The 69,595-nt window shown below is 47.1% G+C and overlaps 3 protein-coding genes and 3 long non-coding RNA genes across 14 annotated transcripts in view; 3 read left to right on the top strand and 3 right to left on the bottom strand.

The window, feature by feature from the left end:
* The window catches only part of LOC103886131, a 6,544-nt gene extending 2,223 nt beyond the window's left edge, over positions 1-4,321 (top strand). Inside the window, exon 2 of the long non-coding RNA XR_002523247.2 lies at positions 3,931-4,321. This is a non-coding gene — a long non-coding RNA (uncharacterized LOC103886131). The remainder of the gene's footprint in view (positions 1-3,930) is intronic.
* HAUS4 (HAUS augmin like complex subunit 4) overlaps positions 1-6,725 on the bottom strand; it is a 10,451-nt gene extending 3,726 nt beyond the window's left edge. For 2 of the 4 annotated variants that reach the window (XM_009211144.4, XM_009211146.4), the window contains exons 1-6: positions 6,503-6,725; positions 4,696-4,772; positions 2,148-2,290; positions 1,931-2,062; positions 1,178-1,312; positions 1-37 (exon numbers count right to left, since the gene is read on the bottom strand). The exon at positions 1-37 is cut by the window's left edge and continues 60 nt beyond it. In XM_009211144.4, the coding sequence (XP_009209408.1) occupies positions 1-37; positions 1,178-1,312; positions 1,931-2,062; positions 2,148-2,290; positions 4,696-4,750 (502 nt within the window). In that variant the 5' untranslated portion in view covers positions 4,751-4,772; positions 6,503-6,725. The remainder of the gene's footprint in view (positions 38-1,177; positions 1,313-1,930; positions 2,063-2,147; positions 2,291-4,695; positions 4,773-6,502) is intronic. The other 2 variants (XM_009211145.4, XM_003901571.5) reach the window with 2 other exon arrangements.
* A 19,829-nt stretch (positions 6,726-26,554) lies between these two features.
* On the bottom strand, positions 26,555-37,667 carry AJUBA (ajuba LIM protein). 2 transcript variants are annotated; one of them, XM_003901572.5, is made up of 8 exons: positions 36,291-37,667; positions 33,387-33,488; positions 31,690-31,757; positions 31,501-31,563; positions 30,318-30,448; positions 30,183-30,234; positions 29,418-29,486; positions 26,555-28,945 (listed from the first exon to the last, which is right to left on the bottom strand). In XM_003901572.5, the coding sequence occupies exons 1-8, from the start codon at positions 37,294-37,296 to the stop codon at positions 28,820-28,822; spliced, it is 1,617 nt and encodes a 538-aa protein (XP_003901621.2). In that variant the 5' UTR covers positions 37,297-37,667; the 3' UTR covers positions 26,555-28,819. The 2 variants fall into 2 exon arrangements, with proteins under 2 accessions (XP_003901621.2, XP_009209414.1); XM_009211150.4 differs by lacking the exons at positions 33,387-33,488; positions 36,291-37,667 and adding an exon at positions 32,517-32,919.
* On the top strand, positions 33,022-34,262 carry LOC110743740. The gene is made up of 2 exons (XR_002523249.1): positions 33,022-33,148; positions 34,005-34,262. It is a non-coding gene; the product is annotated as an uncharacterized LOC110743740 (long non-coding RNA).
* Positions 37,668-41,592: 3,925 nt separating the features above from the next.
* Positions 41,593-66,864, bottom strand: C7H14orf93 (chromosome 7 C14orf93 homolog). Of its 5 annotated transcripts, XM_017961036.2 has the most exons (8): positions 66,786-66,864; positions 54,827-55,175; positions 54,200-54,514; positions 51,730-52,050; positions 45,071-45,132; positions 44,747-44,850; positions 42,607-42,719; positions 41,593-42,338 (listed from the first exon to the last, which is right to left on the bottom strand). In XM_017961036.2, exons 3-8 carry the CDS (start codon positions 54,506-54,508, stop codon positions 41,919-41,921), a joined length of 1,329 nt encoding a protein of 442 aa, XP_017816525.1. In that variant the 5' UTR covers positions 54,509-54,514; positions 54,827-55,175; positions 66,786-66,864; the 3' UTR covers positions 41,593-41,918. The 5 variants fall into 5 exon arrangements, with proteins under 5 accessions (XP_017816525.1, XP_017816519.1, XP_031524109.1 ...); XM_017961030.2 differs by having other exon boundaries at positions 54,200-55,175; XM_031668249.1 differs by lacking the exon at positions 66,786-66,864 and adding an exon at positions 55,745-56,265 and having other exon boundaries at positions 54,200-55,038.
* LOC108586828 lies at positions 42,289-50,107 on the top strand. Its single transcript, XR_002523248.2, has 3 exons — positions 42,289-42,371; positions 44,754-44,961; positions 49,599-50,107. It is a non-coding gene; the product is annotated as an uncharacterized LOC108586828 (long non-coding RNA).
* Positions 66,865-69,595: the final 2,731 nt, after the last annotated feature.

The raw sequence follows: 69,595 nt of genomic DNA, 5'->3' as shown, positions 1-69,595 counted from the left end.
CTTCTTGCTGTAGCCGAGCCCTCATCCACACAAAATCCTAGTCACAGAAGTAAAAGCAGACATGCAAATAGACTGTAAGAACTAGGACATCTCAGCAATGAATACATGATGATAACCCGAACAATAGCCAAAGAAAATGCATCAAGAGACATCAGAGAGACTCATTTTCACCTATCCATTAGCGAAGAATAAAATGACTGTTAAGACCCCATGTTGGTGAGCACATGGGGGATCCAGGAGTCCTGAAAATACCTTTCTGGATAGCAGTTTGGCATTAGGTACCAATATTGTATGAGTATGCACTGACTCAGGAATCCCACTTTTAGCACCAACACTACAGAAACAATCATACAAAGGTAAAGACACATATGAACCAGCATGTTCATCTCCCTGTGGTTTCTAACAGCAAAAATGTGGAAACAACCTTAATATCCATCAATAAGGTTAAGCAAATTATTCTACATCCATACAGTAGAATCCTAGCAGAGATTTAAACTGATGACATAACACTAAGCACTATGTGCCTAGATACTTTGCTAAGAGTGTTATAAAAGGTATCATCTAATATACATTTATGTATTGACTTGAAAAGAAATCCGAAATATATTACATGAAAATAGACTGTACTTTTCCTTTTTTGAGACAGGGTCTCACTCTGCCCAGGCTGCAGTACAGTGGCATGATCACAGCTCACTACAGCCTTGACCTCCCACCCTCAAGTCAACCTCCCTTCTCAGTCTCCCGAGTAGCTGGGACTACAGGTGTGCACCACCACACCTGGCTAACTTTTTTTTTTTTTTTTTTTTTTTGGTAGAAATGAGGTCTCACTACATTGCCCAGGCTGGTCTTGAACTCCTGGACTCAAGTGATCCTCCCACCTCAGCCTCCCAAAGTGCTAAGATTATAGGCAGAAGTCACTACACTCAGACTTATACTCTCTGTATAAGCATGAAGGGTATAATACCATTTATGTCAAGCTATTTATAATAATATTGTGCTTCTAGATGCAGTATTTCAGCTTTTACTTGCTCCTGTGTAACGTTTTTCTTATTTGAGTCTGACCACCCTGAATGTGTATCATTTTTACAAAAACAATAAAGCTTGACAAAAAACATTTTAAAGATATGGGAGAAATTAAACTATTTCATTTATTTGGTTCCAATATCTCCCCGCCAACCTCTGAGAGTGGCATGAGTTCCAGAAGGTCCGCTTTCTCCATCCCCAGCAGTGGAGGTATCTCCCTCTCCTGGCTAGGACCTAAGAGCCGCATCAGTTCAGTTACAAGTAGCCGCTGTTCAAGGGTCTCATGAAACTGACAGAATAAAAAACAGAAAGAGGTGACTATAAAACTTCTCCCACTCCACCTCTTCCATCCTCATGAACCATTTTTTCACATATTTTCAAAGTCCTCAAATATGTCATCTCCCCTCAGATAACTCAGCTGCAAGTGACTTCTCCTGTCAATGTTTGTATTTCAAACTCTGATAACATATCCACTCCTTCCCATAACTACAGTCCATTTCTCTTCTGACAACCCATTTCTCAAAGCTCCTACTTCCCCTAGATCACATCATAAGACAAAGCCACAGTTGGCCTGGTGGTTCTTGTACCTGGTTTCTTTCACCTCACTTTTTTTTTGAGACTGAGTCTTGCTCTGTCACCCAGGCTGGAGTGCTGTGGCACAATCTTGGCTCACTGCAACCTCCGCCTCCCGGGTTCAAGCGATACTCCTGCCTCAGCCTCCCAAGTAGCTGGGATTATAGGCATGTGCCAGTGTGTCTGGTTAATTTTTGTATTTTTAGTAGAGATGGGGTTTTACCATGTTAGCCAGGCTGGTCTCAAACTCCTGACCTCAAGTGATCAGCTTGCATCGGGCTCCCAAAGTGCTGGGATTACAGATGTGAGCCATCACGCCCAGCCTTTGCCTCACCTTTTTGTCCTCAGAAGTTACATTTGTGTCTTGCATCTTCACATAGTAGTCCACAAGCAACTCTTGAATGACTCTATGTAAAATCTCAGACCTCAGCCATGTTGTCTTATGCAGTCGAACTTCCTTCCATGCCTAGAAATCCAAAAAATCTCGGGTAGGAACCTCTGTCTCTCTCAGGATTTTCCCTTCTTCTTATCTCTTCTTCCAAAGCCCTTACCTGAGCCTGCTCCTTTGCCAGGGTGAGGCTTAAGCCACTCTCATCTACATGCTGTGAGAGATTCAGGAGAAGCTTGCTGAAGTATGGGTTCTGTAACAAGTCCTCTTTACTCAGGTTACAAGGAGGAAGTTGTTTGCTGCACACTTAACATCATGTCCCCACAGGTACAAAAAAACAAAAAAGATGCAGACTCTTACTTTACATAATTGAGCATAACTTAATACTTCCAAAAAACCCCTAGGATTTTTATAGGAAAGATTGCTAAATCTAATGAGTTTTTTTAAAATCCACAAATAAACTAGGGGTGATATTCAAGGTAATAAGCATTTATATTATATATAAAGATATTAAGGGGGAATAAGTAATAAACTAAGATCTTAAGAAATGGAAATGCGGTTGGTACATATTAGACAAATAGAATAAAAATTAAGGGACCATTAGTAGGAATCACAATGCACGAAATGCCTCATTCATCCAAAATTAATAGAGTTCTTGAAGTAGGGGGGAAAAAAACAACACGTGAAGTTCCAACTTTGGATGTGATGTGTAGTCACATAAACAAGACTAACAGAATACACTTAGAGTAAGTTAAACGTTCAACTAACCAAATTTTTCTTTCTTCTTGAGACAGGGTCTCACTCTGTCACCTAGGCTGGAGTGCAGTGGCACAATCACAGCTCACTGCAGCCTTAACCTCCCCAGATCAAGCAATCCTTCCACCTCCTGAGTAGTTGATACTACAAGGCAAACCACCATGACTGGCTAATTTTTTTTTTTCTTTTTACGGACAGGGTCTCACTACATTGCCCAGGCTGGTCTCGAACTCTTGGGCTCAAGTGATCCTCCCACCTTGGCCTCTCAAAGTGCTGGGATTACAGGTGTGAGTCACCACAGCTGGCCCAAATTCTTTTTTTTTTCTTTTGAGATGGAGTTTTGCTCTTGTTGCCCAGGCTAGAGTGCAATGGCACAATCTTTGCTCACTGCAACCTCCACCTCCCGGGTTCAAACGATTCTCCTGCCTCAGCCTCCTGAGTAGCTGGGATTACAGGCATGCACCACCACGCTCGGCTAATTTTTGTTGTTTTTTTTTTTTGAGACGGAGTCTCACTCTGTCGCCCAAGCTGAAGTGCAATGGCGCTATCTCAGCTCACTGCAAGCTCCGCCTCCCGGATTCACACCATTCTCCTGCCTCAGCCTCCCCAGTAGCTGGGACTACAGGCACCCACCACCATGCCCGGCTATTTTTTTTTTTTTTGGTATTTTTAGTAGAGGCGGGGTTTCACTGTGTTAGCCAGGATGGTCTTGATCTCCTGACCTCGTGATCCGCCCGCCTCAGCCTCCCAAAGTGCTGCGATTACAGGCCTCAGCCACGGCGCCCGGCCTCTAATTTTTGTATTTTTAGTAGAGATGGGGTTTCTCCATGTTGGTCAGGCTGGTCTCAAACTCCCAACCTCAGGTGATCCACCCGCCTTGGCCTCCCAAAGTGCTGGGATTACAGGCATGAGGCACCGCATCCAGCCAGCTGGCCCAAATTCTTATAATTGTCAGTAGAGTTAAGTAACCCATGTAGATACAAAACAGCATAGGCATGAGAAAAAAGTGTAAGAAATTGAGATCCTCTGGTTATTCCATATGCTCAAGGAGCTTTCTTTCCATTTCTTTTTCCATATGCTCTCTGTTGGGGTCTTTAACCTCTACTTACCAAAACACCCACATTTTCATTCTTTGGAACATCATATCCAAAGTCTTCTTGGGAAATAAGAAATCTCTCTTTTTCCCTAAGGTACTGAAGCATCCAATATGGAAATAGTCAAGATATAGAAAATGCAAGCTCTTGAAGGATTCAAGATATATAAAGGATCTGAGATATGGAAATAACTCAAGATATAGAAGGATCTGAAATTTTGGAGACTAAGATATGAGAATATTTAAGACACAGGTAGGAAGGACACCTTCAAGGAATTTGCTGGCTACCCTTATTTTTATAATATGCTTGCTAACATCAGCATGGGAGCATCCTGAGTTTTTAGTCTACTACACAAGCAGATATTGAACCAACATTAACAGAAATTAGTATAGTATGTTTTCCAGTAAGAGAGTGTTCAAGGATCTCCATGTATTCCAGTTTCCTCAGAAACATAGGCTTCTGTGAGGAAAAACATACTGGGGAAACTTAGAAATCTTTTTTTTTTTGAGACGGAGTCTTGCTCTGTTGCCTAGGCTGGAGTGCAGTGGCGCGATTTCAGCTCACTGCAAGCTCCACCTCCCGGGTTCATGCCATTCTCCTGCCTCAGCCTCCCGAGTAGCTGGGATACAGGTGCCCACCACCATGCCCAGCTAATTTTTTGTATTTTTAGTAGAGACGGGGTTTCACCGTGTTAGCCAGGATGGTCTCGATTTCCTGACCTCATGATCTGCCCACCTTGACCTCCCAAAGTGTTGGGATTACAGGTGTGAGCCAATAAATCCTTTTTACTAGAAAACACAAGAACCTGGATAAGACCTCTCTGGATAAATCATCAAACCTTTTGCAAATGACTACTCTTACCTTGTTGAAGTATTTCCATCCCTTCTCCAGGTGAGCAGAAATCCCCGGACGCCATTTGATTTTCTTGGGATTCTAATCTGTGGAACCAAGTGAAAGAAAACAAAAAGATGAATAAACAGCTGGCTACTTCAAGGACACTATCTTAGGTTCAAATTTCTGTTGTCTATAAGCTGGAAAGAAACCTCAAGGATGACTTTTATAGAGGGCCTGTATCACCCACCCTGGGTCCTAAGCTCTTACACAAGTTTTATGGACAAACAAATTTGCAAGTGCCAAAACATGTCACATTCTAAGCACACACATGTTTCCACTTGCTCCAAGCTGTCCAAAAGGAGCCTCCTAAAAAGAGAGCTTTCCAATTCACTGAGTCTAAACAAGAGGATTCTCCACCACCACCACCATTATGCCAAAGTTAAAACTGAGCTGCAGCTTCCCAGTTATGAGTGAACTGAGGGAAAAGGGAAAAAAATCAAAGTCTACTTTTTCCCCCCAAATAACTCAGCTATCATATTCCATAATACTTTTTTCGTGCTTCTTTAACTTTCATCTAAGATCTGTTGGTAGTTTTTTTTATCGTTAATTCTAGAATCATCCTTCAGGAATGACAAATCATTCCACACTTGAACAACAACTGGTTTTCACATAACAGCCTAAAAAGAACCTGGAGGAAAGAGCATGCCAGGAAGACTGACAGTGAGGTCAGTGGCAAAAGAGTAATGCAAAGGCCTAATGTGGCTGCAGCGGGGACTGCTGTGGGTGTTTTGCCAGAACATGGAGTTCGCTGAAAGGAATGACACCAACACAGGGGCGGTAAAGATGTGCACAGTTTGGCCTCAGGAGACAAAAATTTTCCCTTGACATTACATGTTTTTGCTCTGCCCCTTTTCTGTGTAAGGTATCAAACTCCAAAGGGCAGCTGAGCCTCCCAAAGCCGAAGAGGCATTGAAGGTTATTATGATTTAACGCTTCATGTTTATAGAACATTTGGTTTACTCGATCGTTTTATGAGTAACATCAAAGTAACTACTCATTTGTTTTCTAACATGGTCTAGAGGGGGACGCAGCTGAGAAGGCAGAATGCTGGGACTTAATTTGCAGCTAGGCCGTTGCTTCTGTGAACTTAAGGAAAATGCTTTTTTCTGTGCCAAACTTTTTCCGCCTGCAAAACTGAGATAACAATTCCTGCCTTGGACGAGACATTAAGAATTAATAACACAATCGACTTGTCAACAAAAGCCACTACTTAGTTAAGCTCAGTGTTTTAACAATTCTGTTTATCGTTGATCTATGACTGCAAATAAAAAGTTTTGCAGGCAAATTTCGCACTTGGAAATGAGGACCAACCCAAATTTCAAAAAGCCAGCTGTTCGTCCCTCCCTAGGGTAAGTGTCCCCTTGCGTTTTTTAGGGTGCCTTTCTTTACTCTTCTTAAAGGTTACAGGGCGTGAACCGCAATCAGGCTCGATTCTCCACCCTCTGCACTCAGACGTGTTAAAACGCTGTTACAGGGACCCAAGCATTTAAATGTTCTGACTCAGACGTCTTTTAAATTCTTAGAGCTGTCTTTACACGCTGCACTGAACGTTAAATTGATTTTACAGGTATTTTCACAAGATATGACCCTTACAGGGCCCGAGATGAATCAAAATGCAGAACGGACTCTCCCGCGCCTACTTCCCTTCTGTCTGGGCGGCCAAAGATTCCCAAGGGCGACGACTCTCCGGCCGTGGAGGCCGGGGACTGGCCGGAATGACTCTCCCCGAGCTCCTCTTCCCCGAAGCCCCGCCCGCCGACCTTCTAAAGCAAACCTGCACACCCTGGGGCAGCTGAAGCTCTCAAGGCGGTGCCGAGAACCTCGGCTGGGGCGGGCTGGTCAGCAGCGTCTACACCCCAGAATCCGCCCGCACCGGGGCTCCGGAACCTCTCGTTCGGGCCCGGCGCAGGGGCTGGGGGAAGTGAGGCCCGGAAAGACCAAGCTGGAAGGCCGGGGAAAGGGAAGGAGCCGAAAGTACTAGAGGCTGCGTCGAAGGAGGTGGAGGCGGGGCCACACTCGAGGCGGGAACGGCAGGCCCCGCCCCTCAACGGGTGCGCGCCCTGGGTTCCCAACGCCCTGGGACGCTCGGGTTGTGGAACCCGGACTGGGAAACAGGATGGTCTCGGAAAGGCTTTTTTGCCGCTTCTCCTTAGTGCCTCTCCAGTGAAGGGCAGATGCTGAGAAAATGGTAGTAATTGCTAACATTTATTGAGGGCCTACGATGAGTCAGGCACTAGGCCAAGCATTTTGCTTGCTTTGCCTCGTTTAGTTTTTGTTGTTGTTTTGTTTTGTTTTTGAGACGGAGTCTCGCTTTGTCGCCCAGGCTGGGTTGCAGTGGTGCAATCTCCGCTTACTGCAAGCTCCGCCTCCCGGGTTCAAGCAATTCTCTTCCTCAGCCTCCCGAGTAGCTGGAACCACAGGTGCCCGCCACCATGCCCGGCTAATTTTTGTATTTTTAGTAGAGACGGGGTTTCACTATCTTGGCCAGGCTGGTATGGATCCCCTGACCTCGTGATCCACCCGCCTCGGCCTCCCAAAGTGCTGGGATTACAGGCGTGAGCCACCTCGCCCTGCCAGGCCTCATTTAGTTCTCAAAGCGTCCCGTGAGAAAGTCACCATCATACTCATTTTACAGAGGGGGAGAACTGAGGCACAAAGGGTTAAGTTCGAGGTCGCCATTTGTGGGGTCTAAACCTGTCCCAATGGTTCACGGAACCTTCCCAGACCTGCCAGCCACGCCGCGCCCTGCGAGTCTCCTCACCAGGGCCTGGCTCGGAGGCGCTGCCCGCCCAGCCCAGCCCAGCCCATGCGGGGCACCATACGCAGCTTCCTCAGGGTCAGCTTCCTCTCGAATTCCCACCACAGACTCCCTATTAGCGCTCATTCCTCATTCGCCTGTTTGTTTGTTTGTTGTTTTTGAGACAGAGTTTTGCCCTTGTTGCCCAGGCTGGAGTGCGGTGGCACGATCTGGACTCACTGCAATCTCCACCTCCTGGGTTCAAGCGATTCTCCTGCCCCATCCTCCCGAGTAGCTGGGATTACAGGCACGAGCCACCACGACTGGCTAATTTTTTTTTTTTTTTTTAAGACAAAGTCTGGCTCTGTCGCCCAGGCTGGAGTGCAGTGGCGCGATCTCGGCTCACTGCAACCTCCACCTCCCGGATTCACACCATTCTTGTGCCTCAGCCTCTCGAATAGCTGCCACCCTGTAATCCGCCACCACGCCCGGCTAATTTTTTGTATTTTTAGTAGAAACGGGGTTTCACCGTGTTGGCCAGGATGGTCTCCATCTCCTGACCTTGTGATCCGCCCGCCTCGGCCTTAACTTTTGTATTTTTAGTAGAGACAGGGTTTCACAATATTGGCCAGGATGGTCTCCAACTCCTGACCTCAAGCAATCTGCCCTGCCAAATATCTTTCACTGCCAATTAATCTTTTTTTTTCCCCCAGACGGAGAGTCTTGCTCAGTTGCCAGACTGGAGTGCAGTGGCACAATCTCTGCTCACTGCAACCTCTACCTCCTGGGTTCAAGCGATTCTCCTGCCTCAGCCTTCTAAGTAGCTGGTACTACAGGTGCATGCCACCACGGCCAGCTATTTTTTTTGTATTTTTAGTAGAGACAGCGTTTCACCATGTTGGCCAGGATGCTCTCAATGTCCTGACCTCCTGATCTGCCTGCCTCCACCTCCCAAAGTGCTGGGATTACAGGCATGAGCCACCTCGCCCGGCCCACCTGTCTTAATCTTAAACCCAACCCTCATTCCCACCCCCACCTTCAGTGAATTATTTTAAAAATATAAATTTTAAAAAATAAAGAGCTGGGCACGGTGGCTCACACTTGTAATCCCAGCACTTTGGGAGGCTGAGGCAGGTGGATCACCTGAAGTCAGGAGTTTGGGACCAGGCTGACCAACCTGGTGAGATCCTCTTCTCTACTAAAAATACAAAAAATTATCTCCAGAGGCTGAGGCAGGAGAATCACTTGAACCCAGGACGCGAAGTTTGCAGGAAGCTGAGATCGTGCCACTGCACTCCAGCCTGGGCAACAAAGTGAGATTCGGTCTCAAAAAAAATTAAAATAAATAAAAATTAAATATAAAGAAAATAGGCGGGGTGCAGTGGCTCACGCCTGTAATCCCTGCACTTTGGGAGGCCAAGGCAGGAGGATCACTTGAGCCCAGGAGTTCGAGACCAGCCTGGGCCACATGGTGAGATGACCCCCGTCTCTACAAAAAAAAAAAAAAAAAAAGAAAATATGCAATGCTAAGTAAACTGTGCCAAGTGTATCTCATCCCTTACATCAGATAAGGTAATAGTCTGGAGTGGTAGGGAAGGAATCTCCATTAGGTGTGCTGAGAGACAGGGAGTTTCACCTTTTCCTTCAGTACCAGCTAGAGAATTCTATTAATATACATAGAGGAATGGTGTGGTCCAGTGAAGAAATTTTGTATTCTTGGTCAGCTCATCAGCTGCCACCTTTCATGCTTAATATTGAACTGCTGTCATTTTCTCAAAGCTTTTAAAAATCATTTATGCTTCCCCAACTCTGTAGCACAGCAACACTAAATATCAGGCATAATGTCCGTAGCAAACGGCACTTGGAACAAAATAGCAAGTATGCTTTGGTGACTCAGAGCTGATCAGAAATCTACTGAAATTTTGTCTCCCAGATTTGTCAAGTTCTCTAATATGGTACTACAAAACTTTGGCTAAAGTACTTTAGGGAATGAGGGGGTGAAGGATGCAGCAGGCTGTCTTCAGGTAGCAGGACAGAGGGGATAGTGATGCAAAGAAGCCTTGAATTGGATCAGACCTTCATGTGCAATTATCTGTTCCATCTCTGTCTCTACAAGTTGTGTGACCTTGGGCTTCAGGGTCCTTATCTGTCAAAAGGAGGAAATAACTTATTTCTAACTCCTCCAATCTCATAGTGTTGATGTAATGATCAAATGAGATAATGGCTGAGAAAGTGCATTGGAAAGACTAAAAGTGAGGTGTTTTAAATTGACATTATTACACACCTATTAAGTGCCCTGGGAGAGACACAAAGATAAATATGACCCAGTCCTTGCCCCAAAGATGTTCATAATCTGAAAGATAAGACATATGCACATGAAAAAGCAAATAATACAAGGCAGCAAATAGGTGTCAAAAGAGCGGTTTAGATTACAAATACTAGAGAAACATGAAGAAGGTACAGAATTCTTTCTGCAGAAATAGGATAGGATAGATGAAATAAATCTTACTTTCATTGTGCCTGAAAGGACAGAGAAAATTTGGATCATTTAGAATGAAGGAAACATCCCAGGAAATGGAAGCAGAGACAAGGAGAGTATAAACTGCATTCTAGGTCCAAGAGGAGATAGGACCAACTGAAGTGAAGGATTTTATAGGCCAGCTCTACGTAAGACTAGAAAATTAAGCCTATACTCCATCTTGGCAGTTAAAAATGCAGCAAAAGTTCGGGCGCAGTGGCTCACGCCTGTAATCCCAGCACTTTGGGAGGCCAAGGCGGGCGGATCACGAGGTCAGGATATAGAGACCATCCTGCTAACACAGTGAAAGCCCGTCTCTACTAAAAATACAAAAAATCAGCCGGGCGTGGCGGCGGGCGCCCGTAGTCCCAGCTACTCGGGAGGTTGAGGCAGGAGAATGGCGTGAACCCGGGAGGCGGAGCTTGCAGTGAGCCGAGATCGCGCCACTGCACTCCAGCCTGGGCGACAGAGGGAGACTCCGTCTCAAAAAAAATAAAAAAATAAAAAAATAAAAATTTAAAAAATGCAGCAAAAGCTGGGCGCGGTGGCTCACGCCTGTAATCCCACCACTTTGGGAGGCCAAGGCTGGTGGATCACGAGGTCAGGAGATAGAGACCATCCTGGCTAACACGATGAAACCCCATCTCTACTAAAAACACATAAAATTAGAGGGGCGTGGTGGTGGGCACTTGTAATCCCAGCCACTGGGGAGGCTGAGGCAGGAGAATGGCGTGAACCTGGGAGGCGGAGCTTGCAGTGAGCGGAGATTGCACCACTGTACTCCAGACAGGGCGACAGAGACTCCATCTCAAAAAAAAAAAAAAAAATGCAGCGAAGTGCTGAAAAAAAAAGTTTATAATCAGACACCATCTGATGTCCTTGAACAAGAAAGAATTGTAAGAAAAACCCTAGAATTCATTCATATTATCTCTCTCTCCGTCCTTCTCTCTCCCTCTTTTTTGCCAGATTTTAAAAAAACAGCTTCATTGAGGTATTTTGGCATACAGTATTTAAAGTGTAAAATTCAACACATTTTGATATCACTATATATGTGTGAAACCATGACCAAGATCAAGATAGTGAACATATGTATCATACTGTAAAAGTTTACCTGTGCCCGTTTGTAATTCTTTTCTCTAGCCTCTCCCTGCCCTACTCAACTACTGACTCTGTTTTCTGTCACTATAGAATGGTTTGGACTTTCTAGAATCTTATGTAAATTGAATCAAATAAAGATGTACTCACTACATTGGGGTCTCACTATGTTGCCCAGGCTGGTCTCGAACTCTTGGGCTCCAGAGATCCTCCCACCTTGGCCTCCCAAAGTGCTGGGATTACAGGCATGAGCTACCACGCCCAACCAATTAATTTTTAAGTTAATGTCGTTTCATTGCTGATAAATATGAAACTTTCTTTAAAACCTTAATTTGGGCCAGGTGCAGTGGTTCACGCCTGTAATCCCAGCACTTTGGGAGGCTGAGGTGGGCAGATCACGAGGTCAGCAGTTTGAGACCAGCCTGACCAATATGGTGAAACTCCGTCCCTACTAAAAATACAAAAATTAGCCAGGAGTGGTGGCAGGTGCCCTGTAATCCCAGCTTCTCAGGAGGCAGAGGCAGGAGAATCGCTTGAATCTGGGAGGCGGAGGTTTCAGTGAGCCGAGATCAAGCCATTGCACTCCAGCATGGGCGACAACAAGACTCTGTCTAAAAAAAAAAAAAAAAAAAAGCCCTTAATTTGTTTGGGTTTGTATTTAAGGAGGTGCTTCTAACAGCCCCAAGGTACCTATCTCCATACTTGTTTGTTTCGAATTCCAGTGAGGCACTTATTTGTTGAAAAATGAATTTTCAGCCACCCCCACGCTACAAATACCTTACATAGTTTTGTTTGTTCCGTGGAATGCTTGGCTTTTAAAGGCCTGTCCTTTCATTAGTGTTGTTCATCTCACCTTCTGTTATGCCATATGCAAAATACAATCACTCACTTCTTAAATGCTCTTTAATGATAAAGGCAAGAACATACTTAGGTATTCCTGAGCTAGACTCCTGTAAGGGTGGGAGGTCGGGGTGTAGGAAGATAAATTAGACATAACTCCTGCCCTCAATCCAACTCTACCATTTTGGAGACATTGCTGTTGACCTGGTCTTCTAAAAACTATTCATGTATGTTTTTAATTTAGTAATAAATGTAAACGGGAGTCTGAGAAAAAGTCTACATAACCTTTAAGACTTGGACATTCCTTTGCTGCACTGTTTAGAATTGCAGAGAATGGAGATTTGTAAGAACATTGCAGGCACTTTGCCTCCCACACTCAGGCCAGGAAACAAAAATTCCAGAGAGAAATTCCAGGTGAGTATTTAGTGCTGTATTCTGTTTATGATACCAATAGAAATCTTTGAGTAGAACATGTTCTCACTAAAAACATGGGCTTTAATAACCAGTTGCAAAGCTAGGATGTTAAAATAGCATTGGAACTTGGAATTTTTTTTTTTTTTTTTTGAGACAGGGTGTCTCTCTGTCTTACAGAGGTGTGATCACGGCTCACTGCAGCCTTGACCTCCCAGGCTCAGGTGATCCTCCCACCTCAGCCTCCTAAGTAGCTGGGATTCCAGGCAAATGCCACCATGACCAGTTGCTTTTTTGTTTTTGGTAGAGACAGTATCTTGCTATGTTTTCCAGGCTGGTCTTGAACTCCTGGGCTCAAGTGATCTACCTGCCTTGGCCTCCTAAAGTGTTGGGATTACTGGTATGAGCCACTGTGACTGGCTGGAATCATATTTAACTGATCAATAGTTTAGAAAAACTTGAAAAATAAGCCATATCACTTTGAAAGTATTTGAATACATTCTGATATTATATGGACTGAGAAGCTAGTTTCAGAAATAAAAAATTTTACATGCAGTCAAGAAATTTTAGATTTATTTTCAAGGGTGTTCACTGGAAAATGAAGGTATTCAGAGCTACAACTATTGATGAATAAGCTAGAAAATTTCATGCCTATTGTAAGCACATGATTTAAGAAGAAAACAAGTGGATAAAAAAATACGTAATCAACCTACGACATCAAATGAAAATTTCAGAACAAATGTTCATAATGTGCCATTTTTTCAATTGCTTAACACCTCCAAGGGGATTTCAAAGCTAGGCCTTTGAGGCTTCAAGGGTTGCCTGTCTATTCACAGAAATTTCTGTTATACAAACTAGAATGAGCTTGGTTTTACTTTGAGACACTATTGTGAACTAGTGTATGAAATAGGCCTGATAGAAAAATTTAGAGCTCAAAGAAAAGCTAAGAAATTTGGCTCAAAAATGGGACAGATTGAAACGATTTTTAAATGAATATAAGACCATAAAGGAAATTGATTCAGGACAGGAAGACTAGCATCATTTTGAAAAGCTAGACATGAAGCACAACATGTACAATTCTTGTTATAATGATTGAGTATGCTGCTATAACTTGAAAGCATGTGCCAGGGTGATAAAAGTATTTCCTTGGATTTTAATTAATTAATTTAGAGACAGGGTCTCACTCTGTCACCCAGGCTGAAGTACAGCAGCACCGGTTTCAGTCACCCAGGCTGCAGTGCATGGGTCACTGCAGCCTCAAACTCCTCAGCTCATGGGATCCTCCCTTCTCAGCCTCCCAAGTAGCTGGGACTAGAGGCACACACACAAGGCCCCAATAGTTTTTTAAATTTTTTGTAGAGACAGGGTCTCGCTATGTTGCTGGGCTGGTCTCAAACTTCTGGCCTCAAGCCATCTTCTTGAGCCTCAGCCTCCCGAACTCCTGGGACTACAGGCATGAGCCACTGCATCCAGCTTTCCTTTCGTCTTGCTCTGTCACTCAGGCTGGAGTGCAGTGGCGCGATTTCGGCTCACTGCAAGCTCTGCCTCCCAGCTTCACGCCATTCTTCTGCCTCAGCCTCCAGAGTAGCTGGGTCTACAGGCGCTCGCCACCACGCCTGGCTAATTTTTTGTATTTTTTAGTAGATACGGGGTTTCACCGTGTTAGCCAGGATGGTCTTGATCTTCTGACCTTGTGATCTGCCAGCCTTGGCCTCCGAAAGTGCTGGGATTACAGGTGTGAGTCACCGTGCCCTGCCTCCTTGGATTTTAAGCTGGTGGTAACACTGTTTTATACCAAGTTGCATATGAAAGAGATATTCTCCTTTAAAAATTATATCAGAACCAGTGGGAGAAATAGAACAACTAAAGGACATTTGGAGTTTCATGGTTGGGGAAGAACACACATTGTGAATTTTGAAACACCTCCTATGATTAAGGTATTATGGCAAAAAAAGCAAAACCTTGAGAAAGTTAGCAACTTAGTAGACTTTCTACATTCCACTTATCGAAGAGAAATTTTGCTCAGCTAATTTGCAGTATGCAGCCATAGTAGCTAAGTAGATTATTCCATCAGGGGTTTCCCATGACTGAGTTGCCTCATAAAAAAAAAACCCAGGCACAGATAATTCTGAAATGGATGCATTTCTTGGGCAGCATTTCAAAACTAATTTATTGCTTTCTTCAAATGATTAATAATGGAAGGTTTTTTGGGGAGGGAGCCCATCAGAATCATACAAATCATGGGATACTGACCCAAAAGTCTACAGGAGCCAGGAGGGTAAATGATGTGTGAAGAGCACAGACTTCAGAGTGGTGGAGACTGCCAAACCAAAAAGAGACTACGCCAAACAAAGGAGCAGCCATCATTCAGTCCCAGTGGACAACTGGACCTAATGCCCTAGGGTGCAGAGTGATGATGGGTTCAGAGTCATGATGGGGTCAGAGTCATGATGGAATGATTGCTGCCATGTGGGAATGGAAGCTCGGGGGTGACAGATCTTCTGATTATTTAAAAACAAAAACAAACAAACAAAAACCTTAGAAATACAGCTCTTCATATAAAATATCCAGATTTTTATGTGAAATTTCACAGTTGTAAATGAAGGCAACCAGTTTTTATTTGTAACAGATTATTATTATTATTACAGAGGCCAGTACACAAACATTGTATAAAAACAGAAAATGGAAGCCAACAACAACAAAACATATCTTACTATTCAGCGATTATCATTAACATCTCTGCGTATATCCTTTCAGATCTGTTTTTTATAAATATATAGACATTTTAAAAACAAAATGATTATCCTGCACATATATGGTTTCAGAATGTATCAATTTTGACTTTACCATCACAGTAAATTTTCTCCTCATCTAATCCTCTGTCCATATTCAAATTTTTCCAACTGACTCCTAAGTATCTCTTTTTTTTTTTTTTTTCGAGACAGAGTCTCGCCCCATCACCCAGACTGGAGTGCAGTGGTACGATCTCGGCTCACTGCAGCCTCTGCCTCCCGGGTTCAAGCAGTTCTCTTGCCTCAGCCTCCCAAGTAGCTGAGATTACAGGTGTGTGCCACCACACCCAGCTAATTTCTTTTTTTTTTTTGTATCTTTAGTAGGGACAGTGTTTCACCATGTTGGCCAGGCTGGTCTTGAACTCCTAACCTCGTGATCCGCCCACCTCAGCCTCCCAAAGTCCTGGGATTACAGACGTGAGCCACCGCGCCTGGCTGATCCCTAAATATCTTCTATAAAACTTTATTTAAACCAATAGGGAGTCCAGGACTATACACTTATTGTTATTATGTCCCTTAAGTTTCTTTAATCTAGCAGGTTTTTTTAATTTAAAAAATGAATTTTTTTTTTTTTTTTTAAGAGATGAGGTCTTGCCCTGTCGCCCAGGCTGGAGTGCAGTTGCTTGATCATCGCTCACTACAGCTCAAACTCCTGGGTTCAAGAGATCCTCCTACCTTAGTCTCCCAAGTAGCTGAGACTATAGGTATGCACCACCACACCTGGCTAATATTATTATTTTTTGTAGATGCGGCCTCACTATGTTGCTCAGGGTGTCTTGAACTCCTAGGGGCTCAAGCAATCCTTCCATCTAGGCCTTCCAAAGTACTAGGATTACAGGGATGAACTGCTGCACCTAAACAAATTTAAAATTTTTTTATTATAAAAAAAATTTTGGCCGGGCGCGGTGGCTCAAGCCTGTAATCCCAGCACTTTGGGAGGCCGAGACGGGCGGATCACGAGGTCAGGAGATCGAGACCATCCTGGCTAACACGGTGAAACCCCGTCTCTACTAAAAATACAAAAAACTAGCTGGGCGAGGTGGCGGGCGCCTGTAGTCCCAGCTACTCGGGAGGCTGAGGCAGGAGAATGGCGTAAACCCAGGAGGCGGAGCTTGCAGTGAGCTGAGATCTGGCCACTGCACTCCAGCCTGGGCGACACAGCAAGACTCCATCTCAAAAAAAAATAAAAAATAAAAATAAAAATAAAAAAATAAAAAAAAATTTTAGGCCGGGCACAGTGGCTCACATCTGTAATCCCAGCTTTTTGGGAGGCCAAGGTGGGCGGATCACCTGAGGTTGGGAGTTCGAGACCAGCCTGACCAACCTGGAGAAACCCCAACTCTACTAAAAATACAAAATTAGGGCCGGGCGTGGTGGCTCACACCTATAATCTCAGCACTTTGGGAGGCCAAGGTGGGCAGATTACGAGGTCAGGAGATGGAGACCATCCTGACTAACATGGTGAAACCGCGTCCCTACTAAAAATACAAAAAATACGAAAAATTAGCCAGGCGTGGTGGCATGCACCTGTAGTCCCAGCTACTTGGGAGGCTGAGGCAGGAGAATGGCGTGAACCCAGGAGGCAGAGCTTGCAGTGAGCCAAGATCACACCGCTACACTCCAGCCTGGGCAACAGAGTGAGACTCCAGTCTCGAAAAAAAAAAAAAAAAAAATTAGCTGGGCGTGCTGTAATTGCAGCTACTCAGGATGCTGAGGCAGGAGAATCACTTGAACCTGGGAGATGGAGGTTACCGTGAGCCGAGATCGTGCCATTGCACTCCAGCCTGGGCAACAAGAGCGAAACTCCGTCTAAAAAAAAAAATTTTTTTTAGGCTGGTCACAGTGGTTCATGCTTGTAATCCCAGCACTGTGGGAGACCAAGGCGGACAGATCACCTGAGGTCAGGAGTTTGAGACCAGCCTGGCCAACATGGCAAAACCCCATCCCTACTAAAAATACAAAAAAATTATCCGGGCATGGTGATGAGCGCCTGCGATCCCAGCAACTCAGGAAGCTGAGGCAGGAGAATTGCTTGAAGCCAGGCAGCGAAGTTGCGTGAGCCAAGATCGTGCCATCGCACTCCAGCCTGAGCGAGAAGAACGAAACTCTAAAAAAAATAAAAATAAAAATAAAAATAATAGTCAAGTACAGTAGTGAGAAGGGGAAGAGGAGAACAAAGAATTTGATCTACAACTGTGAACAATCAATTGAAATAACTCACTACCATTGGACCAACCCTAGCACAGTTTTGACTTTTTTTTTTTTTTTTTTTTTTTTTTTTTTGAGACGGAGTCTTGCTCTGTAGCCCAGGCTGGAGTGTAGTGGTGAGATCTTGGCTCACTGCAAGCTCCGCCTCCTGGGTTCACGCCATTCTCCTGGCTCAGCCTCCCGAGTAGCTGGGACTACAGGCGCCCACCACCACACCTGGCTAATTTTTTGTATTTTTAGTAGAGACAGGGTTTCACCGTGTTAGCCAGGATGGTCTCGATCTCTTGACCTTATGATCCGCCCGCCTCGGACTCCCAAAGTGCTGGGATTACAGGCGTGAGCCACCACGCCCGGCATTTTTGACTTTAAAAAAAAATCATACTGGGCTGCACAGTGGCTCACACCAGTAATCCCAGGACTCTGGGAGGCAGAGGTGGGTGGATCACTTGAGGTCAGGAGTTTGAGACCAGCCTGGCCAACGTGGCAAAACCCCATCCCTACTAAAAATATAAAAATTAACCGGACGTGGTGGCGTGCACCTGTAATCCCAGCTATTTGGGAGCCTGAGGCAGGAGAATCGATTGAACCTGGGAGGCGGAGGTTGCAGTGAGCCAAGGTCACACCACTGCACTCCAGCCTGGGGCGACAGAGCAAAACTCAGTCTCCACAAACAAAAAAAGCATACTGGGGCCGGGCGCGGTGGCTCAAACCTGTAATCCCAGCACTTTGGGAGGCCGAGACGGGCGGATCACGAGGTCAGGAGATCGAGACCATCCTGGCTAACACGGTGAAACCCCGTCTCTACTAAAAAATATAAAAAACTAGCCGGGCGAGGTGGCGGGCGCCTGTAGTCCCAGCTACTTGGGAGGCTGAGGCAGGAGAATGGCGTGAACCCGGGAGGCAGAGCTTGCAGTGAGCTGAGATCTGGCCACTGCACTCCAGCCTGGGCCACAGAGCGAGACTCCGTCTCAAAAAAAAAAAAAAAAAAAAAAAAAAAAGCATACTGACTTGCTGAAGAGAACTGGCCAGTTGCCTGCAGAATGCCTCACCTTCTAGACTTGCCTGGTTGCTTCCTCCTAGTGTCCTTTAGTTTGTTTCTCTATCCCAAATATTTTCTCTAAATTGCAAGTTACTTCTTTTTGTGAGTGGGAAGCAGCTAGAATATATACTAGGTTGAGTTACACACCTGCATCACACCAGAACTGGTTTACCATTGGTGATGCTAAGACTGACTCCGGGAAATGGGCGATGATATTTGGTCTGTTCCCTCTAACATAGTTACCCTCCAACAGTCTAGTTCCACCAACATAGTTACATTTATAGCCTCATGACTGTAAACTGAGCCAGGCAAGGTGGCTCATACCTGTAATCTCAGCACTTTGAGAGGCCAAGACAGGAGGATGGCTTGAACCCAGGAGTTTGAGACAAGCCTGGACAACGTGGCAAAACCTTATCTCTACAAAAAGTACAAAAATTAGCTGGGCATGGTGACACGTGCCTGTAGTCCCTGCTACTTGGTAGACGGACGTGGGAGGATTGCTTGAGCCTGTCTGGAAGGTCAAGGCTGCAGTGAGCCGTGATCATGCTACTGCACTACAGTCTGGGCAACAGAGCAAGACCCAGTCTCAAAAAAAAGAGACTGCGGAGTTACTGTGGTGTGTGAATGTCCACTTGTCCACCAACGAATTCACCTGTTTTTTATTTTTATTTTTATTTTATTTTATTTTATTTTTTTTGAGATGGAGTCTTGCTCTGTTGCCCAGGCTGGAGTGCAGTAGCGCGATCTTGGCTCACTGCAAGCTCCGCCTCCTGGGTTCACGCCATTCTCCTGCCTCAGCCTCCCGAGTAGCTGGGACTATAGGCGCACGCCACCACGCCCAGCTAATTTTTTATATTTTTAGTAGAGACGGGGTTTCACTGTGTTAGCCAAGATGGTCTCAATCTCCTGACCTTGTGATCTACCCACCTCGGCCTCCCAAAGTGCAGGGATTACATGCGTTAGTCACCATGCCCAGCCTTCACCTGTTTTTTTTTAACACCAATTAATAATCTTTGCCAGATTGGGATCATCTGAGGTCAGGAGTTCAAGACCGGCTTGGCCAAAATGGTGAAACCCCAACTCTACTAAAAATACAAAATTAGCTGGGTGTAGTGGTGTGCGCCTGTAATCCCAGCTACTTGGGAGGCTGAGGTAGGAGAATCACTTGAACCCAGGAGGCAGAGGTTGCAGTGAGCAGAGATCATGCCATTGTACTCCAGCCTGGATGACAAGAGCAAAACTCCATCTCAAAATAATAATAATGATCATCATCTTCGCCAGAATCAATAATTTTATTAATATTCACAAAATGTTGTTTTTCAATTCTATTACTTCTTCTACATTTATTAGCTGGCATTTTCCTTTCCTCAACTAGAGTTCTAATTAATATTTTATTTTAGTTTTAGTTTTTATTTTGTAGAAGCAAGTTCTCTACAGAACTCCTGGGCTCAATCCATCCTCCTATCTCAGCCTCCAAGTGCTGGAATTTCAGGTGTGAGCCATCACACCCAGCCCCTAATTAATATTATTTTAAAAAACAACCGCTTGCTGGGCACGGTGGCTCGCACCTGTAATCCCAGCACTTTGGGAGGCCGAGGCGGGCGGATCATGAGGTCAGGAGATCGAGACTATCTTGGCTAACATGGTGAAACCCTGTCTCTACTAAAAATACAAAAAATTAGCCAGGCATGGTGGCGGGTGCCTGTAGTCCCAGCTACTCGGGAGGCTGAGGCAAGAGAATGGTGTGAACCCAGGAGGTGGAGGTTGCAGTGAGCCAAGATCGCGCCACTGCACTCCAGCCTGGGCAACAGAGCGAGACTCCGTCTCAATAAATAAATAAATAAATAAATAAATCCCAGTGGGCCAAATTCAATGCATTTCAAGGCCGGATTTAGCCTGCTGGCTACCACTTTCTGATCTACAATCTAAGCTGGACAGTCTAATTTATCATCACTGTATACCCTGTGACATTAAGCCTTTTTATTTTTATTTAGAGATGGAGTCTTGCTCTGTTGCCCAGGCTGGAGTGCAGTGGCACAGTCTCGGCTCACTGCAACCTCAGCCTCCAGGGTTCAAGCGATTCTCCTGCCTCAGCCTCCCGAGGACCTGGGGTTACAAGTTTATACCACCATGCCCAGCTAATTTTTGTTTTTTAGTAGAGACCAGGTTTCACCATGTTGACCAGGCTGGTTTTGAACTTCTGACTTCAAGTGATCTGCCTGCCTCAGACTCCCAAAGTGCTGGGATTACAGGCGTGAGCCACCAAGCCCGACCTTTTTAAAATTTTTGAATAGAGATGGGGTCTTGCTATATTGATCAGACTGGCCTCAAGGAATTCTCCCATCTCCACCTCCCAAAATGCTGGGATTACTAGCATGAGGCACCATGCCCCGCCTTTTGTTTCTAATAATTACTTTGCAATTGTTGACATGTTGCTTGTAATCTTTTCAAGTCATTTTATGCGTGTATTTGTCTCTCTGGCTAGACTGTGACCTCCTCAAGGACAGGGACTCTCAGTATATTTCCTTTGCTTTTCCTTTGCTTCTCCTAATGTCCTTTTTTTATTTTTTTGAGATGGAGTCTCACTCTGTCACCCAGGCTGGAGTGCAGTGGGACCATGTTGGCTCCCTGCAGCCTCTGTCTCCTGGATTCAAGCAATTTTCCTGCCTCAGCCTCCTGAGTAGCTGGGATTACAGGTGCCCACTACTACACTCGGATAATTTTTTATATTTTTAGTAGAGACGGGGTTTCACCGTGTTGGCCAGGCTGGTCTCAAACTCCTGGCCTCAGGTGATCCACCCACCTCGGCCTCCCAAAGTGCTGGGTTTACAGGTGTGCCCCACCGCGCCCCCCTTTTTTTTTTTTTTTTTTTTTTGACAGAGTCTCACTCTGTCATCAAGGCTGGAGTGTGGTGGCACGATCTCAGCTCACTGCAACCTCTGTCTCCTGGACTCAAGTGATTCTCGTGCTTCAGCCTCCCGAGTAGATGGGACTACACGCATGAGCCACCACATCCAGCTAATTTTTGTATTTTTATTAGAGACAGGGGTTTCACCATGTTGGCCAGGCCAGTCTCAAACTCCTGACCTCAAATGATCCACTCACCTTGGCCTCCCAAAGTACTGAGATTACAGGCATGAGCTACTGCGCCCACCCTGTTTCTCCTAGTGTGCTTTTTTTTTTTTTTGAAATGGACTCTCGCTCTGTAGCCCTAGCTGGAGTGCAGTGGCCAGATCTCAGCTCACTGCAAGCTCCGCCTCCCGGGTTTACGCCATTCTCCTGCCTCAGCCTCCCGAGTAGCTGGGACTACAGGCGCCCGCCACCTCGCCTGGCTAGTTTTTTGTATTTTTTAGTAGAGACGGGGTTTCACTGTGTTAGCCAGGATGGTCTTGATCTCCTGACCTCGTGATCCGCCCGTCTCGGCCTCCCAAAGTGCTGGGATTACAGGCTTGAGCCACTGTGCCCAGCCCCTAGTGTGCTTTTAAAGTTTGGCTACTGTTAGTCCTAATGAACGAAAAACACATCAGTAAGAACCAGACGTTTTCATTATTGGTGCTTATGTTCCCTGGCTTTCCCACTAAGTTTCCCTAATTCTCTATCATAATGAAGTGCTTATCTCGTTTACAATATGTAAACCTTTACAGTTTACTTGTGCTGTGGGAATCCCTATGAAAGGGGGTGGAAGGGAGGAAGGCAAAAAGCTCTTTATTGCTCTTCAAAAGTTGGAAAGTCATTATCCAGCTGTGTGACCTTGGGAAAGTCACATCATCACTCAGTTTCTATTCTTCATTCAGTAAAATGAGGTGACTGGGTTATCTCGGGTCACTTTAATCACATCCCACTTGGCTTGAACCCTCTAAGCCTGATTAGCTCACTTCCTGCTTGGATGGTACTCTGGTTCCCTTCCCATGGATTAGCACTATCCTTTCCAAGTAAGGTCAATTGTAGGTGAAATGACACCCAGAGTAAACAGAACTTGTCTCTGATGACTCTCCTATCATCACAGTTTTCTGGTCTAATCTGTATGTCCCAGTAAAGATTTACTCATGTTTTCAAGGTAAAACTTCAGTCCTTCACTACCAGTGCCAAGTGTGGATATTCCAAAGGCCCCTATAGAAGCAAGAGACCCATTCTTAGGTATTCCTCACTGTAAGGTAGGAGAGGGCAGAGAGGACTGAGATTCATTAGACTCTTTTCGTGGAACTTTACCATAAGGGCTCTGAATGACCTCAGACCAGCTCTGGGGGCATGAGGGTGTCTAAATCACCAAACTAAATAATGCCTTAGCTTACCTGTGTCTTCTTCTTATTTCAGTCCTATGGCTCTCTTTTCTTTTTTGACACAGGGCACCATCACTACTCACGGCTCAGTACAGCCTCAACCTCCCAGCCTCAAGTGACCCTCCCACCTCAGCCTCCAGAGCAGATGGAACTACGAACATACGACACCACTCCTGGCTAATTTTTTTATTTTTTGTAGAGTCAGGGTCCCACTATGTTGCCCAGGCTGGTCTTGAACTCCTGGACTCAAGCGATCCTTCCACCTCAGCCTTCCAAAGTGCTGGGATTACAGGCATGAGCCACTGTGCCTGGCCATCCTTTTCCTTTTTTTTTTTTTTTTTGAGACGGAGTCTCGCTCTGTCACCCAGGCTGAAGTGCAGTGCCCTGATATCGGCTCACTGCAAGCTCTGCCTCCAGGGTTCACGCCATTCTCCTACCTCAGCTTCCCCAGTAGCTGGGACTACAGGCGCCCGCCACCATGCCTAATTTTGTGTATTTTTAGTAGAGACGGGGTTTTCATCGTGTTAGCCAGGACAGTGGTCTCTATCTCCTGACCTCGTGATCTGCGCCCCTCAGCCTCCCAAAGTGCTGGGATTATAGGCGTGAGCCACCGCGCCCGGCCGCCCTTTTTTTTGAGACAGAGTCTTGCTCTGCCGCCCAGGCTGGAGTGCAGTGGCACGATCTTGGCTCACTGCAAGCTCCACCTCCCGGGTTCAAGTGATTCACTTGCCTCAGTCTCCTGAGTAAGTGGGACTACAGGCCCCCGCCACCATGCCCAGCTAATTTTTGTATTTTTAGTAGAGACAGCATTTCACCATGTTGGCCAAGCTGGTCACGAACTCCTGACCTCAGGTGATCTGCCTGCCTCAGCCTCCCAAAGTGCTGGGATTACAGGCGTGAGCCACCATGCCCGGCCCCTTTTCCTCTTTTTTTTTTTTTTTTTTTTTTTCCTGACACGGAGTCTTGCTCTGTTGCCCAGGCTGGAGTCCAGTGGGGCAATCTTGGCCCACTGCAAGCTCCGCCTCCGGGGTTCTCGCCATTCGCCTGCCTCAGCCTCCCGAGTAGCTGGGACTACAGGCACCTGCCACCACGCCCAGCTAATTTTTTTGTATTTTTAGTAGAGACGGGGTTTCACCATGTTAGCCAGGACGGTCTCCATCTCTTGACCTCGCGATCCACCCACCTCGTCCTCCCGGAGCGCTGGGATTACAGGCGTGAGCCACCGCGCCCGGCCCCTTTTCCTCTTTTTATTCCCTTTTTTTTTTTTTTTTTTTTTGAGACGGAGTCTTGCTCTGTCCCCCTGGCTGGAGTGCAGTGGCGCGATCTCGGCTCACTGCAAGCTCCGCCTCCCGGGTTCCTGCCATTCTCCTGCCTCAGCCTCCCAAGTAGCTGGGACTACAGGCACCTGCCACCGCGCCCGGCTAATTTTTTGTATTTTTAGTAGAGACGGGGTTTCACCATGGTCTCGATCTCCTGACCTTGTGATCCGCCCGCCTCGGCCTCCCAAAGTGCTGGGATTACAGGCGTGAGCCACCGCGCCCGGCCTTTATTCCCTTCTTTATAGGTACAATCTGAAGGTTCTCATCCAGCTGGCTTTATGTACTTGGAAGTAGGTCTTTCTCTACATCCTTCTTGACTGAGGACAGTCTCCAGCCTGATTATAAATGGCATCTTACCATTTCCCTGGCCCTGAGAGCTCCAAGTGGTGGAGGGGAAGATACTCTCTAAGGAGTAAGGCAGAGAGAGAACCATCACCAGATTTTTTTTTTTTTTTTTTTTTTTTTTTTTGAGATGGAGTCTCGCTGTCGCCCAGGCTGGAGTGCAGTGGCGCGAAGTCGGCTCACTGCAAGCCCTGCCTCCCGGGTTCACGCCATTCTCCTGCCTCAGGCTCCCGACTAGCTGGGACTACAGGTTCCCACTACCATGCCTGGCTAATTTTTTGTGTTTTTAGTAGAGACAGCGTTTCTCCACTTTGGTCAGGCTGGTCTCGAACTCTTGACCTCAGGTGTTCTACCTGCCTCAGTCTCCCAAAGTGCTGGGATTACAGATGTGAGCCACTGCACCCAGCCACCAGCTTTATTTTTGATAACCCACTCAGGCCTGTGGTGAACAGCGCTGGCCAGAACAGAGCTGAAGTCTGCAGTCAAAGCCTAACCCTTGTCCTGTGACTGTCATCTGAAAAGACAGAGTTGATCCATAATTCCTCCATTTTCCCCCTTTCTGCATCTCAGCACTAGTGGTTGTTGATTAAATCAGGTGGCAAGTTGGCCAAACAAGGTCTACCTTTTGATGTATACTTGGCAGCACCCCACGAATCTTTCATCATCAACTGTAAATACTAAAAAACTGTAAATACTAAACAGAAATATTGAGGAAGATTAGTCTCCCAGCAAATAGGAGGAAGGGAAGCTCTTGTGATGCAGGATACATCTGGGAGCCTGCCAGTGATGGTGTTGGGGTGGCTGGCACTGCTCTTTTGTCATGGCCTGCCCTTATCATCTGTTATCATTTATTTTTCCTCAGGAAGAAGTTGCGTCAGTGGCAAGAACAGAATGTTGGGGAGCCCCGAGGCTAGGACAATCAGCACAGACCTAGAAACGAATGAGTCAGACCAGGAACAGAAGAGGCCAAAATCAGTAAGAAACAAAGGGTCAGGAGCTGGGCACAGCAGCTCATGCTTCTAATCCTAGCGACTTAGGAGGCCAAGGTGGGAGATCACTTGAGGCCAGAAATTTAAGACCAGCCTGGGCTACATAGCGAGATGCTGTCTCTAAAAAAATTTTTTTAAACTTAGCCAGGCATGGTGGTGCATACCTGTAGTCCCAGCTACTTGGGAGGCTGAGGCAGGGGAATTGCTTGAACCCGGGAGGCACAGATTGCAGTGAGCCATAATTGTGCCACTGTACTCCAGCCTGGGTGACAGAGTGAGACTCCCAACTCTTTTTTCTTTTTCCTTTGAGACGGAGCCTTGCTTTGTCACCCAGGCTGGAGAGCAGTGGCACAATCTCGGCTCACTGCAACCTCTGCATCCCGGGTTCACGCCATTCTCCTGCGTCGGCCTCCTGAGTAGCTGGGACTACAGGCGCCCGCCACCACGCCCAGCTAATTTTTTGTATTTTTAGTAGAGACGGGGTTTCACCGTGTTTGCCAGGATAGTCTTGATCTCCTGACCTCGTGATCTACCCGCCTCGCCTCCCAAAGTGCTGGGATTACAGGCATGAGCCACGATGCCCAGTTTTTTTTGAGATGTAACCTTGCTCTGTTGCCTAGGCTGGAGTGCAGTGGCACAATGGCTCACTGCAATCTCCACCTCCCGGGTTTAAGTGATTCTTCTGCCTCAGCCTCCCGAGTAGCTGGGACTACAGGCATACGCCACCATGCCTGGCTAACTTTATTTTTGGTAGAGACGGGGTTTTACTATGTTGGCCAGGATGGTCCTGATCTCCTGACCTCGTGATCCTCCCACCTCAGCCTCCCAAAGTGCTGGGATTATAGGGGTGAGCCACTGCGCCTGGCCAAGACTCCCAACTTTAAAAAAAAAAAAAGAGGTGGGGCTCAGTGGCTCACGACTGTAATCCCAGCACTTTGGGAGGCTGAGGCAGGCGGATCATCTGAGCTCAGGAGTTTGAGATCACCCTGGCCAACATGGCAAAACCCTGTCTCTACTAAAAATACAAAAATTAGCCGGGTGTGGTGGCACCTGCCTATAATCCCATCTACTCAGGAGGCTGAGGCAGGAGAATCACTTGAACCCAGGAGGCAGAGGTTGCAGTGAGCTGAGATCGCACCACTGCACTATTGCACTTCAGCCTGGGCGACAAAACGAGATTCTGTAAAAAAGAAAAGAAACAAAAAACAAAAAACAAAAAACCTGAGGGGATGGATGTAAAGTTACACAAGCTTGTCTGGATTTCCCATCACAGGGCCTTTGTATTCACTTATTTAACAATAGTACAGAAGAAGCGATCTCAGCTGTACAAGAAGTAATTCAGTTTCAGAACATTTCTCACTTCAACAAGGTGCATTTTCCCCTCTGGCACTCAGTTGTATAAATCTGAACTCTTTCCCTCTCACTCAGAGATCTCCTCTATGTATTTCCCAGGTTGGCTGGCACAGTCATCTTAGAATAGCCCCCAAATGTGGAATTTCTGTTGTCAGGAGTCATCATTTCCAGTATGAAACTCACTGAGTGATAGAAAATGAGGACTAAAGATCAAAGATTACTAGATTAATTTGCCTAAAACCAATTCCCCTAAAACCAATTAGTCTAAAATAAATATTTATCAAATCTGCAGCATTTCAAAAGGGTTTAGCAGATTCACCCTCTTAGTTATTACTGTTGTCTGTATAACTTTTCATTGTAAGTCAACCGAATATGCCTCATGCCTATTCATTTGTTTAAGATATACTGGCCTTTTAACAGTAGGAATGTAGAAGTTAGACCAAAGCATCAAAATCACATTGAACTCCATTACATTTTTCAAGGCATTTAATTTGTAAAGGAATATTGGATTAAGAAACAAAAAAAATGATACACAAAATGCCTGTACCAATTGTATTTATTGCTAGAAACTTTAAACTTTTAAAAAAAGTTTTTGAAAGGTAGATAACATAGAAAAAGACATCCATAAAGGTAGGAAGCAATCTCATCATTTACAAAGTGCTGCAAATTTGATAAATTTATGTTGCTGATAATAACTCAGAAGTACTCTTGGATGAATAGATATAAATCCTTGAAATATCCAAAGCAAGACAAAAAAGAATAGGACACCTAAATGGATATAAACACACCAAAATACGAATTGAGCTTTTGGCAAATTAGTCATTAAGTCATTAACTTTAAGCAAACAAGTTTTCAGTAAATTGGTTTTAAGAGATCTAGCTTTAGGTGAACTAGTTTCAGGCAAACTGACTAGTACCAAATCAGTGTTTTGCTCCCTCCAGTTCCCCCCAACTGTAGTTTTGGGATTGTGATGGATGCAATCCAGGACCCCTCTGAGAGGTGGCAAGTGAGATTCTACTAGGAAACCAAGTGTACAAGTGACCTGAGAAAAGAGTAAGACAGAGTGCGTGTGTGTGTGTGTGTGCGCGCGCGCGCGCGCACATGTACACAACCACACATGCATACGCTGGGCTGTATGGCTCAGTGCACCTAAACTTGGGAGTGTAGCTAAGCTGAAGCTTCCTAGACATCCTCACAACAAGCTCCACACCCACACAGACCTGCTTATTACCTACCATAGCCAAGGAGAAGAGCAACCACGTACAAGCACCTACCTAGCCTCCCCAGACCCACGTGAGTCCCTGAGAAACAGGGAATATAGGCAGCAACCCCACTCAGAGCTGGTCCCCATTCTCAGCAGACAGATGAGGAGCTCTCCTAGTCCTTAGAAGAAGGCCAATAAATAACTCATTAATGAGGTCCAGAGTTTCTACTTCTTCATCCAGATATAGGTGCGGGACCCCATATCTGACACCATGTGTCACAAAAAAAGTGAGGAGCTTAAATTTGGTTGCCTAGCAGGAACTCACCACCCTAGACTTGCTGCCTCTCAGGGGGATCCCATCCTGCATCAACCACAACCCCAAAACTCTGGGGTTTGGGGGAGCTGGAGGGAGAATTACACTTTGATTTGGTTCTAGTTAGTTTAGCTGAAACTAGTTGATTTAAAGCTAGGTCCTCTACTCTTGGAATCCGGGACCAGAACATTATGTGACTCATGCACAATCATATACTAGGCCAGACACAGTGGCTTATGCCTGTAATCCCAGCACTTTGGGAGGCCAAGGTGGGAGGATCACTTGAGCCCAGGAGTTCAAGACTAGCCTGGGCAACATGGTGAGATCCCATCTCTAAAACAAACAAAATATATATACTGAAGATACAGAATCAGATGTTCAGAAAGTACTGGAACCCTCCTGTGTGTGCCTAAGCTCAGGATGCACACATGGGAAAAAGGCCAGTCACCCCCACCCTGGTAAATATAAGGTTTCTCTTCCACAATCCATTTGGAATGTCATGATCTTTGGGTCTCCAGTCCTTGGGGTCCTCCCCAGAGGACTCTTTTGCCAGGCCTGTAGAGTGCATTATTTGCCTTGGCTGGCCTCAGAGGAGCCCACTGGCCAGAGCAGTTTGTCAGTGGTGGTGACAGCAGCAGCAGTGATTGCAGCTCAGATATAGTTGGCAGGGGCTTGTCGGGCATTGAGCCGCTGCATGTGGCAGCCATGGCAAAGCAAGTGCCCATCCAGAGGGAAACAGCAGCAGCCTTCCTCATCACTCAGCTGCATCCGGCAGTCCTAGGGAAGAAGGCACCTAGTTCACCTCAGCCCAGGCACCTTGGATACTGAGGGCATCTTAGGAGTCTGCCCTGCTCAACACCTGACTCCTAATAACTGGAAGAAAGGGATGGGGTGGGAAGGGCAGGATGGAAGAGCAATCTGAGAAAATATTAATACCTCAGCTGGACACCAGGTGTCGCTGCTGCAGCAGAAATAATGACACAAGTCTGTCTTTACAGCAGTTTGACCAGACTTGCTACTCTTAGAAAGTCCTGACTCTGGGAGAGTCGGATTCAGAAAGGACTAAGCAACTTGGACCAGAGAAAGTGGCTGGAGGGGACAAAAAAAAAGGCTGAAGATAGGTCACAGTATCTTTCTGGTTTCCCATGCCCTACACCTCTCCCATAGATGTCTGGTTGTTGCAGGACTTGACTCCTACCCTCTTCCCATTTCTACTTCTTCTCCAGCACTGCTGAACCCCAACACTCACCTCACAGTGGTAGCACTCAAAGTGATAATCTCGGTCCATGGATATCACTCTCACGATGTCCTCACAGCCCTGAAACATGCAGACCCCCATGGAGATGAGAGCAGCATGTTGCTTCACCTCCACCTCCCTCATATATAACCCTTCCCACCCCATGGGAAGATCATACAAATGGCCCCAGAGTCTCTCTGCAATCACCTGTAGTTTTAAGATGCCTCTGCAAATCCTACCAGAACTCTCCTTATCTCCTTCACTGGGCTGCCCCCATGTAGCACACTCCCTCTGTACAAGAGCCCTGGCCTTACCTGCGTCTCCCAGTTGTGGGGGAAGGAAAGGGACAGGAGGCATAAATAAAGTAGGCTAGGCTGGGAACAAGGGAATCCAATAAGATCTGGCTTCTCTCCGTAGGTACATCCTCTACACACAGCTTAAATCATTTCTGACCCATTCCTACCAGTGCTGAGGATTCTTCCCACCTTTTTCCAGCCCCTACATCTGCAGTCTGGTGACCTCAACCTCAAAGAAAGTCTCCTCCTCTGGACTGGGATAGAAGAGATAGAGCCTGGGCCCAGTTAGGCTTTCAGACATGTCCAGGCCCGGATGTTAGGGTCAGGGTGGTGACCCCAAGAGGCAGAGTCACACGGGAATCTTCACAGAGTACATTCCTTGGCACTACCGCTTCCGGCAGGAGGCCAGGCAGCATGTCCCTAACCCTACGCCAGAGGCAGTGGCACTGGCTGGCCTGAAGGAGAACCCAGACATACTGACCTCAGAGGGGAGGATGGGTTGGCCACAGGCTGCACACTTAGGAGCATAATTTCTGAAAGACAGAGGGAAGAGATGAGCTGAGGTTGGGGAACCCCTGGACCCAGTTCCACACTGCATCCCAAGGGGTGGACTCACTTGTGATAGTCGGTGACACAGTATACTTGGTTGGAGAAGTCCACTGTGAAGGGGATGCCATCCAGGCACTTGTTGCAAACAATGCATCGGAAACAGCCTGGGTGATAGGACTTCCCCATTGCTTGTAGGATCTGGCTCATGGGGTAGCAAGAGAATCAGTCTCCCTCCAGTCTCAGTTCTCCAGCTGCCCATTATGCTCCTTATTACTCCCATTAACCTCATCCAACCCGCTGCTATACTCCTAGAAACAATGCTATGTAATGTGGGGGAAGAAGTCTTAAAATGGAGGCAGAAACCCTGAAAAATGCCTGAGAGAGCATTCAGGCCAGTAGTGTTTAACTCTGGCTGCATATAAGGATCATCTAGGGAGCTTTTAAAAAACATCAACGCTTTGGCCCTCCTCCAGGCCTATTATCACAATCTCTGGTGATGGGATCCAAACACTTTTTTTTTGTTTTTTGTTTTTTTTTTTAGTTCTTCCCAGCTGATCTGCTAGGCTACCATGACTGATAATCACTGATTTAATCCTATCTCTCCTTTTTATAGAAAATAAAACTGAGTCCCAAGTGATTCTAACCAGTAGCAGAAAGGGGATTAAGACTCAGGACCCCAGGCTGGGCACGGTGGCTCATGCATGTAATCTAGCACTTTGGGAGGCTGAGGCAGGAGGATCACTTGAGGCCAGGAATTCGAGACCAGCCTGGCCAACATGGCAAAACTCGTCTCTTCTAAACATACAAAAATCAGCCACGCATGGTGGCGCACACCTGTAGTCCTAGCTTGGGAGGCTGAGGCACTAGAATCACTTGAACCTGGGAGGCAGAGGTTGCAGTGAGCCAAGATCATGCCACTATGTCAGAGCGAGACTCTGTCTCAAATAAATAAATAAATAAAAAGACTCAGGACCCCACACTCCTAGCTCAGGCTGGAAGGCCTGGCTGTGCCTGCAGAATTAGGAAGGGGCCAGGTTACAGAAGCCTGGGTTGACAGGCTTTTGAGCCCAGACTTGATTCCATAGGCAGAGGGAAGCCACTGTAAACAGCTGCTCTGGGGAGGAATGGGATGAAAGTGATTCATCTGGTGACAGGCTTCTTCCCCCAACCTTCTCTCAGTATCCATTTAGTCCCTGATTCCACTCCTCAGCCTCACAGTGAGAGTTCTCAGCTGAAGGCACTTTACTTACCTTCTCCAAAATCAAGTGACCACAGACACAGCATTTCTCAGCTGCCTCCTGAAACCCTGAAAACTAAAGTAAAAGACAAGACAAAGGGAGGCTGTTATCAAACTGAGAATGATGGGTGGTACTCCAATGGCCCACCAAGAAGGGGGTCAGTATGGAAACCAATTCCAGGTCCAGGTGACCCTTACTCACCAGATAATCTTCCTCACAGTACACAGAGCCGTTGACACTGTAGAAAGCCTTGCAACGCAAAGTTCGCCCTAGAAACAGCAGAAAAGGGGCTGGAACCTATCCCACAGCCCAGGTGCAAGACTTCTGGGGTCACTGCTCCCCAGTGCTGCATAATATATTTAAACCTGGACTTTGTACTTTTCCTCCTAACTGCTGTCTGTCCTTCTTCCCCACACAAAAATTCCATCTGATGCAATTCCAATTTGCTTTGGCTTCATTCCAGCCAACTTCCCCTCTCTTCTGCTTGCTGCTCCTCCAGCTCCTGCCTCCTTAACAGTTTTCTAGGGCCCTCCCCTAAACAAACTGCCTTCCTCTCCAGTGCATAGGAAGCCACCTGGGAGAGTAAAGCCAACTGCATGCTGGAATACATGAGCTCTTAATAAGGTACTATATTATTTGCATAGAGAGAATCACATTGTTACAGGCCTTGCCCTCTGGGACCCTTCAACCTAGAAGCCTCTTCACCTGAGCATGTCTATCCTGCTCTCAAAGGCCTATCTGTCTCCTTCCAGGGACAGACTCTATGGAGGTCAGGACTGGAGTTACTGCAGGACAAAGTGCTTTGTTTGGAAGCAAAGCAGGTCCCCTTTCCTGTTTGTTTAAGGCTGCCTCCCTAAGCTTAGAGGGACCCAGAGTCTCTAGGGTAAGAGACAACCCAGGATCTTCTTCTAGCAGACAAGGCAGGACCATTCCCCATGTGACCAACCCCCAGGAACTGCTCCCAGGTGTCTACATTATCAGGGATAGGGGAGGAGTGAGAACAGGTGGAGCATGAGCAATTTTCCCACCTTTGCCTTCTTCCCCTCAAAATCCCCACTTCCAATTCTGTCCAGTGGGTTAGGAAAGCTGACTTAGAAGCTCATGAGACACAGGGGAGGAAAGAGAGGGAAGGAGATATAGCCAGAAGAGGCCCTGTAAACAGAAGGATAGACAGACAGATGAGCCTAAAGAGAACCAGGCAGAAACTGGGGGAGTGAGAAAAGCTGAGTGCTGAAGTCAGACAGGCAGAGATAGGAGATTAAAGGTTTAGCAAAGGAATCAGAATGGGTAAGCAGTGAGGAGGGGGTAATGAGGGAGGGGAGGGGGGCAGTTAAGGCCGCTGGGAGCATCCCCCCTTTCCAAGTGGGCCTCCTGAGCTAACAGTGGCAGGCATTCCTGGAGCGTGATGTCATCAGCTTGGCATGGCCCGGTGGCCTGCACTCTAGTGAGGTGGCTGAACTCTGACCAGCCAAGAGAAAACCCCCCTCTCCGCCCCCAGCAGCTCCCCACTCCCCCAGCCTGCCCCCACCCTCCCCACATTCCAATCTTTCACTGTCGCCCCAGGCAACTTGGCTGCCCAAGACCAAGCCCCACCAAGAAGCTGGAGGGCCAGGCGAGTCCAGGATGGGCAAGCAAGGAGGCATGAGAAGGAGAAACAGAGGTAAGGAAGGAAGGAGGGACTCCAGAAAGGAGACCCACCAGGGGAAGGGAGAGCCAAGTAGAGGGCAGACAAGGAAGCAAGAGAGGCGGAGCAGCTGCGGACCTCCAGACACTTGGTGGGGATCCAACAGCTGCTCTGTGAGCAAATGAAGAGGCAAAAGCTCTCCTCCTGTTCCCTATAGCACTTGTGTGTATGTGGGCAGGGGAGGGGAGTGCTTGAGTGTTGGGGCTACACTCACCACAAGAGCAGCAGACAAAGCACTGGGTGTGGTAGAGGCTGTCCAGGGCCTGGCAAGCATTGCTCTGCCCATAGATGCCTTTGTTGCACTTGATACAGGTGCCTGAGAAGAGAAAAGAGTGTCACACTCTACTCCCCCAGGTCAAAACCAGGGATTCCCAAGCTTTCCTGACTGCCCTTTCCTGATGTGCCAGGGGTCACAGTCTCCCTTTGATGGGCTCCCTTCTGAGAAGAGAAGATAAGAAGTAATGACATGTAGCAAGATCTTGGTTGAGCAGATCCATTCTTGTTTAATTACTCAACAGATATTTTCTGAGCATCTATTTTGTGCTTAACACAGCACCACTACCTGAGGAAACCTGGAGAAGGTCAGAGATATGGTCCCTGGCATTCAGATGCTTAGTTTCTGTTGGGGAGAAAAGATTATACAGGCAAGGTATGATCTCTGTTGCAGTGTGTAGGATGAATGGCCAAAGATGCCGGTCCACAGGTGCTCAGCAGCAGACTTGAAAAAACTTTCTAGAGAAAGCAGGCTAGGCCCAGAAAGCCTCTTTGGGACTTCAGTTTCCCATCAGTCAAACGAGCTGTTCAGTTATAGAATGATTTCTCTCTGCTGCAGACTTCCAAGGATGGAGAAAAGGATCTGGCTCAGCAGAGGGCTCTGTGCAGAGGGGACCATGTGAGCATGACTCCTGTGGGGAGGTGACTGCTGAGAATGTAGGGTGTGTTCCAGGAACCAGGGTTGAACAGGAAAGCAGGGAGAGTAGCAGAGCCCCTGATGCCTCCTAGTCGCCTTCTATCTTGGGAAGAACACAGAACTGAACTGCTTGCTATTCTCCAAAGTCCCCCGCTAAGATATATACACCTGGCTCTGGGACTCGCCTTTCCTGGGTGTGTTCTTCCCTCCCTCCACTCCCCAATTCCAGGCCCATGAGTGAGGGCTAGGGCCTGTCTTTGGGGAGCAGATCCCAACGGGCCCGCCCCACCTCTCCCCCTCGGCAGGCTGCCACACTCCCTGCCTGTTGGGGCCCATCCCAGTCTTTGCCCAGGGGCTTGGGAGCCTGTGCAGCAGCTGCAGCAACTGATGGGCCCAGACCTGTCCTGCTCCCACCCTCTGGCAGCTGGGCAAGGCTGAAGCCAAGGAAGAGGGCCCCTACTAGGGGTAGGAGGAGGGTACAGTCAAGCTGGGGCTGGCGGCACAAGGGGTATGTAGGGGTTGTCAAAGGAGGCAATCTCACTCCCAGGGAGATGGGGCCCCCATCTCTGAATTCAAAATGTGGCTTCCTCATGGAAGTGAAGATCTGCCCCAATATTGCCATGCCAGGGGGTCCCGTCAGAGCCGTTCTTTAGGAAACCTTGGACATTATGGGAAGAGCAAATGAAACTGCTCAGGCATGTTGGCCTTACCTCATCTAACCCAGCATATCTACACCTATGTTCTTCCTGCTCTTTTATTGCAGTTTCTCTGAGTTCCTTTCTTCCTTTTGGCTCTGATGGTTCAGCCAAAAAGACTTCTTTACTAGCCACCTCTCCTGGGCCTCAAAACGAAACTGCTAAATGGGCCCTGTCATTCAGTCTTCCTTCATCAAAGCGGTTTGGCATCATCTCCTCTGGGCTTTCCTCTCGGTGGATTTGGAAGTGGGGAAAAGAATGGGGGTGGAGGTTGGGGGTTGAGTTATGCAGCGCCCTTGTAGCCTGCCGCCCTGCTACCTCTGAACCTCCTACCCAACCATCCCTCCCTGGCCGCGTTCCTCTTCCTATTCACTTTTCTAGCCATAGAGTTCTACAGCATGGGGTCCAGGAGTGGGGCACCAGTGGTGAGAAGAGATGCTTGGAAAAGTGAAAGAGGCCCACAGCCCTTAGGGGGTAAGCCTGCCACTTCTTTCCAATCACAATCATATTCGAAGTTTTTTAGGTGTGTAGTAGTGCCTGTGAATTCTGACTAAAAGATCTTTCAAGACCCTAATGTTCCTCATAGCTGAGACATATAATCAATCAATACTTTTTGAACAGAGTAGGGGAGGGAGACAGCGACCAGGTTTCCTTAACAGTGTCAGGAAGTAAGGCGCTACTTCTAGCCTGAATTCTGAGAGGTTATAACCAGAATTCAAGATCAGGTTATTTCTGGCAATAACACAGGGTCGTTATCCATCCAGAGGTAATGGTGTCCCAGCAGTCATCGCTTTTGCCCTGACTTCCGGAGGATGGGGAAAATAGAGGCTGGTACTACTGGGTCTCTGATTAAATGCCCACGCACGCACCTAGCCAACAGGACTGGGGAGGGACAGCAGTTAGGTCCCTGGACGCTCCATCCCGCCTCCCAGGCTCCATTTCCCCGACAGCCGCCACTACTCTTGTGTGTGCTAGGGAGCGCCCCCCATCCCCGAACCCCACCCCTCCGCCGCCCCGCCCGTGGGCACCTGGAGCGCCCGGGCAGGAGTCGGCACGCACGCGGCCAGCCTGCCCCGCCCCCCCACCCGCGCATTCTCCGAATTCCTGCGGGCGGAGCCTGGGCCCGGGTGGGGGCGCGGCGCGCACAAACCTCCAGGGGCACCGCCGTGAAGGGGGGAGCAGGTTGGGGGGGGATGCGCCCTCACTGCCCCACTTGGTCCTTTACCTACGAGGCCTCCTGCCGCGAAAAACCGAGGTTCAAATGCTTGAGAAACGGACTCACGCGATACCAGGAGGGTTAAATTTAGCAGAAATAAGGAGCCCTGGTTCATTTGAAAACTAGCAGGAAGGGGACAGTGCTCTGGGGCCGCCCCCATCCATCCCTCTTGTTTCTTTCCTAGTCCCGCGTCTTCACTTCGGACCCCGGGGCGCCGGCACTTTGGGCCGTCGGGGCAGTGGAGAACCGAATGCCGTGACGGGTCCCTTCCCGTCCCTAACCACTTCTCTCACTCACCGAAGTAGTCCTCCCTGGCCTCCGACTCCCGCATCCTGGCCCGGGCGGCCTCCGGAACGAAAGGACCTGGCGGCTCCTCCAGACCCGACGGCTCAATCCCCGAGGGTTCTCCGCGGGCGCCAGCTTCTCGCCCACTGGTGCCCACCGTCAGGCGAAGCAACGCTGTTAGCTCGTCCTGGTACCGGGCGCCCACGGCGCAGTCCCCGTAGCCGGTCACAGAGTGTCGTCCGGGTTGTGCCCCCCGTCTCTCCAAAGGCCCCGCCGCTCCCACTCCGGCCCCGGCTAGAGCTCCAGGGCTGCCCAGGGCCGGGGGATACGAGTGGCGGCTTTCCTGGCAGCCGAACCCCGCGGGCCGCTGAGCGTACAATCGGTCCAGGGCGGCATGGAGCTCCGGATAGGCGGACGGGACCCCTCCGGGAGAATAGCCTGCCGGTGCTGCGGCCAGCGGTGGGCCAAACAGGCACGGCCCCGCTGGCAAGGGGCTCCCGTGGCGCTGGTCGTAGCCCATGCTGATGCCGCTGGTGCGATTGCTGCAAGGCCGGCTACCTCCAGCTCCGCCAGCCCCCGCCCCGTCCAGCAGCAGGCTGCCCCGGGGGCTGGACGGCTTGCTAGCGTCGCTGGCCGAGCTACTGGCGAAGCTGGAGCGGGGGCTGAGGGCCGGGGCCGTGGCCTCCAGCCGAAAATCGGGGGGCAACGACTGAGGTAGAGGCAAGGCCCGGGTGGGCGGCGGCCCCCCGGGAAAGGAGCCTTCGTAGCGCGGCGCCTCAAAGGAGCCGCGCTGATTCCGCTCAGCGTCCAGGGAACCTTGCTCCCGGGCCGGCTCTAACGGCTCATCCCCAGGTCCCCCAGTAGCTCCTCGGGGCCCTGACTTCCTAGGTCCCCCCAACCCACTTAGGCGCCCCTTGCCCGGCCCGGGGGTCCCGTCAGACCCAGACCGGCTAGATTCACCCTTTCTGCGGCCGAACTTCTCCAGCAGGCGACTGGCTTTCTCTCCTAACCGCTCCATGCCCTTGGGTCTAAGGCCTCTCGCCCCCTTCCCGCCTGGCACCCTGTGGCGTCTCGGCGGCCGGTTCTCTTTCCCTGCAGCCGGACTCTGGTTCCCCAGGGGCACAGGGGAAGCACAGGGGCTTAGCCGGCGGCCTGGATGCCCGGCGCCAGGAATCCCACAGCATCCCCCAGCGGGAGGGGCTGCGTCCCCTCGCGCATCTGGGGCTGAGCGGGGCTAGCAGGGCCTCTGGCCGCGGCTGTCCCGTCCACAGGTCTATCTGTTCACGCGTCGACTCGCCCGACTGCCCCACTCTCCCCGGCCCCCGCCCCCCTCGCTCTCACGCTAGCCACGGACCGAACTTCTCTCCCAAACTTTTGTCTGCTTGGCCGGATCTACTTTCCTAAGAGGGCGGAGCGCGGTGTGTGTGAGAGGGCCGGGGGTGTCCGCGCAGGAATAGCTGGTGTGCGTGCAGAGAGGGCGCTGGCGCTAACTGCCCTGGATGTGGAGGCCCGCGGACTGTACATGAGAGGCGGGCAGGGGCAGTTGGGGCAGCTGCCCCTACATCACTCAAGAATTGAAACAGGAAAGAGTGGAAGTAGGGGACGGGGACTCTTTGTCTGCAGTTGGAATGCGCGGAGGGGCATGGTGGAATGTGTCGCGGCTTGGGACCCGACGACAGGAGGCATGTTCTGCGCTAGCACCGTGACTTTGTTCCCAGCGTGGGGACTGTGGGAGAGATGGAGAGAGACTGGTACAGAAATGGTGAGACAAGGAGAGAGCCATAAAGAGGAAGACAGAGAGAAAGAAGACAAATGCATAAAGAGGTTCAGAGACGTGTACGCAAAGACAGTCCTGAAAAGCGACGAAGCCCACAGAGAGAGGTGGAAGACAGGTAGCGAAAGAAAGGGAGAGCTGGGGAGCAAAGAGGAGTGTGGACGATGCAGAGACCGAAGGGTGCGCAAAGGAAAGGACAAGCTTGACCGGATAGAATGAGAGACAAACAGATAAACTGCAATTAAAAGGCACCACCTTCTGGACCCAAAAGTTTTGTGATGGTGGAGAAATTTTGTGTCTGTAAAAGCAGTGAAAAGGAGTGAGGAAAATGGGACTAATCTCTCCCTTGAGAGGGAGGGAAAGAGATCTAGTGTGTGTGTAGAAGCAGTGAAAAAGAGTGAGAAAAAGGTTTGGGACTAATCTCTACCTTAAGGGTAGGACAGTTAGAGGGATAGACAGACACCCCCTGGTGTTGGGAAATGAGATTTTTAGCAAACATTTCAGGTGATTATGGAGATTGAAGGCCTGGTTTTAGGGCCAATGAATACCTTCCCCCGTTGGTTTTGGTCGACAGAAGACTGGTGATACGGAGTAAGTATTAAGAGGAAGAAAAGAAATGCCATGTAGAGGATTTGCAAATGAAAAGGAACAAGATGGAAAAGAGACTGATACTATTTTAGAAGGATCAAGAATAAGGAAAAGAAACCCTGGCTGAAGCGGCGGGGCGCGGTGGCTCACGCCTGTAATCCCACCACTTTGGAAGGCCGAGGCGGGTGGATCATGAGGTCGGGAGTTTGCAAACAGCCTGGCCAGTATGGTGAAACCCCGTCTCTACTAAGAATACAAAAATTAGCTGGCGTGGTGGCACACACCTGTAGTCCCAGCTACTCGGGAGGCTGAGGCAGAAGAATCGCTTGAACCCGGGAGGCGGAGGTTGCAAAGAGCCGAGATTGCGCCACTGCACTCCAGCCTGGGTGACAGAGGGAGATTCCGTCTCAAAAAAATTTAAAAAAAAACAACCAATTAATTTTGCCCAGACTAGAACATCAGGGGCAAGGGGCGGAGGAAGTAGAATGGAGAAGGAAAATGACTGCTTTGTATTTAGATAGTAAACGAGTATGAAAATTATATGCAAACAAGTTGTGCATATTATTTTCATCTCAACATTTTGAACACCTTTTATAATCTTAGTGTAGCCTTAGGGAATGTGGAAAGAAAGGAGGTTAATATCTTTTGGGAAATTAATTTGTGCCAAACTATTTGGCTTCTTTGTCCTAGTTGCATTGTCTCCCTGACCTCATCTCCCCTGAGAATCAGCCTCTCTGTTTCCCTGGTCAAGGCCACAGCTTTTCTCTGATCCTGAGGAGAGTTTCCTACCAGACTGGAAGCAGGGAGGACTGAAAGCACTAGGAACAGAGGGGAGCTATCAGATTGCATCTAAAACCTGCTGTGAGCAACATCTTCAGAATTAACCATAATGTGTTCCCTCCTTTCCTGCGTCCAGATGGGGAAGGAGAACCTTGATTCTTCCTTCCAATTGCATCCAAAATATCCACACAACTTCCAAATACTAAGATTTGGAAGCTTTGATCCTTTGGGGTGAGGATGGGAGAGGAAATCTTATGAAATGCTGAGAAGCCATTAAAGGAGGCCCATGCAAGAGGTGGTGGTAACAATGGGCACAATTGGGATGAATAGCCTGTGTTTTCAAGGGATAACTGGAAGCAGAGATGAGTGAAGGGGAAGAAGTAGAAGACGCATATGCTAATAGGGCATGCTCCAATAGTGCTCATGACCTCAGGTGGCCTCTCCAGAGTCTGAACTGGAGCTGGGATCTCCAAAGGTCCTCTTCATCCCCAATACTTTAATTATAATCTGTATACACAGGTGACTCCCTAATCCATATTTCCGGCCCAGTCTTTCTTGGACTTAAAAACTCAACTAACTACTAGCATCTCCACATGGCTGTCTCAGAAGCACCCAATATCCTAAATTGATATCTTCTCTGCCTCATGAAACTGGCTCCTCTAGCATTCTCTGAGTAAATGGCACAATCCTGTTAGCTGCTTAAACTAGAAATCTGAGCATCAACCCTATGTCCTCCTTCTCCCTGAACCTCAAATCCAACCAAGTCCTATCAATCACCAAGTTCTATTAATTATGCTTCCTAACCATCTTCCAAATCTGTCCTCCCCTCATCACCACTATATATGTCAAGTCACCATCTTTCCTCTCCTAAACCAATGCAAAAGTCTCCTGGTCAAGGCTTGCTCCCTGCAATCCATCTTATACCCTGAGGTCAAGTGATTTTTCAGTACAGAAGCTTTTCAACTTACAATGGAGTTATGTCTGGATAAACCCATCCATTATAAATTGAAAATATCATAAGGCAGAAGTGCTTCTTCAACTTACGATATTTTCAGCTTAAAATGGGTTTATCTGATGTAACTGCATCATAAGGTGAGGAGCATACCGAATCATTTTGCACCATCGTAAAGTTGAAAAATCCTAAGTCAAACCATCCTAAGTCAAACCAGTGAGTCGGAGACTTCCTGTAGGCAAAACCTGTCGTTTTATTTCCCTGCTAAAAAAAACTTTCAACGATTTCTCACTGCCCTTGGGCTGAAGTCTGTACTCTGTATTATGAGGTCTCACTCTCCAGCCTCTCCTCTAGCATTATCCCTTCCCCAAACCAGTCTACAGTAGAACTGGACCTTGTCTGTACTCTCTCTTGCCCCTGGACTTTTGTACCTGCTGTTTCCTGTTTGGAACACTCTCTTAGCCTCCCCTTTCCTTCTCCTGATTAACTCTTCCCAGTTTAGACATTACACCCTCTCAGAAGCCGCCTTTCCACACTGCAAGAGTCGGTTAGCTACCCTTGCTGTATATTGCTATAGTGCACTCCACTCCACCATGGTCACCCTTATCACAGTTCATTTCATTGCCTACTCCACTGCCTGGCTTCCTGACTAGACTAAAAAAATCTCTGTACAGCGTCCAACCTTATCAACAATATATCCATAGCACAGTACCTGACACCTAGTAAAGCAATCAATATTTGTTGTAAGAATGAATAAATATAAAGGCATTTTTGCTTTTCAATCCATCCAAAATGCACACCCCTTCTTCAAAATACAGCTTGGCTAACAGGACCAAGAAATAGCTGCAAAGCTGTGTATTTTGCTTGGTCACATAGTGGGAGAGAGGCTTCCAGTGAGACATGGGAACTCTTTAAGCCTAATTTCCTCATCTGCAAGATAGGAATAGTAAAATTTTCCTCATGTAATTCAATAAGCAATAGCTATTATATCAGGATCCCAGTTCCCCAATAGTGAGAACTTGTGTTCCTCTGGTCAGAAGACTCAAGCTCATGACTGAAACTGCCCACCAGGTGGCGGTATTAACCTGGACTGGTCCTGTTCAGTTTCCATTGCAGAGCAAGACCAGTAGTCATGGGGAAGCAAAAGGTGCAACCTGGGCTGCTTCCTCAGAGCTTTGGGTGGAACTGGGCAGGGGCAGAAACAACTCAGAGACGGGGCATATGTCAAGAAGGCCTCATGTTTCTTGGACCCATCCTCCTCCTTTTCTCATCCCAGGCTTCTCTGAGACACTGTTTATGCTGAGGAATAAACATTTTCTGGCTTACTGTTCACACAGGAGGGAGTTTCTCCCCTTCTAGATAAGTTTTTATCCCACCAGAGTGTTCTGCTTCCACTTCCAGTAGAGACTGTGTTTAAAAAAAAAAAAGAGGCAAATGTGCTTTCTCAGACTGCACAGAGCATCTCATTATTTTGTGAAGCCCCATGGCCACCTATTTCTGAGACATGGGGCATGGCGGAAGCCAGAGTTATTCTTCGCTGTAGATTTTATTCATCCTTTTCCACCTTGATTTCAATGAATGAGTTCAAGTCAGGACAGCAGGTTTTGTGGGGTTGGTCAAAAGATGGGGAGACAGGTGCATTCTCATCCCCTCCCTCATCTTCCTCTTCTTGGAAATTAGGATTGTAAAGTTCTGGTGGAAGGAGCTGGGCTTCAGCAGAAGGCAGTCTGTCTGAGGGAGGCCCATACACACGGTTGGCTTTGGTGCCATGCTTAGAGTTAGCATCCAGGTGGTAGCAGAGCTCTGTGAGGCGCTGGGCCCGGAAACGGGGAGGGCGGGCCACCCACACACCTGGCTCATTAAGACTGTCCTCTTCATCTGACATCAGCTCCTCTGTCACATCCTTCCACAGACGTTGGTCCTCAGGTCCAAAATGCCTCATGATACTGGATCGGTTGGCAAAAAGCTAAGGCAGGAACCCAGGAGATAGATTAGGAAGGTAAACATTCTATGGATTAGATTTGGGGAAGAGGTTTGGTGGGGAAGGCTGTGTAAAATCTGTGCCTAAGTGAACCCAGTTCCCAAGTCAGATCTTAGCACTGGCTCACTGTTCTTCTCTATCTTCCTACATTCCTGGCTCTCAACCCTATTCTCAGATGCCATGTCCTCTGGCCCTTCCCACTCAGGGAAGGGTTTAGAGTTTAGTTTCTTGAAAGAAAGGCCTAGAAACCTACCCGATATCGGCGACTTCGAAGTTTCTTCTCCTCTTTTTCCTTCAGGCCTTTAAAGGGATTCAGGGAGTTGCGATACTCACGCCTCTTAGTAAGGAAGTAGGCCACACAGGCTCCTGAGGGGAAGGGAAGGAAGGGAGCAAAAAGGAGGGTCCTCTAGAGTAGTGGTCCTCAGCCCGTTTTTCTGCCCTAACACTAATGAATGGGAGGTTGGGGATCACTACTTAGATGATGGGCTTTTTTTTTTTTTTTTGAGACACAGTTTTGCTCTTGTTGCCCAGGCTGGAGTACAGTGGCACAATCTCGGCTCACCACAACCTCTGTCTCCTGGGTTCAAGCGATTCTCCTGCCTCAGTCTCCCGAGTGGCTGGGATTACAGGCATGTGCCACCACACCCGGCTCTTTTTAGTAGAGAGGGGGTTTCTCCAAGTTGGTCAGGGTGGTCTCGAACTCCTGACCTCAGGTGATCTACCTGCCTCGGCCTCCCAAAGTGCTGGGATTACAGGCGTGAGCAACCGCACTTGGCCTAGATGCTGGGCTTTCTTGGCATAGACATTAGCATCTATTCACTCCTCTTTGGTTTAGGTTTCTTTTCATTTATTTATGATTTTGTTACGAGACAGGGTCTCGCTTTGTCACCCAGGCTTGGGGGCAGTGGCATGGTCATAGCTCACTGCAGCCTCAAACTTCTGGGCTTAAGTGATCCTCCAGCCTCAGCCTCCTGAGCAGCTGGGACTACAGGTGCACACACCGTGGCCGGCTAATTGGTTTAGCTTTCTTTGCCCACCTCCATCTCTAACACTAACTCCTCCCAAATATCTCCCACTGGAAAAAGACAACTCCACTTGCTCCTGTGTCTCCCAGCTCCCTCCACCAAATAAAACCTACTTCTTCTTGGGTATGGTGGCTCACACCTGTAATCCCAACATTTTGGGAGGCCTCCTGCTGAGGCAGGAGGATTGCTTGAGCCCAGGAGTTTGAGACCAGCCTGGGCAACATAGTAAGACTCAGTTTCTATTTTTTAAAAAAATTAAAAAACAACAACAATCTACCCCTATTGCCACTCTTGATATAAGATTACAAGTATTTTTTCTTTTTTTTGAAACAAGGTTTGCCCACACTGGAGTTCAGTGGTACAATCTTGGCTCACTGCAACCTCCACCTCACAGGCTCAAGCAATCCTCCTGCCTCAGCCTCCCAAGTAGCTGGAACTATGTCATGCATGCCACCCCGCCCAGTTGATTTTTATTTTTCTTTGTTTGTTTTTGGTAAAGATGGGGTTTCACCATGTTGCCCATGCTAGTCTCGAACTCCTGGGCTGAAGCAATCCTCCTGCCTTGGTCCCCCAAAGTGCTAGGATTACAGGGATGAGCCACGGTACCTGGCCCTACCAGGTAGGGCTTTCGTAATACTTCAGTGTTAGCTACAAATAACAAAAGAGAGCAAGGAAAGAGAAAGCCTGGGAAATAATATTTAGGGACCAAGGGGCAGGCCTGGCTTCTGAACATAACACCTCCTCATAACACCTTAGATTCCTCCTTCTTATAATACCTTAGATTCAAGACCTGCATAAACAGAATACATGATGGTGTTCTAGCCCTTTCCTTCTCTCATTTTCTTTTTTTTTTTTTTTTTTTGAGACGGAGTCTCACTCTGTCGCCCAGGCTGGAGTGCAGTGGCCGGATCTCAGCTCACTGCAAGCTCCGCCTCCTGGGTTCACACCATTCTCCTGCCTCAGCCTCCCGAGTAGCTGGGACTACAGGCGCCCGCCGCCTCGCCCGGCTAGTTTTTTGTATTTTTTAGTAGAGACGGGGTTTCACCGTGTTAGCCAGGATGGTCTCGATCTCCTGACCTCGTGATCCGCCCGTCTCGGCCTCCCAAAGTGCTGGGATTACAGGCTTGAGCCACCGCGCCCGGCCTCCTTCTCTCATTTTCGTTTCAGACTGAGAGGGAAATAAACAGGCAATTTGAGATAATTCTATGAATATATTTTAGGTGAGAATAGCCAAAAAAAGTTTCAAATCCACTATTTTCAAAACCACCTAAATCATCTCTATTATTCCTCTTCTCCTCTGACCAAGAAAGAGGACTGGGAGGAGAGGGGGAGAAAGGATGGCATCGGAGTTAAACCAGTTTTTCTCACCTTTTAGCTCCTTATCAGTGTAATTGTGGGGACTGGTCACCAGCTCTTGCTTGAGCTTTTCCAGAAGAAATTTCACTACTGAAATATTCCAAGAGGACTTGATGCTGCCACAAAGAGAAGAGAATGAATAAGGTTGTCCGCTTTGCAAGAGCCAGACAAACAGAGGTACCCGGCACTAATCAACTTTGTGGCAAATCCCTCCATGGCCTAAGAAGGTATGGTGAGATCAAAGCCTGAGTCTCATTGCTGTATTGGAGCATCCCCCTCTACTTCCCTGTCCTCAGCAAAGTACCTTCTCATTCTTTTTCCTCAAGGGGACCATACCTTTCAGACCCATTGAATCTCTTGTCATTGGTGATGTGGTTATGCACATTGTGGACCAGTTTCTAGGGGAAAAAAAGAAAACATAGTCAAGCCAAGAGTGGATATTATGAAAACTCTCCTCTGGTCCCTACTGTAAAAAGGCATTGTCCCTAAGGGGCTCTCTGCCTGAATCCTTCCCATAGCCTAGGTACCATTTCAGTAGATGCCCTTTCTAAGCCAAGAGCCTATCCAAGTTACTATTTCAAGTGGGGTCTTCCCTGACTTTTCATTTCATGTGTGTCAGGATTCCAGGATCATCCCTGGCCTTATTTCTGCTCCTGAGTAGTGTGATCACTAGGGCAGAGGGTCTCAAACATTTCCATGAACATACCCCTGATACCTGAGAAAGCAAGTATATACTAGGAGTACTGCGAGTGAACATTTCTTTTTTACTTTTCTTTTTTTTTTTTTGAGACGCAGTCTTGCTCTGTCACCCAGGCTAGAGTGCAGTGGCGCGATCTTGGCTCACTACAACCTCCGCCTCCCAGGTTCAAGCAATTCTCCTGCCTCAACCTCTCAAGTAGCTAGGATTACGGTCACCTGCCATCATGCCTGGCTAATTATTGTATTTTTGCAGAGATGGGGTTTCACCATGTTGGCCAGGCTGGTCTTAAACTCCTGCTCTCAGGTGATCTGCCTACCTTGACCTTCCAAAGTGATGGGATTACAGGCATGAGCCACCACGCCCAGCCAAGTGAACATTTCTTTTTTTTTTTCTTTCCCACAAATAGCACTTTTTATTTGACACTAATTGAAGTCTGAACTTTTAAACAGATTTTGGACTGGTGGTTCATATCCATCAGCTTGTTCAACTTCAGCACCTGTCTCGTCCTTGTGGCTTTTCCAGAACTCCAGCTCACCAGCAGCTCCATGAGCTTTCCCAATTCAAACTTGGGCTTCTTCAGCATTTTTTCATTTTCTAACGGGCTATATCATGGAGAGGATAAATAGATTGGCAAGCCTTTTCTATGTCTTTTCCAATGCCGTCTGGAATCAATTTATTGACCACTTTTCAAGTCATTTGCACCTCTCGGTCATGATTTTAATTTTCATCTTCTTTCTGATTTGACCTGTTGGTGCTATGACAAGAGGTCTTAGATTTGATTGCTATGCTAAAACCACAGAACAGACGAAGCAAGTAAACTATTGGTAGTCTTGACGTCAACATGAGCTTCAATCATTGTCTGCCACTTGACCATGGAATACATTTTGTCATGGTAAGATCCATGCCATGGAAGTTAACGGCAGTTTTTGCCTTGAACATCTCAGTAATCAGCTTGAATTTTCTAAATGCAACTTCATCATTCTGCAGTAAATCAGCAACACTCACTTCCAAACACACGACCCTTTATAACGATGCAATTTTGGTTCCTGGTCCTGGTGACGAAATGCTTCCAGTATTTCTATATTGAACATAGCAGGTGCTTTCACATCATACCAATCTTTCTTGTGAAAATGGATCAACCACTTTCTTTCCTTGGCTCCCTTGTCGCCTTTCATAAGGCGCTTGTTCTTGCCAACCGGCCATGGTCAGGAGAGTCGAAGAAGGAATATCTCTTTTTAAGTCCCTACCTTGTGACCCTTTTTTCTTTTCTTTTCTTTTCTTTTGACAGAGGCCTCGCTTGTCATCCCAGGCTGGAGTGCAGTGGCTGACCTCAGCTCACTGCAACCCTCCACCTCTCGGGTTCACGCCCCATTCTCCTCCTCCCCAGCCTCCTCGACGCAGCTGGGACTACAGGCACTTGCCACCACGCCCAGCTAATTTTTTGTATTTTGTAGAGGATGGAGTTTTCACTGCATAGCCAGGATGGTCACGACCTCCTGACCTCGATCCACCTCGCCTTGGCCTCCCAAAGTGCTGGGATTACAGGTGTACCACTGTAACCTGGCCCCCACTCTGCACATTTAAATTTTTCTTCAAATGTATTTGTGTTTTTTTATTTCTTTTTCTTTTTTTTTTTGTGGCAGAGCTTGCCTCTGTCACCCAGGCTGGAGGAATTCCGCAGTTTGCCCTCACGGGTGCGGTGGCACATGCCTCTAATCCCAGCACTTTGGGAGGCCAAGGTGGGCGGGGCACACCCTCAGCTCACTGCACCTCCACCTCCCAGGTTCAAGTGATTATCCCAAGCCTCAGCCTCCTGAGTACCTGGGATGGCAAAATGGCACCAGCCTAATTTTGTATTTAGTAGAGACAGGGTTTCACCATATTGGCTTGTATTGGTCTCAAACTCCAACCCCTGTGATCCACCCACCTCAGCCTCCTCACAAAGTGTGCTGGGATTAGCATGAGCCAATCGCATCCGGCCCGTGTTTCTTTTAATATGCATCGTTGCTTAGTTGGAGCTGTGGCTCACGCCAGGTCTCAGCACTTCAGGGAGGTCGAGGTGATCACGAGGTCAGGAGATGGAGACCATCTGTTAACATGGTGAAATCCCCTTTCTACCAAATAAGGTGGCTCAGCCAGGGCGAGGTGGCGGCGCTTATAGTCTCACTGGAGGCTGAGGCAGGAGAAGGGAGGTGGCTGGCAGCCCAGATCGGCCACTGCACTCCAGCCTGGTGACAGTGCCGACCTGCCTCAAAGTCTCTTGAAATTTTTTTTCTTTTTGAGACAGAGTCTCACTCTTTTGCCAGGCTGGAGTGCAATGGCGTGATCTCGGCTCACTACAACCTCCACCTCTCAAGTTCAAGCGATTCTCCTGCCTCAGCCTCCCGAGTAGCTGGGACTACAGGTACACCACCACCACATCCAGCTAATTTTTGTATTTTTAGTAGAGATGAGGTTTCACCATGTTGGCCAGGATGGTCGCAATCTCTTGACCTCGTGAACCACCTGCCTCAGCCTCCCAAAGTGCTGGGATTAGGGGCATGAGCCACCCAGCCTGGCAGTCTTCTGGAATCTTCTAGTAAAACTGATGACCCAGGAAAAAGCCCTGGGTTTGTCTGTGGCTTTATATATCCCCTCGTGTGTTACCACAAATCTCAGGAGTATATACACAATGGTCTGAAAAACAGAAATCTAAAATAACAGAAATGTGAATCTGAAAGAACTGTGGAAGCTATATTACCCAATCTCCCTTTCACATCATTAAACAGGCTGTCTTTCCACTTTGTTTATACCCATCTAATGATGAGCTCTCCATTTTGAGTCAGCTTATTCTATTGTCGAACATTTTCACTCATTAAAAAGTTTTGCCAGCTGGGCGTGGTGGCTCATGCCTGTAATCCCAGTACTTTGGGAGGCCAAGGCAGGTGGATCACCTGAGGTCAGGAGTTCGAGACCAGCCTGACCAACATGGTGAAACCCCATCTCTACTAAAAATACAAAAATTAGCCAAGCGTAGTGGTGTGCAACTGTCGTCCCAGCTACTCGGGAGGCAGAGACAGGTGAATTGCTTGAACCCAAGAGATGGAGGTTGTAGTGAGCTGAGATCGTGCCACTGCACTCCAGCCTGGGCAATAGAGTGAGACTCCGTTTCAAAAAAAAGAAAGAAAAAGTTTTGCCTTAGATGCTTCAAAATCTATTCCTAGTTTTGCCCATAATAGCACCTACAATATTTATTTATTTATTTAGAAATGTAGTCTTGCTCTGTCGCCCAGGATAGAGTGCAGTGGCATGATCTCAGCTCACTGCAACCTCTGCCTCCCAGGTTCAAGTGATTCTTCTACCTCAGCCTCCCAAGTGGCTGGGATTACAGGCACACGCCACCACACTCAGCTAATTTTTGTATTTTTAGTAGAGATTTGGTTTCTCCATGTTGGCCAGGCTAGTCTCAAACTCCTGACCTCAGGTGATCTACCCGCCTTGGCCTCCCAGAGTGCTGGGATTACAGGCCTGAGCCACCACACCCAGCCCTAATGCAGGGTTTTACATTTCCTTCAGTTAAGTTTAGTTGTGTTGTTTCTGATTATATTTTCATCCCAAGCTCCCTTAGTCAGTGGAAATTACCCAGTTCCAAACTGACAGATTCATATCCCGATCCAAGGACTTTGCAGCTCCATATTCAGAAATCCTCAATTTATCCTTCTACCTCTATGGCTGATTCACCATACCAACTTAGGAAAGTATTGTCAACTCTTTATGGCTAGGGTCTCCACTCTGTAAAAAAGACCATTATTATACTAGCTGCATATTCAACACCGTCATTTTACCTCTTAGTAGTCCACACTTAAGGAATCACAAAGGAATGGGTGAATGTTTCAGAAAGTATTTGGGAGAGTTTCAAAAAAAAAAAAACCAAAAAAAAAGGAGAAAGAAAAAAGGGAGTTACATAGCTTCCAACTCAAGTGGCTTTGAAGAGATCAGCTGATAAAAATCAAAACAGGCTTGACATGGAAAGGGAAAATACTCTAGACAGTAAGTGTGAGGAGTGTAAAGGCTGTTGGCTCACCTACCTCCTGAATAAGCTAAAAATATTTCCCCAAGGAGTGGCTGGGATCTGCAGCATTCCAAGGAATTAAAGAATTCTGGTTTGATCCTTTTGGTTTATAGGATCCCTAGCAGCAATCCTCAAGAGCCCCAGCCGATTGGAGAGATGCCTCTTTGATTCCGTTCCAGAGCTAAAGATTGGAACAACTGTCCCTCCTGCTCTAAACCCACAGTCTGCCACAAGAACATTTTAAACCTTCCTCCATGATGAGCAGCAAAACTCCCTGACTGGTCCTCCAGATCCTTCTCAAGCACAGAATAGAGAGAGCATGATGGTGAGTGAGCATACTGTCCTTCCTGCACGTCTTCAGTTCCACCACACTCTCCTAGGGGAAGGAAGAAGCCAGGCCTCAATGCTGTACCTCTCTCTACAGGCAGTAGGCACAAGTGGAATGGAAATGATGGAAAATCCTGCTTTTATGCAAATTGTAACTATAAACTCATTATAGTCAATATGAACATTGTATGGCTAAAGAATATCTCCAGCCGAGCGCGGTGGCTCATGCCTGTAATCCCAACACTTTGGGAGGCCAAGGTGGGTGAATTGCCTGAGCTCAGGAGTTCAAGACCAGCCTGGCCAACATGGTGAAACCCCATCTGTACTAAAATACAAAAATTAGCCAGGCGTGGTGGTGCACGCCTGCAATCCCAAATACTCGGGAGGCTGAGGCAGGAGAATCGCTTCAACCTGGGAGGCTTGCAGTGAGCTGAAATCACGCCACTGCACTCCAGCCTGGATGACAGAGTGAGACTAAAAACAATATCCCCATGATTGTCAGAAAGAAACTTTTGTGAGACCAGCCTGGGCAACTAAAATACAAAAATACAAAAAATAAGCCAGGTGTGGTGGTGCATGCCTGTAATCCCAGCTACTCTGGAGGCTGAGGTGGGAGATCACTTGAGCCTGGGAAGTCGAACCTGCAATGAGCCATGATCACACCACTGCACTCCAGCCTGGGCAATGGGAGTGAGACCCTGTCTCAAGAAAGCAAAAAAAAAAAAAAAAAAAAAAGAAGTTTTTGCATATAGAGTTTATCCCAAAGACTGTGGTCACTTTAAAGAAGATTTCTCAACCTCTTCACTATTGGCATTTTGAGCTGGATAATTCTTTGTTATGGGGGCTGTCGTGTGCACAGGATGTTTAGCAGAACACCCACTAGATGTCAGTAGCATTCTCCTTCCCCTGCCCCCAGCCACCCACCAGTTGTAATAATCACAAATGTCTCGAGATGTTTCCAAATGTCTCCTGGGGGTAAAATCACCCCAGGTTGAGAACAGCTGCCCTAGAACTTCTCTAGGTTTGGTCAGCTGCCAGGACGGGGACTCCCAGCTCAGCAGGATGTTCTTTGGGCTCCCAGCCACTCCAAGAAGCTTTTAGGCAGACCTGGTTCAGGCCAGTCCCTTCCTGGCTAAGAGCTCTTGGGATGACTGGAATCTCCAAACCTCTATAACTGAGCTGAAGGTCTAGTGACTCTCTGCATCTCTGAAGCTTGAGACTACCTCAGGACAGCTTCACTTGCTTTTCCACCCAAGTTGTCCCTTGCCACTTACTCTGCACACTAGCTTAATTTGCAGGCAATTTCCAGAGTTACCCTTTGGTGATCAATCTGCTCAATCCCTTAAAGATCTTCTCATCAGGATTATTAGAACACTGGGAAGGCTGGTCATGGCGGCTCACGCCTGTAATCCCAGTACTTTGGGAGGCCAAGGCGGGTGGATCACCTGAGCTCAGGAGTTCAAGACCAGCCTGACCAACATGGCAAAACCTGGTCTCTACTAAAAATACAAAAATTAGCTGGGGGTGGTGGCATGTGCCTGTAATCCCAGCTACTCAGGAGGCTAAGACTAGAGAATCACTTGAACCTGGGAGGCGGAGGTTGCAGTGAGCTGAGATCGCACCATTGCACTCCAGCCTGGGTGACAGAGTGAGACTCTGTCTCAAAAAAAAAAGGACAGCAGGAGATGTGATATAAAGGAAGATACCACATTATCTGGAAAAGTCTAAAAGTTTGATGTTTAGCAGGGGACTTCCTATCCCTAGTGTTACAGAATAACCTCTCTCCTTATCCCTCCCACTCTGGTAGGATTCAGTATAGTATTCATTCAATATGGGGGGCCTAAAATCAACCCACCCTTCACTCTTCACTTATCTTTCCAGACTGGAGAAAAATTTATAACAATTGAGCTCACTCACAGAGAGTACCAGATCCCGCTTGCGCCTGGAGTTCTTCTGCCCACTTCCTCTGGTCCTGCATGGGGAAACAGTCAGCCCTAGAGAGTGTCTCAGCTCTCCAGTACTCCCAGGGCCTGACTCTTCCAAGGCACTGTCCAGCGCAGCAGTGGCATTGAGCATGTCCTCAGGGCGGGGTGGTGGCAGCTTGGTTCCATTTTCTGGTCCTGTCTCTGAGGTTGCCCGCTGGATTGCCAGTTGTGTGGCTGGTGAGAGCTGTTTGGCATAAGCAGGGACCAGAACTCGCTGTACTGCACCCTCAGAGGCCACGTAATCATCCACCAGCTAAGAATGTAAAAAAATAATAGCCTATTAGCCAGCCAGGCTTAGGGGAACCTGGTTAACCATCATTCTTTGGCTAAGAATAGTGAACAGAAAGTGGAAAGAAGGGGGACTGTAGCACAGTCTTTAATGCTCAATGGCTTGTTTCTCTGGGACTCCTATGAGTGTTGGGCAAATATTTCTTGTGTGTACAGGGCCTCTCATGTTGGGTTGTTACCGTAGGGCTGCTCACAAGGAGAAAGCATGCTTCTGACACTGTTTGTGAATCGTCATTTATAGATAGCTCTTGGATATAAGAAATGTAGCTAGGTAAGTGTTTTGTCTGAAAGGACTGGGAGAAGAAGTGATGACAAGAAAGAAACCAAGCAAGAGAAGGAGTAAGAAAATAAAACAGTAACAACAATTAAGAGGAGACATAAAAGAAAAATGAGCAAAGGAGGAAGATATAAAGTCAGAAATCCAAAGAGAGACTGGCAGTGACAGCTCCCCTCACTTATCCTCCATTCCCAGAGTCAGTCCATGCCCTCACCTTGATCCTACCCTAGCCACATTCGACTGTCATAGCCCCTGACATCTACCTGACTGCCTGTGCCCTCAATCAAGGACATACAGAGCCGGGAAAGGAAGGAGGGAGCAAGGGAGAGAGGGAGGAAGAAAGGAGGGGGGATTTCTGCAGTCAAGAAAACAAAACACTGAAAGTGGGGAGACACACACACACACACACAGAGAAAGAAGCGGGGGAGGAGGCTGAGATTTATAGACCTGTGAGCTGCTTTCTGCACTGTGAAATCTAATTCCATCCTGTCAGCCTGGAAGCCTTTCCTGCCTCAAAGAACCCACAGCTCAGGGCAATGCCTGGCCTGGTACCCTCCTGCTTCCCACCTTCCAGGTCCTCCCCTCTTGAGCTGGAACAACTGAGAGTCCTGACCAGCCACAGACTGGGGTGAGCAGCAGTGGCCATTACCCATATGGCTGTGCCTTCAGGAGAGCAATGACCAGTTGCTGTGTTACACTGGAGGGGGAGAGGGGGGCTTCTGTATTCATTTCTCAGATCCAGCAGATGGGCTGGGAGTTCCATCCCTCCCATCTACTCCATGTGTTCTGCTCCTTTACTCTTTACTGGGGTGTCTATGTCTTGTCGTGGGAGCAGGAGAAAAAGAGAGGACAGACAGAGAATAAGGTGGAGGAGAGCTGATAGAACTCCCACCGTCTCTCAAGTGGCACCACATCTGTTATTTTCCTATCTCTAAGATCTCTATAGTTGCTCCATCTCCTTTTCATACTTCCATGTGTGACATTCTGCAGTTCTTACTCCACTCAGCCAGGATTTTCCTGCTCATATGGCCCTTAAGCAATAAAGAAACTGAAATAGCACAATGTACATCTATGTCTTTTCCTGCTCACAAAATATGCTTGCTTGCTTCCTTCTTTTCTTCCCTCTTTCTCCCTATATGTTATTATCTTCCTGTTAACACTCAGTTGGCCATTTCTTTTTCTCGTTTCCCATTTTATTTCCTTTCCTCCACCTCCCTCTCGCCTTACGTCATAGTCTCTCTCCTGTGGTGTAGATTCTCTTTCCACATAGACTCACCTTTCTTCTGTGCTCCCTTTTTGCACTTTCTCTCCTCCCTCAGCCCTTCATTTCTACTTGTCTCTTTCCCTCCCTATACCTGTCGTCTGTTATCTTTATCTTTGTCCTCTCACTTTTTCCTCCTCTCTCCACCTCTGCCTCTCTCCCCTGTACATTCCCATCTCTCTTTGTACTGAATTCCTCTTGGCAAGCAGAGGGCCTGCAATAAAATATGAATGAGCCGTCTGTGCACGGCAGGCATCCTCACCAGGAGAGGCAGAGCCCATGGAGCAGCCGAGACAGCTGTGGAGGAAAAGGTGCCATGCGGAGCTATTGAGAGAGGGGGAAGGGCACCCCGTCACTACACACAGCAAAAAATGACCTTCTGCCAAAGAGGCTAATGGTTCAGGAAGAAAATAGGAGAGCTGATTATCCCTGAAGGAAAAGGAAACTTGGTCCTGTTTTGCTTTATCACAAATACAGACAAAAGGTTTAAAGATGGAAATAAAAGAACAGAAAGGAAAAAGAGTGAAAGGCCAGGAAAAGCACTTAGGAGCAACAGCCCTCTGCTGCCATACTCACAGGATTGAGCAGGGGGGGCCCCTCGCTGGCAGCCAGTGTGCACCCCGGGAGCCGCATGTCCCTCTGAGTTGCTGGGAAGCCCAAAGGCCCAGGCCCCACTGAGGCTGCTCCCAGCTGCCGCAGCTCCTCAATCACCACCTGCACGCCGCTACCCACGCTGTCACACTCCTCTTCCACAGCAGACAGAGCCTTAAAGGCTTCCCCGGGACTTTCCTTGAGAGGCCCAGGCTCCTCAGGTGGGGAACTATGTGCCCGGCTTTCCCCGTCTTCATCAGGGGTGGACACTTTCCCTTGTCTCAGCTCACCCATTTCCTCCTGGAGACGTTTTAACAACTCATTGTTGGCTCTGGCAAGACCCAGAGCAGCTTCGGCCAAACCCACTGCCTTATCCACCCGTTGGTAGATAATATGCAGGAGCTGCTCTGAGCTCTGAACAGCCAGGCCATGTCCAGTCACTGTGATGGGGGTGCTAGGAGGAGGATTCCCACCCTGGGAGCCTGTGTTGCCTCCATTAGTCTCACTCTTACAGGCACAGCAGCAGCATCTGGCCTCACTGCCACTGGGAGGGGAGAAGAGAATGGTGGCACTGAAGGACATGGTGGATGGGGCAGTAACAACCACGCTTACACTGCTGGGCCACTCCAACAGGTAGGAATCATCGACTTCTCTTGACTCACTTTCCTTTCTCAATGAGGATGGTCAGAGGAGCCCAGGCCCCAAGCTGTAGGGTCTGTGAAAGAAGAGTAGATAAGCCATGAAGAAGCACACAGTCCACGGCGGCCTCTCCTCAGCCTGCAGAAGGGAGACAGGTGCCTTCTATTTGCAGATCCTGTGCTCTCCTAGAACATCACAAATCAAGGCCTTCCTGATGAATGGTTTTAGAGGGTAGAGAGCGTTCCTTCTGCCCCCCAGCATGGAACCCCCGACTAGTGCAACCTAAGGAACAGGGAAGGGATTCAGAAGGACCTTCCGGCATCTGGAAAGATTAGATGATTAAGGAAGAAAATGTAGATCTGTCTCCTCCTCCTCCTCCTCACCATCTTTACTGTAATAATGGTACTGCATTTCATTGCTTTGACATTGTTCCTTAAGGAGTTCAGAACGCTTCACGTAAGTTACCTCATCTACTCAACAGCGCTAGGAAACACATATTACTCCAGGTCTGGAGAAGAGACATACAGAGAAGTTATATGTCTTTTTCAAGGTCAGAGGAATAACAGCAGAATCCAGTTATTGGTACTTTCAATGTAGTGGTTTTTTTTTTTTTTTTTTTTTTTTTTACCTGATACCACTTTTTGTTGACATTAAGAATCACAACAATCATGATTCTACCCTCTCTATAATTTTCATACAAATGCACATTTAGAGTAAAACTCCTAAATAAGGAATACATCCATCACTGCCCCCCTCAGCATGTCACCAGCTTCTCACTATTATATCATTAATGCTTTGGGGATGAGGGCAGGGAAATGAAATGAAAAGATCAGGGAATTGAGCAGGGGTAACCCAGGGCTGCACAGCCTCCTTTCCCACATAGTCGTATACCTGGGCCATGAGCCTCTGTAATGGAAACTAGCTGTCCTGAGTCTTCCAGCCAGGAGCCCAGAGAAAGCACCTGTGGGGCCCCTTATCTTCATTTCTCATACTCCTTAAGGGTGGATCCAAAATTCAACAGGAATGTCTGAACAGCCATGCTGCCACTTTGCCTGCATGACCAGCCCCCATAAAAGGAGAAACCAGAATGTCAGTGATAAACCAAACTGCCTTTCTTTTAAATTACTGTAGTTAAGCAACTAAACTACTCCAGGAGAGAAAAAAAGGAGTAAAGAAGTTGATTCGTACCACTGAGAACATTCCAGGGAACTTAATAAATATTGTAATTTTCTAAATAATACTTGATAGTAGAAAAAAAATCCTTCTGATGCTCCGTGTCAAAACCTTAAGTATGTTTACAATTTCCCTGAGAGATGCATTTCTCTCTTACCCTGTAAATTAAAACATTACAATTAAAAGGAGAGGAGGGACCGGACATGGTGGCTCACGCTTGTAATCCCAGCACTGTGGGTGGCTGAGGCGGGGCAATCACCTGAGGTCAGGAGTTCGAGACCAGCCTGACTAACATGGTGAAATCCCGTCTCTATTAAAAATACAAAAATTAACCGGGCGTTGTGGCGGGCGCCTGTAATCCCAGCTACTTGGGAGGCTGGGGCAGGAGAATCACTTGAACCCAGGAGGCAGATGTTGCAGTGAGCCGAGATCATGCCACTGCATTCCAGCCTGGCAACAGGGCAAGACTCCACCTCAAAAAAAAAAGAGTAGGAGGTTAGGAGAATTTTCTATATATTGAGGGTTTTCTTTTCTTTTCTTTTCTTTTTGAGTAGGCAATCTCATTTCAGAAACAGGCAATATCAATGCCTCTGAGGTACTAAAACATAAATCTGACAATGCATTTTAATTACATGTGGTTATCAAACAATAGTCTTTAATTTGCTCTTTCCACCCTTTATGTTGAAGAAATGGCTTTTTCTGTGCCAGATACTTACTTCTCACAAAAACTTAACTCAAATACATTTACAGCTTCCTTGTCATTATAGTCACTGGAAGGCACAGTTAAACCTGAAACTAAAGGTTAAACCAAATTAAAACTAAAGGTTAAAGGAAAGCACTAAGCGATTCTATGTCAATTTATAGATGAATCACTTATGTATTCTTTTCCTTCCTAAATTAGGGCCTACACTGCTCCTGCAGAGTTTTTTCTTTTTAATTCTTTCTTTAACCTACATCATGCAGGGAGTTTGCTCTTAAACATGGATGCTGTGGGCAAAAGAATGTTTTGGTGATAATAAATAATAGTATTCAAATGCTTGCCAGCTGCGTTCAGTATTTGTAAAATCAGTAATTATTACGATGCATCAGGTTGGGACACTGGGTGAGCTGTCTAACTCCTTTCTGGTACCAAACTCTCTTGCCTCACACAGTTACTCTTTCTTGCAAGAGGCTTTTACCCCTACCAGTGTTGAGCCTGCCTCAAGCTCTTCCCCTCTCTTTTATTTTTATTTATCATTTTTTTGAGACGGAGTCTCGCTCTGTTGCCCAGGCCAGAGTACAATGGTAAGATCTGGGTTCACTGCAAGCTCCGCCTCCCGGGTTCAAGTGATTCTCCTGCCTCAGGCTCCCAAGTGGCTGGCATTACAGACACGCGCCACCACATATGGCTAATTTTTATATTTTTAGTAGAGACAGGGTTTTGCCATGTTGGCCAGGCTGATCTCGAACTCCTGACCTCAAGTGATCCACCCACCTCAGCCTCCCAAAGTGTTGGGATTACAGGTGTGAGCCACTGCGCCCGGGCCCCTCTTCTTTAAATAGTCTTTCCTTGGTCGTCTTTCCTTGGTCATCTTTCCAAAACAGCACTGTATTGCAGGTTAAAAAAAAAAAAAGGCCGGGCGCGGTGGCTCAAGCCTGTAATCCCAGCACTTTGGGAGGCCGAGACGGGCGGATCACAAGGTCAGAAGATCGCGACCATCCTGGCTAACACGGTGAAACGCTGTCTCTACTAAAAAAATACAAAAAACTAGCCGGGCGAGGTGGCGGGCGCCTGTAGTCCCAGCTACTCGGGAGGCTGAGGCAGGAGAATGGCGTAAACCCAGGAGGCGGAGCTTGCAGTGAGCTGAGATCGCGCCACTGCACTCCAGCCTGGGGGACAGAGCGAGACTCCGTCTCAAAAAAGAAAAAAAAGGCCAGGCGGTGGCTCATGCCTGTAATCCCAGCACTTTGGGAGGCCAAGGCGGACGAATCACGAGGTCAGGAGATCGAGACCATCCTGACTAACATAGTGAAACCCCGTCTCTACTACAAATACAAAAAATTAGCCGGGCATGGTGGCGGGCGCCTGTAGTCCCAGCTACTGGGGAGGCTGAGGCAGGAGAATGGTGTGAACCTGGGAGGCGGAGCTTGTGGTGAGCCGAAATCGCACCACTGCACTCCAGCCTGGGCAACAGAGCAAGACTCCATCTCAAAAAAAAAAAAAAAAAAAGGGTGGCCGGACGCGACAGCTCATGCCTGTAATCCCAACACTTTGGGAGGCTGGGGTGGGTGGATAACTTGAGGTTAGGAGTTCGGGACCAGTCTGGCCAACATGGTGAAACCCTATCTCTACTAAAAATATAAAAATTTGACAGCCATGGTGATACATGTCTGTAATCCCAGCTACTCAGGAGGCTGAGGGAGGAGAATTGCTTGAACCCAGCAGTCAGAAGTTGCAGTGAGCCAAGATCATGCCACTGCACTCTAGCCTGGGTGATAGAACGAAACTCCATCTCAAAAAAAAATTTTTTTTAAATGAGGTTCTCCCCTGGCTGCACCATGTATAAGCTGCATGAACATGAGTAAATTATTTCACTTTTCTGAGTACAAGTTTTCTCATCACTATCTACTTTGAGTGTTTTCTATGAAGATTATACATAATATATGTAAGGCACCTATAGAGTGCTGGCACATGGTCAGTGCTCCACTAGTAATGGCTGCATGATATTATGATTATTCCTGTAACCTTTTGTGTTCCCACCCTGGACACTCATCCTGATTCCTTAATCTTTTTTTTTTTTAAGAGGCAGGGTCTTGCTATGTTGCCTAGGTTGGTCTTCAACTCCTGGCCTCAAGCCATCCTCCCGCCTCAGACTCCTGGGTAGCTGGGATCACAGGTGTGAGCCACCACCTTGACTCCTGATTCCATAATTTTGAATAAAATGCAATGGCTTGAAACAGAATTTGGGGAAATTTGCCCCCAAATTTAATAATGAATTTCTAAGAAACAATACATTGGCCGGGCGCAGTGGCTCAAGCCTGTAATCCCAGCACTTTGGGAGGCCGAGGCGGGCGGATCACGAGGTCAGGAGATCGAGACCATCCTGGCTAACCCGGTGAAACCCCGTCTCTACTAAAAAATACAAAAAACCAGCCGGGCGAGGTGGCGGGCACCTGTAGTCCCAGCTACTCGGGAGGCTGAGGCAGGAGAATGGCGTAAACCCGGGAGGCGGAGCTTGCAGTGAGCTGAGATCGGGCCACTGCACTCGAGCCTGGGCGACAGAGCAAGACTCCGTCTCAAAAGAAAAAAAAAAAAAAAAAGAAACAATACATTATTCCTCAAGTCTATGAGGATGCATTTATAGGTACAAAATCTTCTATGATGCAAATTAGAAAGGTAATTGAGTATTTGGAATTTACTTGCTATCATGACTTGGTCTCAGACTAAGGATAATATTTTATGTTAGTTTTTAATGCTAAATGTATTTTCCTATTGTGAGTTCAATTTGTTCCTCAATTTCTCTTCTGTTTTTCTACTTTGTATATTACCATACTATGTCCATCTTAAAACATCACATTCAGGGCAACAAATAAGTGTTTTCTTGAATTAACCTGCCTATAAAAACCTGGTACAGTGTGGTCTAGCACAATGGGCATTCAAATAATTCTTTTTTGGTTTCCATGGACACTAGTGCTGACTTAATTTCCCAGCCTCTTGCTATAGTCTGTCACCTAAACTTTATATTATAGAAAGAAATTGGGATCACCAGGTAATAAATGAATATTTCATGTTATATTTACTAACCAGGTAACTATTTAAGTGCTGGATACATGACTGAAAACAAAACATTAATTTCATTAGCTGCATATATCCCCATTAAAGAAGGTGAGCTGGGCCCGGCACCGTGGCTTATGCCTATAATCCCAGCACTTTGGGAGGCTGAAGCGGGCAGGTCACCTGAGGTGAGTTCAAGACCAGCCTGGCCAACATGGTGAAACCCTGTCTCTACTAAAGATACAAAAAAAAAAAAATTAGCAGCACATGGTGGCGCGATGCCTGTAATCCCAGCTACTTACTCGGGAGTCTGAGGCAGGAGAATGGCTTGAATCCAGGAGGCAGAGGTTGCAATGAGCTGAGATCACGCCATTGCACTCCAGCCTGGGAGACAGGGCAAGACTCCGGCTCAAAAAAAAAAAGAAGGTGAGCTGGTGAGTGCGGGGAGGTGTTTTTAGGTTCACATATATATATATATATATATATATATATATATATATAATTTATTTATTTATTTGAGACAGTCTTGCTCTGTCACCCAGGCTAGAGTGCAGAGGCATGATCTTGGCTCACTGCAACCTCTGCCTCCCAGGTTCAAGCGATTCTCCTGCCTCAGCCTCCAGAGTAGCTGGGACTACAGGCATGTGTCACCACTCCCGGGTAATTTTTGTATTTTTAGGAGAGATGGGGTTTCACCCTATTGGCCAAGCTGCTCTTGAACTCCTGACCTTGTGGTCTGCCCTTCTCAGCCTCCCAAAGTGCTGAGATTACAGGCATGAGCCACACCCGGCCTATATATATATATATATATATATTTTTTTTTTTTTTTGGATACAGAGTCTCGCTCTGTCACCCAGGCTGGAGTGCAGTGGCATGATTTTGGCTCACTGCAACTTCCGCCTCCCAGGTTCAAGCAATTCTTCTGCCTCAGCCTCCCGAATAGCTGGGATTACAGACGTGTGCCACCATAACTGACTAATGAATCCTGACCTCAAGTGATCTGCCCGCCTTGGCCTCCCAAAGTGCTGGGATTACAGGTGTGAGCCACTGTGCCCAGGCTCAAAAGTTTTTATATGTAAGGCCATGTTAAAGGATGATTCACCAAAATGGATTGCGCCTACTAAGTACTCAAATGAAGGGAAGACAAAGTCTCTACCTACAAGGCACTTAAAGTGTATTTCAGATGGGAATGTCTTAAGAACATGGAATGTAGGCCCGGCGCGGTGGCTCAAGCCTGTAATCCCAGCACTTTGGGAGGCCGAGATGGGCGGATCACGAGGTCAGGAGATCGAGACCATCCTGACTAACACGGTGAAACCCCGTCTCTACTAAAAAATACAAAAAAACTAGCCGGGCGCGGTGGCGGCGCCTGTGGTCCCAGCTACTCGGGAGGCTGAGGCAGGAGAATGGCGTGAACCCGGGAGGCGGAGCTTGCAGTGAGCAGAGATCTGGCCACTGCACTCCAGCCTGGGCGGCAGAGCGAGACTCCGCCTCAAAAAAAAAAAAAAAAAAAAAGAACATGGAATGTTCTAAACATGGACTATCTAAAAAACAAAGTGAGGCTGGGCGTGGTGGCTCACGCCTGTAATCTCACCACTTTGAGGGGCCGAGGCGGGCAGATCACCTGAGGTCGGGAGTTCGAGACCAGCCTGACCAACATGGAGAACCTCTGTCTCTACTAAAAATACAAAATTAGCCAGGTGTGGTGGCACATGCCTGTAATCCCAGCTACTCAGGAGGCTGAGGAAGGAGAATCACTTGAACCCAGGAGGTGGAGGTTGCAATGAGCCGAGATTGCACCATTGCACTCCAGCCTGGGCAACAAGAATGAAACTGTCTCAAAAATAAATAAATAAACAAATACATAACAAAGTGAAATACATGCAAGTCCTAATAATATGGTATAGATTGAAAAATTTCTGAGTAGTTCAAAATAATGGAAAGATTAACAAAATGAAATCATATTGAGAAAGAGTTCTTACAGAATAAAAGCTTCCAGTTGAGCCTTGAGCAATGTATCAGATGAACTGATAGGGTAGTAAGACATTCTAGGGAAAAAAAAAATTACAGGACTTAACAGGGTACATGTCAGAGGTCAGAGCAAAGGGGCTTATATAGTAAGGTAAGGAGAATTGACAGAGGTATAGAGATGGGGTATAGAGATAACTGGTTAAAGACAACTGCAAGATTATAAGCCTAAGAGTAACAGGATGGTACCACCACCACCACCAGAATGACAGAAATGAGGCAGTTGACAGGAAATACCATGGCCGGGCATGGTGGGTCATGCCTGTAATCCCAGCACTTTGGGAGGAGAGGAGGATCGCTTGAGCCCAGGAGTTTGAGACCAACCTGGGCAGCATAGCGAGACCCAGTCTTTAAAAAATAAATAAATAAAGAGGAGACACCAGTATATTAGTGAAGTATATTTATTTAACATTTTAAATTTCAACTGATGGCAACATGTTATGTAGAAAGTCCTGAAAACAACTGACTAGGTCTAAAAAACAGAAAAAGATCTTCAATCTTGGGATAAGTTGCCAACACAGCATGACAGTAGATGTCACACTTAGGTTTGCAAAAAATATATGCATTTGGGGTTCATTTCAGTATTGGTCTAATTTAAATACATGTGAGATGAGCCTTAAAAATGTACTTTCCAGTACTTTTGGTATTTTTCATAAATATTCAGATAAGAAAGAAAGAAAATTCATCTCCTTTAGACAGACAGTTCAGGGTGAGACTGTCCATAATTTTAACTATCCCTTTCCTCCCAAGTCACATTTTTGTTAGGACTAAATATATCATACTCTTGGCAGTTCCCTTGCTTGCTTTCTCCCCATTCTGAGTTTGAATTTTCTGCATGACTGAGTTCACCCCCAAACTATGAAAAATAAAAGTTTTCTCACTATTTAATAGATGTGTATGATATGGTATCATTCAGATGATATATGTTTTTATAATGGGCGCTTGACTCATTCAGGGTCATGCTAGCAATAGACTTCCTTAAATGTGATTACTGAAAGCATGGCAATTCATATCATAATCTTCATTTTAAGAAATAAATAAGGTAAATGGCCACTTAAAACTCCTGCTGTGTTGGTCAGTCCTACTCCTCCACTTCAAGGTGCAAAATGGCTCACCTGTCAAAAGGTTCTCTCAAAACCTATTTTTATCAGAAATGAGCTCCTTATCACACAAGAGCAGCTAAGTAAATACCACAAAATACTATTTTCCCACATTTTAAAAGAGTGACTCGTCTAATGATCTGCAAAAAATCCAAGACCTTATTTTTAGGGGTAAAAAACAGAACTGTAGACCCAGAAGGCAGAATGCGGTCTTAAAAGGATTCTATGTAATCTGAAAATTCCAGGTATATTTCTATAACAGGATGAGAATTTTTAATCCAGCATAGCACAGTCCTTTTTATTTACATTTGCTAAGGTTACATTGGTAAGATGAATATTTCCGATTTCAGGTTTGCCTAATGTAAGGGACTCACTACATTTATGGAGAAACTGAAAAATTAAAAAGTAGCTCCTAGAAGTCTCTCCTGTGCCAGCGAGAACTTGGTAAATGTTAGTTGATTAAATATTAGTCAAGGATGACAAGGTGGACCCCAGGGACGCCAGAACCATTTCCGATGGGTAAGTGTGATTCAGCTACCGGCAGGGCGATCGCAGCGACGCTGGCGGCAAAGATCGGCGACTGCTCAAGAGGCCGCAGGCGACAGGGTGACTCGCCACTGTGCCCAACCATACAGTGCGCTCTGGGAGTCCCGGGTAAAGGGGGTCATTCCCGGGAGGGCTGCGGAGAGCAGGGCGGCCGGAGGAGCGGCTGGGGATCTCGCCGGGTCACCGGGGAGGGTAGACTACGTAGCACCGACAGCTTTGAGAACCTGGGCTGAAGGCGGCGCTCGCCGTGAGAACTGACGCGGAGGTGCAGCTTAGCAGCCCTACGGTTGTTCTACCGCGTGTGCCCGGCGCTACCGCACGGGCTGACTCAGCTAGGCTGGGCCTGAGGCGGGCGCGCGGCAGAGGAATCCGCGGCGCCTCCCCGTGTACCCGGCCGGCTCGCGCACGCGGGGAGACACCGCCCCGCTTGCCTTCTGGCTCCCGGTGATTGGCGGTTATACGACGGTTGGGGAGCAGGGTCACGGACACTATTGGCTACAAACAACAGTCACTCAAAAAGTCAGGTAGGGGAGGGGCCTCCTCAGGGAGGGACAAGACTGGGAGGCTATTTCAAGGCCGTCAGACGCCATCTTTAGCTTGTTTTTGTTTACTTGCTTTTGTTCCCTGTTGCTCACAAACCTGTGTGTACACGATTATAAGCACAGTGGCCACAAATCGGCGTCACACGTTGGGTGGTGGCCGACTTTTAGTTACTGCTGGCCTCGGTTACATTTCTTTCACATGTCACCTGCAAATTAGTAGCTCATAGTTTTTAAGTTTCCGATACTAGGGGCCCCGAGGATTCCCAGGCAAAATAACAAAGTTTAGTTTTGCTTTGCTTTGGAAGGCCAAGCCAATGATATATATGTGCGAGGAATTATCTCCTTTCTTACAAAAGAAAGAAAAAGCAGTAACTGGATATGACCCTACGTTCCTGGATGTAGAAATCAAATGGCCTAGGAAATCAGGGACACGGGCTCTGCACTGTTCTGGGGAGAGCTTCCTTATTTTTTGAGAAGCTAAAAAGTAAAGTAAAAAGTATATGTGATGACCTGTATTGATGTGGAAAAGAGCTAAAAAGGGTAAAACTCCATTAAAAATTGCCGTCACTGGCCGGGCGCGGTGGCTAACGCCTGTAATCCCAGCACTTTGAGAGGCAGAGGCTGGCGGATCACCTAAGGTCAGGAGTTGGAGACCAGCCTGACCAACATGGTGAAACCCTGTCTCTACTAAAAATACAAAAATCAGCTGGGCCTGGTGGCACATGCCTGTAATCCCAGCTACTCGGGAGGCTGAGGCAGGAGAATTCCTTGAACCCAGGAGGCGAAGGTTGTAGTGAGCCAAGATCGCGCCATTGCACTCCAGCCTGGGCAACAAGAGCGAAACTCCGTTTAAAAAAAAACAAAAACAAAAAACTACTGCCGTGATCACAAAGGTCACTAGAATCTGACTAGATTTCAAAGAAATGCAGGCCTGAACTTGTGGAATAATCCACAGTCGAGCCAGTATTTATTAAGCACTGGTCTGACTTGAATTGTTAGAGAATAAAAATACACTCAGCACAAGTAAGAAACCCAGAAAGCCCAAACAGGGCCACATTTGTTACAAATTTGTACAAGTAATTTTATTGCAGTCGGTATTTGGGAGTCAAATACTGCTTGAAATAGAATAGGATGCTAGCTGTGTAATAGAAATGCATTATTATACAGAGGTTTTGTTGTAATGAAATTTAAATTCTACAGTAGATCCTTTCTTTTTAATCTCCTGGTTGTCACTGCATCTGTGACATTCCAGTTTCTCCCTCAGCATCCCATATACCTCCTATGCTTTCACTCCAATCTGCGAATACAAATTTGGATACAGATATTTTCCATATGACTTCTAATGAGGAGACAGTGATTCTGTAACAGAATGAAGTGAAAATAGGGCTCCTGTAACAGGAGGTTCTGCTCTGCGAGACTGTTTTTCTCTAATTCACATACTTTTTTTCTGTGACTCTTAGAAATGAGGAGAAGGCTTTCCATTCTAAAAATGCAACATGATAACCAAAAGGCATTTCTTATCCCTTCTATTATTTGCCTTTGCATCCTCTTGGCTCCCTATCACCATCACCATGAACAGTTTTTGAGAATCAGACTTGACTGGATTTTTTTTCCTGATATTTTGCCAGCTGTGGAGCTTTTCGAATAGATTCCAACCAATAAACGACCATTTTGTCAAAAAGCCAAGAAAGAACTTCCCTTCTGAACACACCAACCAAACCACACATAAAGGCCAAAATATACACAGCTGTACATTTAAGAACGTGAGACAATAAAAAGCAAAACCACTTAGGCAAAACAGTCACTGAAGGCTTTGAACCACAGATTCAATAAATTGCCTACTCTCATTTGCCACATGGACTATATACTCCTTGGCAATTATTTAATTATTCATTATTCTGATCCTTTAGGAGCAGAAAAATATAGTAAATGCACATAGAAAGTGCCTAAGTATGCTAAGCATAGGATTTCTTCTAAGCTCTGCTTTGCACACAAAATGTTTCGATCACATTTGGGAAGACAACAGAAAAAAAATTCACATCCTAGGGGATACTTTGCACACATAAAACCAGATATATTTATCACTTTTGAAAATAAAATCTGATATGGCACATATACACACATATTGTACATATACACAAATAACCCCAAATTATAACTTTACAAATTTGTTTCAAGAAACACACACACACATACACACAAATGTTCTAATGAAAATGTGTGTGAAAGACACACTGTAAGGTCTGTCCCCCTTCCCTAGGGAAATGAATGTCTCCATTATAATATCCCAATATTAACCTATTGGCCTTGGACAAGTGCCACATCCCAGCCAGTTGGTTTTGGTTCTGGGGAGTGGGTGTGTAAAAAGCACGCACACAGCTTTCTGAGGGAGCCTCAAATCTCTCTCTGCTTCCTTCGATGTTGCCTGTGGCAGAAATTTACATTATCCCTTCAGCCCGCTTAAAAAAATCTGTACTTCCCAAGCGGCTAAATTTTTAAAGTCCCTCAACCACAAAAATCTACCAGTTCTTAAAATGTGATTTGAAAAAAAAACTATAAATTTGGCTGGAAACGGTTGTACACGGCCATCCTGCTTCTCAACTTCTTGGTATATTTAAAACCTTGACCAGGAAAAAGAAAGAGGAAGAGAGACAGAAAAAGAAATGGGGGAAAGAGCAAATTCCCCTTAGCAACAGTTTCCTCACCCCAGCACTGCTACAGATCGCTATTTTTAAAAATTTGAAAACACACACAAGATTAAGGAGGGAAAAAAAATGGAAAAAGGATACCCGAAGGTCGTATGGCTCTTTGTATTCGTGTGTGTGCAAAAAGGAGGACTCGCGGAGCCCGAGCCGGCAAGCCCCGCCCCTCCCCGGACGCCCTCCCGGATTGGCCGCCCGCGGCCGCGGGGCGCCCCGCCCGCAAGCACACGCGCCGCGCCCGAGGCGCCAACCCCGGGCGGGGGGACCCCTGAGGGCCACCGGACCGCCGACCCCCAACCTCGCCTGGACCTTGGCAGACATCTTCCCCACCTCTCTCCCTTTCACTTTCTCACCGTCCTCTCACTCTTTCCCATCTTTTTTTCTCGGTGAAACAAGGCCCAGTCACCAGCATAACCATCCAGTGAACGACCTCCGGACACTTTGTTAAATTGGGTGAACTAGTCAGTAACATTCTAGACTGCGATTAAACATCAGGGACTTGGTGCGTGGGCCCTACTCCGGGTTTCCAGGTGGAATGTCTCTGGGTCACGTGTGTTACTTAACACCCCCACGTTTAAATGAACGTTCAAGTATGGAACATTTTTCTGAAGAAAGGCAAAGTAGTCTTACACTTCAGCCAGAGCTCCCAGTTTCTCTACCTGGCTCAGACCACATTCTCAAAACTAAAATGGTTCCTCCTTATTTCCTGGAAGACCGCTGGTATACCTGGATTTTAAGCCAGCCATAATCTGGTCCCACCCACCTATCTGTTATTTATTTATTTATTTATTTAGACAGAGGCTTGCTCTGTCACCCGGGCTGGAATGCAGTGGTATGATCTCCGGTCACTGTAAACTCCGCCCCTCCGCCCCCACCACCACCCCGCCCAACCGATTCTCCTGCCTCAGCCTCCCAAGAAGCTCTCGGCCTCCCAAGAAGCTGGGACTACAGGCACGCGCCACCGTACCCAGCTAATTTTTTGTGTTTTTAGTAGACACAGGGTTTCGCCATGTTGGCCAGGCTGGTCTCCATCTCCTGACTTCAGGTGATGCACCCACCCTGCCTATTTTTTTTTTTTTTTTTCAGTAATGCAATCTCGGCTCACTGCAACCTCCACCTCCCAGGCTCAAGCGATTCTCCTGCCTCAGCCTCCCGAGTAGCTGGGATTACAGACACGTGCCACCATGCCCGGCTAATTTTTTTTTTTTTTTTTTTTAAGTAGTGATGGGGTTTCACCATGTTGGCCAGGCTGGTCTTGAACTCTTGATCTCAAGTTATCCGCGCGCCTCGGCCTCCCAAAGTGCTGGGATTGTGCCTGGGCACATACTTGTTCTTAGTTCCCCCTACGCTCATCTTATCAATCTTGTATTATTCCTTTACTCAAGTGCCTTTTATTTTTTAAGCCTGAATGATGCGTCTCCCCTTCCCTGACTGGTCAATTTTTATCCATTCTTTCAGCACAGACTGCTTACTTCCTTCTCTCTGCTCCCATCAGCATGAACTTCATGCATACTCCAATTAGCAGCACGTAACTCTACCTTGATTCACATATTTTAGTAATTTCACTCCAGTAAACTGTTTGAGGTCAATGATCATATCTTAAAATTGTTTTTCCATCCAGGAACTGTTTGATTCTTATTACAATAGCTGCCATAATTGCAGATATTTAGTAAACACTGACAAAAAATTATTTATTTATTTATTTATTTATTATTATTATTATTATTATTTGTTGTTGTTTTTTTTTTGTCGGAGTCTCGCTCTGTTGCTCAGGCTGGAGTGCAGTGGGGTGATCTCGGCTCACTGCAAGCTCCGCCTCCCGGGTTCACGCCATTTTCCTGCCCCAGCCTCCTGAGTAGCTGGGACTACAGGCGCTGGCTACCACGCCCGGCTAATTTTTTGTATTTTTAGTAGAGACGGGGTTTCAACGTGTTAGCCAGGATGGTCTCGATCTCCTGACCTCGTGATCCACCCGCCTCGGCCTCCCAGAGTGCTGGGATTACAGGCGTGAACCACCGTGCCCGGCCAAAAATCATTTATGATTAAATAAGTGAATTTGTTTTCTAGCGAAAACAGATTTTGAAACTCACATCCCACAAGAATTTGCCTTCTATAGTAAGTAGTAATTTGTGAGCACTTAGTGTGCAGGAACTGTTCTGAACACTTTATGTGTATTAATTTAGGTATTATTATTATTATTTTTTTTTTTTTTTTTGAGACGGAGTCTTGCTCTGTCTCCCAGTCTGGAGTGCAGTGGCACAATCTCGGCTCACTACAAGCTCCACCTTCCGGGTTCACGCCATTCTCCTGCCTCAGCCTCCCGAGTAGATGGGACTACAGGCGCACGCTGCCACGCCCGGCTAATTTTTTGTATTTTTAGTAGAGACGGGGTTTCACCATGTTAGCCAGGATGGTCTCGAACTCCTGACCTCGTGATCCGCCCGCCTCGGCCTCCCAAAGTGCTGGGATTGCAGACGTGAGCCACCGCGCCCAGCCGGTATTATTTATTTATTTATTTATTTATTTATTTATTTATTTTATTTATTTTTTTTTTTTTTTGAGACGGAGTCTCGCTCTGTCGCCCAGGCTGGAGTGCAGTGGCCGGATCTCAGCTCACTGCAAGCTCCACCTCCTGGGTTCACGCCATTCTCCCGCCTCAGCCTCCCGAGTAGCTGGGACCACAGGCGCCCGCCACCTCGCCCGGCTAATTTTTTGTATTTTTTAGTAGAGACGGGGTTTCACCGTGTTAGCCAGCATGGTCTCGATCTCCTGACCTCGTGATCCGCCCATCTCGGCCTCCCAAAGTGCTGGGATTACAGGCTTGAGCCACCGCGCCCGGCCGTATTTATTTATTTATTTATTTATTTATTTATTTATTCTTTCCTTCCGAGACGGAG

Source organism: Papio anubis, chromosome 7 (assembly GCF_008728515.1).
Source record: "Papio anubis isolate 15944 chromosome 7, Panubis1.0, whole genome shotgun sequence".
In the NCBI taxonomy this organism is placed as follows: Eukaryota; Metazoa; Chordata; class Mammalia; order Primates; family Cercopithecidae; genus Papio; species Papio anubis.
The sequence above is the reverse complement of the archived record's forward strand: the minus strand, read 5'-3'. Positions and strand labels throughout refer to the sequence as shown.

Coding starts and splice junctions, on each gene's coding strand:
- AJUBA (XM_003901572.5), bottom strand. CDS start 37,296: ATGGAGCGGTTAGGAGAGAAAGCCAGTCGCCTGCTGGAGAAGTTCGGC. Junction 33,489..36,290: donor GGCCAGGGAGGACTACTTCG/GTGAGTGAGAGA, acceptor TTCTCTTCTCAG/GCACCTGTATCAAGTGCAAC. Junction 30,235..30,317: donor TGTGTCACCGACTATCACAA/GTGAGTCCACCC, acceptor TCTGTCTTTCAG/AAATTATGCTCCTAAGTGTG.
- C7H14orf93 (XM_017961030.2), bottom strand. CDS start 54,796: ATGTCCTTCAGTGCCACCATTCTCTTCTCCCCTCCCAGTGGCAGTGAG. Junction 52,051..54,199: donor GGCCCCCCCTGCTCAATCCT/GTGAGTATGGCA, acceptor TTACATTCTTAG/CTGGTGGATGATTACGTGGC. Junction 42,339..42,606: donor TTCGAAGTCGCCGATATCGG/GTAGGTTTCTAG, acceptor TTCCTGCCTTAG/CTTTTTGCCAACCGATCCAG.